The following is a 72,089-nucleotide window of genomic DNA, read 5'->3' as shown; positions in this document are numbered from 1 at the left end:
CAGTGGGTCTCCTGCTCTCTCTTCTCTTCCTTAAAACATTCATTTCAAAGAACACGTCTTCATTTCAGTATTCTTTATCACGATTACACCAGGACCTCAATCATCCCAAATAGCAAATATCAGCAAGATATTAGGATATTGGGTTGTTTGCAGGCCTCTGTCTCATGGCCTCAGGCAAGTCATTCCCCGGGGTCTCAGATGCCTCATCTGGACACATGGAGTGGGTCAGATGACCTAAAGCCCCTCCAGCTACAAACTTCTATTATTGTGTTCACCTCCTGCCTCACAGCAGGTGAAAGCCGGAGTTAAAAGGAACTCGAAATCTCAAATTCTGACCAATGTGTGAACTTTGGATATACTACCCAAGATGGACCAGTTCACACTCAGACATAAGAACACACACACTTGCACACATAGGCTCATGCAGGCAACCTCTACCCCATATACCATACGCAGACTAAAAAAGTTGTATCTCATAAACATAGAATAAGAAAAACAGTCTCTATCACTGCACTGGACTCCGTGAGAAGGCCTTAGGACAAACTGGTGATAAGGAGGTCAGCAAAATGATCTGTCCTTTATGGGTCATATGACTGAACTTCCGAACTTATATAGACTCCTGCTTTATTATTACAAAATAGCAAGGAATAAAATAGTGGATGAGTTAATATTTAATTGCTGAGCAGTCACAGAGAAACCCAGAGTAAATTCAGAATGTTTAAACATCCAAACAGTCAACAACTCTGAAAATGGCACATCAAACAATCACTGTGTGAGTTTATCAATCCCTGTAGCAGTTCACAGCCCCATATCCTATCTTGGGTCTCTACTTAGATTTTTATTTCAGTTACCCTTTATTTCTCTAGTCTGTCCTCATGTTTCTGAATTACTTACTCCTGGACTTTTCATTAAAGTAGTCAAGGCATAAATAAATTTAAAAATCAAGAATAACCATGTCTCATTTAAGGATTGTCAGGTGCTGAGGTTACTGCAGCATCCATGATGTGCCTTATTTGGTTTCGAAGTGAGTTTGGGGTCTTCGATTAAATTACAAGAGATTTAGTACAGTTAATAATCACCATTTATAAAAAGGAAGGGTAACAAACAGAAACTACATCTATTTGTTCATGTAGGTCCTAAAAAAGCAAAATGTACAAAAAGAAGATTCGTTCCGTAGTATTTACATGTTCCTATTTAGAGTGGGGTGGGGTGAATGCAGCAAGGGTCAAACCTCAGCATTCTGAAGCTCCCCCTGTCCCCCTCCCATAGTCTGCATTCAGCCACTCTCCACTGTGGCTACTGACCTACTTAGTCATTGGTTCCTGGTAGTGTGAAACTCCCTCTTCTCTGTGCTTCTGACCATGCCCTTCCGTCTGTGGGAAAATCTTCCCTCTCCAGTCCAAGGAAGGCTGCCTTCTTTCAGAAATACCTGAGTCTTCATCCCTCTCCCATCTACTGAGGGACTTCTGAACTCATTCTTTGGAACACTTACAGCCAGTCAGTCCTTCCCAGCACCAGATTCCTATTATCTTTGGCCAGTGGCCAAAATGTGAGCCCTCTTGGTCATCTCTTTGCCTATACTCTAACCCCAAAGAGCTCTGAGCTTCCTTGCCATTGACCAATTTCCCATTGCTCCCTTCCCTATGTAACCTTTACCTGAGCCCTCTAGAACTTCAATCCATGTAAAATCTCTCACCCACAATCATGTCATTATTGGGTCCTTCCCTCCATCTTCTTAGGCTAAATGAACCCTAGCTCATCCTTGCAAAGGTACCATTTCTCCTTTGTAGCTTTCCCAAGGAGATGCCACTCATTCTTCCTCACCCCACAGACTAAATCCAGGAGTTGGGAGAACCCCAGTGTCAGTTCCAGATGACAATCCCTTTACCCAATTAGGCTAATACTAAACTAGCTTTATACTACATTCTGTCAGCGTCAAAAGCCGACCTCCAGACCTTCCTCCTCTTCATTCAAGGAGCTTCGGGCACTTTGCCCAGTCTTCCTTTCCACGCCAAGTCCCACCATTATCCTGGGCAGCTTCAAGATCTTAGTTCTGTGATCTCAAAAGAATGTCCCCTCGATGCCACTTAAGCTGTCCTTCCCTTGGCCATCTCCTAAACCTTGTCATCACTCGGAATTGTTCTCGCTATGAAATCTTAAATCCAACAGCCTACTCTGATCTAAAGCTACCACTTTTCATTTCAATTACCATCTATTATTTCAGCAAGACCTTCAGTATCTTGACTCCTCTGCTTTCTCCTTCTCTATCAACGTATTTTTACTTCCTTCCCTATCAAACCCAGACTCCATGACACAGCAAATTAATCACTGTCTTCCAAATGCCCTTAGCTCCACGGCTACGTTCATCTTCTTTCCACTGCACTCTCCCTCGATAATCTCGTGTACTCTGCTTGGATCTTTCTGGCATTTAATTTCTTTTTCTACATAAGATGTGAAGTCATTTGCTTTGCAATTTCTTTTCATGAGGAGATAATATAATCTCTGTATTTAATTTCTGAGCTAGAGAATTATCTTGACATGAATATAGGTATAAAATACCACCAAAAGAACACAACAAAATTTGCTCCTGATGCATATTTACAGCATTTTTACAATGAGACGTTTCCAAAATCATGATAGCCACATGCTTTGAACATTTATTTTGTGGTGAGCATGCGTATTAGAGCTCTGTAGACTCTCATTGAACCTACCCAAAAATTCTGCAAGGTATTATTGACCCCAGGTCTCAAATGAAGAAACTAAGACTCAGAGAGATTATATAACCAACAAGGTCATGCTGCAAGTCCACCATAGCATGGGCTGGAATGTAATTCTGGTTCTGATGGAAGCTAAAGCCCATCTCCTTTCTACCCGTATTGCTTCTCCAGTGTGGGAATTTCTGTACCCATCCAGTTCAGTGATGGGTTTCTTACCAATGCTAATGGAGAACATTTGTTATTTAAGACATGTAAACAATATGCAACATTATAATCAACAGCTAAAGCACCAGCGATTTTCCCCCAGAATAGGCATTACGGACTACTTCTCTTAAAGAGATTATTCCATGCCCATGCCATATATTTTTCAATATTACATAATTTCCTTTATTGATATGTACTATACCCAGATTTTGCTTATAAAGCCTTATTGTAAGGGAATCCTGTTAAAAAGTCAGTTCCCAACTTTCTTTTTTGCCCCTAGAAATAACAGGGATAGCAACTTTCAAAGCCCCTATTTTCCATACTCTGATCACCATCATGTTCTGTGAGAAATTTCTCTAAGATCTTGAATTTTTCTTCAGCCATACAGCCTACAATGGGATACTGACTAAAATGTTAGTAGTCACCAAAAGAAAATGGTATTTTTCTCCATACATATCCCTATAATGTGCCATATTTTTTGTAGCTACCAACTGATCAGTCTTGCCCTCTGCCGACCTAAAAACCAGCCATAAGCTTCAACAAAGAGGCAGCTTTTGGTTTCTCCGTTCATCGGAAAACAGAGAAGTGGGTCCTCTAAATTTAAATAAACAGATTCCAATTGTCCCCAAAGAGAAGTTAGTAGAAAACTTTTCCTCCTGTGAGGCCACCCAAAGCAATTCGAAGTCTGTCTAAAGTGAGTATTCTTACACTGGTTTGAGGAAGGATTTGAGGAGCTGAAGTAAGAAATCAGGAAAGAGGTGACGAGGGGTAGCAGAGACTTTCTTCACCTCTGCTAGAGTAGATTCTGTCTGTCATTTCCAAAGCCCACTTCAAAAAGGCAAAACCTGCTGCATCTTCTGCAGATACGCAAAATCAAGAAAAGGCCCCTGCTCGGCCAAGGCAGGGCAACAGAATGGTGTGTAGGGGCCCAGATGCCCTTCGAAGGGAAAATCCCTGCGGTGGGCTCGTCCTTCTGGCACTTGGAGCACGGGCTGGGCAGGCCACCACTCCCGCCACGCCCACAGAGCTGGCCTGTTAGGCAGGGACAGGCCGCCTGGCGCTCCTTGGCACACTCGGCACTGGATGAATTAAAATATCAACAAGCAACAGGGCTTCCTTTAAGCTTTCAATGCTTGCCTAAGGAAAATAATGTATGTACGCAGACTCATGAGACATTTATCTTTCTCCTAAAAGAGGATGCTCAAGTGGACCCTGTGATGGCATCCAATTCAATTAGTGATTATTGAGCACCTACTGTAGGTCGGGGACTATGTGAAGCACTGAGGATAAAAGCATGAACAAAGCAGCCCTCAGCTTCATGGGTCCCCAGAAAGCCTAAGAAACAGACCCCATAAAGCGACTCAAGGGCAACAGGGGCAGATTAGACTAGCTGATGAGCACGGTTCTGATGGGAGGTGGGGTGCAGAGAAGGGGGGTGGCTACAGGAAGAGGGCTGGGAAGTGGTCACTGTTGAGCTGGGTTTTCTCCAAACTTCCAGTGCCAGGAAGCAAATCTCAACCTTTCCTTTCAAAGTTCCCCATTCTAAGAACTCACACAGGCCTGGAAAGAGCTACATTCTTTAGATACATAATATCCTAATTAGTGGCCATCATCCGAAGCCAAACAAAGCAGTGGGGTAGCGACTTCAAAGCTATTCATCTGATGACAGGCTAGACAAGAGAATGACTTTAAATGAGAATAAGCGCTGATGGGCTATGTTTTGCTAGCATCCCACTTAGGACTATTACTGGCATGCCTCATTTACTCACTCCTAATTTTTTTTTCCTCTTTGTCATCCCAAAGCAAGATAAGTCTGTCTTCAGTCGTCCCCAAAGGGAAATCTTAACAAATTCATGAATTAAAAGATGCATGTAAACTTAATCCTAAAAGTATCATTCTGTTTGAATTCACTAAGTGAGCAAAAGTTCTAGAATCCAAGTCAAATATTTCCTAGCAGGGCCTAGCTTCCTCTTGGTCTAGAGGCCAACTTTATTTTTTAAGTATGGGTTACTTAAGCAAATGTTCATCCTTCGGAATAGAATTATAACCTAATAGTTGATTCTGGTGTAGGACAGTAGACTACATTTCTTTTTTTTTTTTTTTTAAGATTTTATTTATTTATTTGACAGAGAGACACAGCGAGAGAGGGAACACAAGCAGGAGGAGTGGGAGAGGGAGAAGTAGGCTTCCCACGGAGCAGGGAGCCCGATGTGGGGCTTGATCCCAGGACCCCGGAATCATGACCTGAGCCAAAGGCAGACGCTTAACCACTGAGCCACCCAGGTGCCCCTCCTATACATTTTCTTAGAATCATTCAATTTCAGCAGTGGAAAGATACATGCTATCATCTGACCCGAGCCAGGTGCCCCCAGTAGACTACATTTCTATCTTGAGCTGTAACATGCCCTCATTCCAAAAATTTCTGAAGCACTGGCTATGTACATAGCAGGGATTCAAAACTGGAGCTCTCTCCACCTCTCTCAATCCCTCACACCAATCTCATTTTCATCATAGAACTTATACTACCTGACATTGTATTATATGATGTACTAGGACATAAACTTCATGAGGGCAGGCCCTTCAGTTCCTTTGATTTCTGCTTTGATCACTTCTATAATCCCAGAGCCTAAAACAGTGGCTGGTAGAAGCGCTTGCTCAATGAGATACTTGCTGGTTCATTCAGGTGAATGGATGAGCCAGCCATTGCACTATGTAGTTGACATAAATTTACAGAAATAGTAGTAGCTGCCTCATTTCTATATAAAAGGAGCTGAGGGGTCTTAGTCTAGTGGGTGGATGGAAGGCACGTGCCTTCAGGCTGGTTTGCATAGCAAGCATATTGTTTCTACTTAGATCATGGGTTGACTTGGGGTGATTTGGTGTGGAGAGTAATGGAGATTATGGAAAAGCAGCTAAATAAAATAAGTGTGTTTGATTGAATAAGTATCAAAGTTTCTAAAATAACAATACGAGGAGCACCTGGGTGGCTCGGTGGGTTAAGCGACTACCTTTGGCTCAGGTCATGATCCCCGGGGTCCTGGGAGGATCGAGCCCCATGTCTGGCTCCCTGCTCAGCAGGGGAGTCTGCTTCTCCCCCTCCCCCTGCTCATGCTCTCTCTCTCTCTCTCTCACTCATTCTCTCCTTTTCAAATAAATAAATAAAATCTTTAAAAATTTTTAAAAATAAAATAACAATACAGGATCCTTTTCCTCAGGTCACATTTAGTAGGGTAAATAGCCTCATTATGATAAATATAGTGGATGCAAAACATACATAAATGAAGTGTTGAAGAAGCCCCAGAAAATCAGCAATTAAATGAAAAAAACAGATGAGGATATTGAGCCGAAGCTTATTTTAAGAATAGGAATTTGCCAGTGTTGCTCATTTGCAAAACTCTTCGGCAGTTCCCTCAAATACCCACAGAGACTTGCCCAACTTTGTATAGCCTCTTCAGGTGAGACACAGCAGTGTGACTTTGAGCCAGTCTGCCTGGGCTCACATCATGCGCCGGCCAATTATTGGATGTGGTAACTATGTCGCTATCCCTACAACTTAAGGATAATAATGACACACCTACCTCACGGGGTTGACACGAGAATGAATTGACTTCATGACCGTGCTTAGAACAAGGCCTGTCATACAGAGCAACGTCAAGTGATATTACTGTAACTGTTGTTGGTATTAATGGAATCCCACTATTATTGTTGTTGTTATGAACAGAATAGCATGCCTAAAGTTGAAAAAAATTAACAATTATGATTAAAGGCAGTTCTAGTTTCCATCCTGGGCAGTGAGGTTAACAGTATCTCCAAATGAGGACCCATGCCAGAGAGAAGGACAGTTTTAACCGTCCAGGTAAATCTTGCCCCTAAAACACATAGCACAGCTTTTAATGTAAAGGGAAGTTAGATCGAATTATTCACATATATACAACATAAGCTTAGATAACAGAAACATTACACAGGAGGGAAGCTCCCAATGAAAATAAAAAATTAACTACATCCCTTGTTGGTAATGGCATAATCAGTAAAAGATAAAATATGGGAAAACCTAAATGTTCAACAGTAGAAGATGTAGACTACTATATAGTCATTTAAATAATTGTGCACAATCTATCTTCTGCCTATATGGTTGACTCCTAGTTGAAAATCAGGCCTTTAGAAGTCACTATGCTCCTGAAAGAACTAACTTCTAGAACTTAAAGGCACTGACGGGGGAACCTAGGATCTGATGACTGTAAAGTTCTCTGGAAAATCCTGCTATATCGCGACTCATCTGTTGCCTGTGGAGGATCTCTAGGGCTCCTCTCATTCCCACGACCTACTTTGTTTTCCGAAGACAACTCCTAGACTGGAGTAGAGAGGCTGGTGTGCAGAACTCCTTTGTTTTCCACAGTCTATGGCTGGACTGGAAAAGAAGCGGCTGTTGCAGGTGTTGGAGAGAGATTCCTGGGGGCTTCTGAATCCCTTTGTCTGCAGTTGCTATGAAACATTAGAACGGTGGGAGGAGGTCCTTTATTTCCTACAGCTCCTTGTTTGAAAAGGGCTTTCTGCAGGTGAGAGCAGCTGATGCTTTAGTGGTGATATTCTGATCTGGAGTCTCTTCTGCTTCCCCAGGGTGAATTCTCTTCACAAATTAAAAAAAAAAAAAAGTGTCTATTGCTACATCTTGAGTGTTCAGAATTGGGAAGAGATATATAGAGCACAGAACAATGAGCCAATGAACTGACTGCAATCAGGGGGCAAGGTGTGAAACCTCATCTACCACAGCTTCTGAGACAACAAAGGGAAGAGATGAGAGAAAAAGCAGAGAAAATGAGGTGGGCAATGGCTATGGGCAGCTGAAGAACCTCGCAGGTTCAATGACTGCACTTTCTGGGTTAAATATTAGTGTTCTGAGTACGGGGATGAAACTGAACTCTGTTGGAAAATTTGGGATATATGGTTTCCTAATTCTACAAAACTTTAATGGAAAATGAGACAGATTGTGTCCCAAGAAGAAGAAAACCTAGTAGCTGTGCTTGGGAAATCTCGAGGAAGTTGAAAAATAAACTGACAATTTGAGAAATCTGAGAAAACTGGAATTTGAAGAGAGATGTTAAAATTATTTTTAACTAAGAAATGTTTATGGTAGAAAAGTTAGAAAATATTAAAAAAAAAAACAGAAAGAAAACAAACCATCTGTAATCCCACCACTGCGAAGTAACAACTCCTGGTATTTTGTTATATTTTCTTCTAGGTTTTTTTTTTCAAAGATTTATTTATTTATTTGAGAGAGAGAGAAACACACACACACACACACACACACACGTGTTGGGGGGGAGGGGCAGAGGGAGAGAGAATCTCAAGCAGACCCCTGTTCCCCGCCCCCAACCCGGCTAAGCTGGAAGCCCAACATGGGACTCAATCCCACAACCCTGAGATCATGACCTGAGCCGAAATTAAGAGTTGGACACTCAGTCGACTGAGCCACTCAGGTGCCCCTTTTCTTCTAGTCTTTTTAAAATTGAATGCATAATTTTTAAAAACTGTAGTAAAATACACCTAACATAAAATTTCTCATTTTACTCAGTTGTTTTTTTTTTAAGATTTATTTATTTATTTGAGAGAGAGAATGAGAAAGAGAGAGCACGAGAGGGGGGAAGGTCAGAGGGAGAAACAGACTCCCCGCTGAGCAGGGAGCCCGATGCGGGACTCGATCCCGGGACTCCAGGATCATGACCTGAGCCGAAGGCAGTCACTTAACCAACTGAGCCACCCAGGCGCCCTCATTTTACTCAGTTTTAAGTGTGCGGTTCCACGGCATTAAGTAAACTCACACTGTGATGCAAACATCACCACCCTCCATCTCCAGAACTCTTTTCTTCTCAAAACACTGGAACTCTGTACCCATGAATCAGTAACTCCTCATTCTCCCCTCCCTCCAGCCCATGGCAGCCACCATTCTACTGTCTGTCTCGATGATTTTAATTGAACACATAGTTTTTATTTAAAAGTAAAATTATACTGTATATAGTTTTGTGCCCTGCTCTTGTTAATTAATATTACATCCCTCATACCATTAACTAGTCTTGCCAATGTCATTTGCAATATATTCTATATGGATGTTTCTCCCTCTTTTTTTTTATCTTTTTCCTTTAAAACTGTCCATATACATACTCAAACCTAGTTTTGTAAGTGACATTCTGTAGAATGTCTTAAGTGACTCCATAAAATTAACAGCTCTTGAAACCTGTTCCGCAAAACAAAATTAATGCTGCCACATGGTGTCTTCTTCTACTTCAATAACGCTACACTTGTTAGAACAGAAACAAAAGAAAAATACTTACCTAATCTAAGTTAATTTTCTGAGACCATCTTAACATGATACACATGTATGCCAACATTCTACATTTTTTTCCTAGTATAATTACCTATATAGTAAAAGAGAGGATTATAAAATATAAAGGAACCCACAGGTTCCTATAACACTCTCTTTCCTAGGAGATTTATAAGACTCTTGGCCTCATTTCCACCATTTTTTTTTTTTTGGACCAAACTCAGACTAAATGCAGAAAAACATGGGGGGTGGTTACTTTTAACCTGAATGCTTACCAAGAAGAAAACTTCTCACTTTGTGACATGAGAATAGGAAAACAGGCCAATCTTCCTTTGGAGGCCCCATCCCACTCCCACAACCCCTTGGCTCATCTGTTAAGGTGTCAATGGGATTTTCTGTGTGGTGTCAGGATCTTTGTGTGGTAGGCACCGCGTCATTCCCTTCCCTGGGTCTGGAGCGCCTCTCCAGAGGGAAAGAGCCAAACTTAAAATTGTGGCAAGGGGAGGTAAAATCCCTGAATCCTAAAAACCTATTTCATCCTAGGGCCTCATTTCCCAACAAGCCAAGCCCTCCCTGGGACCAGGCACTATGAAAGGAAGAGTGTCTTTTTCCTTTAAACCTTAGAAAATACACTCATGCTGAATCAGCCATATTCCGAGCATATTAAAACAGGCCACTGCTAATGGTAGATTTCAGCTACATCTGTCCTTTGATGTGCCAACCTCAAAGTCTTTAGTACCATTGAGGCCTCTCCTCTTACTTGCCAGGGTGGTTGGGGCACCACGCCAATCCAGAGAGATCCATTTCCCTTGAAAGCTGGCTTCGCTCTCTGGGCGTGTTCTGATGGGTCACCACTAGTTCTCCTGGACTTCGGGCTGGCCAACAAAAATGGCTGTGCTTATCACGCCTGCCTCCACATTGTCTCCACTCCTTCACTTCCGCTACCTGGTCGAAATTCCATGGTTCGTGCTGGGGGTTGACTATGAGAGGAGAGTGCAGAGGAGAGCGCCCATGGTGATGCTCCCTGGAGACCAACCTCTTGCATGTTCCACCCTTCCCACCTCTTCAACCCAGGTTATGGAGTCCAGGGTTCTCACGGGCTTGCTGGAGGCACCCACCCATCCCAGGGGTTCCACTCTTATTACTAACTACCCCACTTCTACTGCCTCACCTCTAAAGCATTTCCTATAATTGGGCGTTTGCAAGTGCCTATAAAACAATGGATCTTCCATTAGTAGAAGTTTGGCCTCCAATGCTTTCTCTGGTACCCCTTTCATTGCTTCGGGCTTCAGGAGAACATCTGCAAATGTGCTTTCCCAAGCACTCTCCCTCTGAGACTCTGAGAGTGTTTGGGCTCTTCTGCATTGATCTGGGCTGCAGATAATGATCCCCTAAATCATACATGAGGCACTAGAGTAAATTGAATATGGATGAATCTGTCTGATCTAGAAATTGATTTTGACCAATCAGGGAAGCTAAATTGTAAAGGTTCGATCCAGGGGCAGTTCCTACCCTTCTCGGCTCTTAATCAATTCCTGTTGTCCCTCACTCTGTGTAAGGAATAAATATGTGACCACAGAAAGACTCTGAAATGAGGATATCTATAAGAATTGGGTTTTAAAATGATTTCCTCCTCAGGATGTGGTCTACATGCAAAAAATAAACGGAACAATAGTAAACGGAAGGACAAAGCAAGTAATTAAACTTGATAGCAAGTTTTGCTCCACAAAAGCTGATGGAATTGTTGGTTGGATTTTTTTCCTCTTAAAGAAAAGAAAAAAAATTACTGATAGTGAAAAGAAAATGGTCTGATTTGCTGAAAAGTTTGGTTTAGACGACTACTCCGTATAAGTTCAGATGCAAATTTGCCTCTGACTTTCTAATATATAATACCTTTGAATACACTTGTTACTGATTTTCTATAGGTTTTAGTTTCACTCTCTTTGTGTTTTGGTATATGTTAAACCAACTTATCTTCTATGCTAGGGCTAGCTAGTTTTGGATCAGATATTTTTTATAAGTTATATTAATTCAGAGGGTGCTGGGAAATACTGGCTAAATAATGCAGCTTTCAGTATAATTTCTGACTAGAAAACTTTGCATTAAAAAATTCTGAGTCACTGTGTCTATTAAGTCCATAGAAGAATACATTGTTTTCTATTTTTGTAGGCATTTCCTGTTTTACTTTTACCTACTCTGTGATGTAGGTTTGACTATTGTTTTGTTGATTCTTGTACTTGGACAAGCCAAAGCTCAGCAAAACCAAGTTCTTTTTCTTCTTCCCCTCCACCCCGCCCTCCCTTGCCCCAAGGTCACTATAAAAAGCAGGAATAAGGTGAATGTTGGCTGCCTCCCAGCTTAATGTTCCATACTTTGGGTGAACTGGATCTTGGAGCACTTTTTCATTTACCTACTCATTTAAGCAATCTAATTCTGAGTCAGGTAAATATGCCTGAGCCAAATTAAAGTGTTTAATATGCTTGCTTTCAGAATAATTTTATTTACAGTGTTTGCTTTCCTGTTTCTCATGCAATACATTGTGTTCTTAGCAGGGCGAAGAAGTGGATTTAAACACTCCTATCTGGTGACTTGGTTCATTTTCTTTGCAGCTGATGATAACATCTGGCAGTATCCAAAGTTCCAATCCCAAGTGAGTCACGTAATGTACAATGTTGCCCTTGTCTGGTTTTCTCTTAACTGGGACTGTCTAATAGGATTTGGGCTAAGGAATTTCCACAAAAGTAATAGTAGAATCTTAGATTTGGAAGGGACCTCTTAGGTCATTCAGTGCATTTCCCACCCAATGCAATAATCTCTTCCATAGCATACCTGCCAGTGGCCATCACGCCTTGTCCCCCAACACTTCCAGGGACAGGGCCCTCACAGTGGACAAGGCAGTTCATTCCACTTTTGAACACTGATGATGAGGGAGCAGAAGGCTATCTGGAAGCAAAGCATAAGCTGACATCCTGCAACATACCCCCACCCCCACTCCTGGGTGGGACATGTGTGACATTCTTCCAGGGATCTCCCAACTATCTTACTGTTAATGCCTTGCTAGAGGGGAAAACAACCTTAACTTGACAATGGCAAGGCCTCCGGTATGTTTTAGGTCCTCTTTAGCATATGAAAATTCTTGGAAACCTCCCTTTTCCCTTACCTCCCCCAACCCCATAGTATGTAATCAGCCACCCCCTCACAACCCCAGGGCAGTAGCTCTTTCTGCCCCCGGGTCCTGTCCCATGCTTTAATAAACCACCATTTTGCACCAAAGACATTTCAAGCATTCTTTCTTGGTCGTCGGCCTGGACTCAACCCTACCAAACTTCACCTATATTCCAAAACCCATCACTGAATTCCTGGAAAGTTCTCCCTCATGTTGTCATGGTGAACTGAGATTTTGTCTCTGTAATTTCCACCATTGGTCCTCATTTGATCATCAAATGACATATTATGGTCATAAAATTCAAATTGACCGTAACATTTAAATTCTTCTTTCCCACAGTGAAAATGTGAATAGTTCTCATACTGCCTCTGAAGAAGTTGACTTTTTCCAGGTAAACATTTCTTGTTCTTTTAACTGTTCATTCTTTTGTTGCTTACAAAGTTGAGATTCTTTAACTTCCCAGACGCAGGAGACCCAACTCAAAATGGCTCAAATGAAGAAAAAAGTATTCATTTACTCACTGAAAAGTCCAGAGGAAGAGGAGGGTTCTGGCCCAGTCCATACCATTAGAGCTTGGCCTCACTTGCCATCCGTGCCAGTCAGCGTCCCATCAGGAGAAAAAAACCACACAATCATTTGAACAGGGAAAGTTTAAAGAACTATTAACTATAACAGGGGATTGGAATAACAAGGGATTGGCTATCAAGAAGTAAAGAGAATTCTTTTTTTTTTTTTTAAGATTTTATTTTTAAGTAATCTCTACACCCAACATAAGGCTCGAACTCACAATCCCAAGATCAAGAGTCACATTCTCCTTCGACTGAGCCAGCCAGGTGCCCCTAGAAGTAAAGAGAATTCTAAAAAATGCAGGAATAGCAAATATAAGGAGCAATATTCCCTTTGGGGCTGGAATAGAGTATCCAAGGAAGAGCCAGCCATTCCCATCCCCTGATCCTAAGCTGAGATCCAGACTGTTGGAAAGGTCACAACTCTATTTCACTGACTGGCAGACAAGTAGCTGCCATGCTGTTTCAGGGGAACTTTCTGGAAATTTGCCCCCTGGAATTTGCTGGATATTCATCTTCTTAGGATGCTGGGGAAAGTGTAGATGCTGACAAAGTGTAACATTATGACAGCTAGTAAAGAAAAAATATTTGGGGGCCCATCTACACTTTTACAGAGCAGACAATAAAAGTTGAATTTGGGGGCTAAGAGACAATAAATCGGTAACTGGCAAACAACCATTATATTCCTTTCCTCTCTTCAGGCTCTGTACACACTCTCGTAGGAGAGGTTCTATCTCCTCCTTTTGGAGACTTCTATCTCCTCCTTTTGGAGGTTTCTATCTCCTTTTGGTGACTCAGTGGGAAGAGAATACTCTCCGAAGTATTATACCAGATTAAGTTTAATCAACCCAAGTTTGTCAATCTTGTATCACGTGTTCATTCCTGCACCAATCACAGTATCCTGGTGGCTCTGTTGCCCTGATGGGCCAGCCCTGAGGTATACTGCCCCTGGAGGCAGGGGTGAGTTCATCTCACCCCTATCAAGTGTACAGAGAAAATTCCAAGTAAAATGAAGTTGGTACCAGAAGGAATGGCTGATAAGCGGGCATAAACCACACTGCTGGCTATTAGGAGCAAAGATCTCAATCAGCCAGTGCCTCTATTTTCTCACCTTTGTAAAGTACAAATAGTAGTAATGCCTATTTGAGTTAGAAGGGATTTTAAAAATGCCACACATTTATTCCTGCCCACATTTAGAAACAATTGAGAAATAAAGTCAAGAGTCAGTAGGATGGAGTATAGCATTTCAGCTTTATTAGGGAGAAAAGTTGATATTGAATGACATTCAGGGGCTGACCCAGTCTCTGGTAGTACTAAACAGCCCACGGGACGCTGCATACTTCCCCATCCCTCAGGCCATATGCATTGGCAATTGTAAAGCTTATGACATAGACCTAGCAGAGTAGACCAAGTCTTGTGTTCTTTGTAGGTAGACAAATCTCAAAGAGGAGAGGAGTGAGCTGATGCAGATATGCACAATTCTTTATTCCAAACGTCCCTCCGCAAATAAGCTATTCTTCCCCTGGGGAAGAATGGGGGGGGGAGGGGGCAAGAGAATAGGAATGTAATTCTAGTAGAGCCCCATCCACATTCTCTAGCTTGGTTAATTGAGTTAACCGAAGTTTAAGCTACCTATCCTTGGAGCATCAGGCATCTATCAGATCTGGCTCCCTCCTAATGAGGCTCCCTCAGGTCCACCCACTGCTCCTTTGGGTTATTTTCTGGGTACTTGCAGTATTCTAAATTTGAATTAGTTGCAACATCTAAAGAGTGGGTGATATCACATACAAATCTCATTTCAAGTTCTTCGGTGGGAGGATGGAAATCAAGTGACTTAGGACTCTCATTCTCACAATGAAATAATCAGTTAGACCCGAGTAGTGGCTGCTACCTTCAGATGAGGATGCTCTCTCCTTTTTGCCACAGTCCCCACTAATCCCAATTATTATAGCTGGCCACCTCACTCATTTACCTACCTGCCTGGCCAATGTAGGCATTTAAATGCATGCTAGACCCCCATGGTTGGGGCCTTCCCTGCCATTCTGGGTATCCTGTTTCAGCCGGGTGGACACCCATCAGTACTCTTTTAGGTGGGACTAGTCAACACTTACCAAGTAGAGCCTAGAAGGGCCCAGGCAAAGGCTTGTCGATTTCTATAACTCTTAAAAGAATAAAACAACAATAGGCACGTTACCTTTGCAGTTAAGTATGGCTGTGGTGATTATAATGGTATAATTACCATGTAGAAAAGAATTTAGAATGTCCACATTGGCATTCATGAACAGCACGTGACAGCATACACAAAAAAATCCTATGATCTTCCTAGTATTTATACACACACACACACACACACAGAAAGTGGGGAGAAGAGATTTGCTGGTAACTGTCAGGAAACAACTGTCCATGGATCTTTAGTGTTTCTGTATGGCTTGCAAGCACAGTTACTGACCCCCCTTTATTCTAGATCATATCCCTTTTTTTAAAGATTTTATTTATTTATTTATTTATTTATTTGAGAGAGAGAGAGAAAGAGTGCACACAAGCAGGGGGGCAGGGGCAGGGGGCAGAGGGAGAGGGAGAAGCAGATTCCTGGCTGAGCAGGGAACCCGATGTGGGGCTCGATCCCAGGACCCTGGGATCATGACCTGAGCCGAAGGCAGACGCTTAACCGATTGAGCCACCCAGGCACCCCTCTAGATCATATTTCTTAGCCTCATCTAAGAATGTTTATACGGTGAATAGCCTTGGAATATAGTTTAATATAAGAAATAGTGTCTCCCAGCAGAGCAAAGAGCAGCCATGCTTACAGTCCAGGATAATAAAGATAATGTCTCCTCTGGAGCCAAAGGTATTACTACTGCCCATTGTAAAAGATTCACGTTTCCAAAGCTCAGGCTTCCCCTCCTGTAACTCACCCCATTGTGTGTGCAGTTGTCATTGGGTTCTCGTCACATTACCCCAACAGCTATGTTTCTTTATTATGTGACCTTAGTCCCCCCCCCTCCTGGCAAAGTAAATTGGGCCAGTCTGGGCACCTGATTCTGGGACAGCATTGCATTGCCTGGTCAGCACTTACCCTCTGGCCTGGCTGGACAAGATAAGCTGGGCCAATCAGAATTCTCTCTGAGAAAATGAAGTTGCTAGTAACAGGAGAGCAGGAAAGGAAAGGCTGCCTGGAAAGAGTGGACACAAGTTAGAATTGGGGCCATCAACAACAGCAATAGCAAGTCAAATTTTGAGTGGAAGCACGCAGAGAAACAATGTTGTAAGAAACAGAATCAGAGATAGTGTAGCCCAAGAGAAAGAGAGAAAAAGTAGCTTTGGTTCCTGATGGCTTCCCAGTTTCAGTTAACAAAGATCTTTATCATAAATGCCCTTTTTCTAAGGACTTCAGTGAGTCTTTATTTCAATCAAGCAAAGGCGCCTGACCAAGACAGCTGGCCATGCCTGTAAGCAGATGTCTAGCTGGGACACAGTACACTCTTGCTGTCTCGCTAAAGACTCCTCCTCCAAAAAGGGACCGTGAACGTGGGGCAACCTATGGGTGATTCCTCTTAATCACCCATAGGAACCAGAAAGTTGCCTTTAAGAATGTTACTTTAAAAAGGCGAATTTTGGGCGCCTGGGTGGCTCAGTCGTTAAGTGTCTGCCTTCGGCTCAGGTCATGATCCCAGGGTCCCGGGATTGAGCCCCGCATCGGGCTCCCTGCTCCGCAGGAAGCCTGCTTCTCCCTCTCCCACTCCCCCTGCTTGTGTTCCTGCTCTCACTGTCTCTCTCTCTGTCAAATAAATAAATCTTTAAAAAAATAAAAATAAAAAATAAATAAATAAAATAAAAAGGCGAATTTTGTGGTATGTGAATTATATCTCAATAAAGCTGTTATTTTATTTTTTAAATTTCTTTTTAAAGATTTTATTTCTTGGGGCACCTGGGTAGCTCAGATGGTTAAGCATCTGCCTTCGGCTCAGGTCATGATCCCAGGGTCCTGGGATCGAGCCTCACATCAGGCTCCTGGCTCAGCGGGGAGCCTGCTTCTCCCTCTCCCTCTGCCTCTCTCCCTGCTCATGCTCTCTCTGTCTCTATCTCTGTGTCTCAAATGAATAAATAAAATCTTAAAAAAAAAAGATTTTATTTCTTTATTTGACAGAGAGATTAAGAGCACAAGCATGGGGAGTGGGAGGCAGAGAGAGGGAGAAGCAGATTCCCTGCTGAGCAGGGAGCCCGATGTGGGGCTCGATCCCAGGACCCTGGGATCATGACCCGAGCCGAAGGCAGATAAATGCTTAACCAACTGAGCCACCCAGGCGCCCCAATAAAGCTGTTATTTTAAAGTGGGTTTTTTTTTAAAGAAAGTTAATGTAAATACCAATTATTGAGTTTTCTAAAGTACCAGGGAAGTCATTAAGGACAAATGTGTGGGACAGATTGAGCCTGCCTGAATTTAAGGAACAAGAGGAGCTTGGGAGCGTATAACCACATGCCCTGGGTCATTTGGATTGGTGACCTAAGAGCTTGGACAGTCCCAGTGGAAACCTGAGGGGACCAGGACGGCCCCTGACTGTGGTATTAAATAGTCTGGGCAGCAGGTGTCTAGTTAGATTTATTGGCAAGCCCTCTCACTCAAACGATCTTAACATCCGCTGGTGTTTCTCATCCATTAGATGAGATTAACAAAATAATAGAAAATAACAAATGTTGGTGTGGATGTGGAGAAATTGGAACCCTTGTGCATTGTTGGTGGGAATGTAAACTGGTGCAGCCACTGTAGAGAAACTGCCATACTATTTTCTACAGAAAAGGAAATCCAGTTACACAGAAGCTGTTGTCCTGAGTGGTGGATGTGGAGTGGGGAGCATCTAAGAGGGAATGCAGTGAGACCAGCACAGAGAGGGCATTAAATGGATCCAAAACCATCACTCAGGTTTTGTCAAAATTCAGGACCCAGAAGAATTGAGCAGAGGCTTGAGATGAGTCTCAGACCAATGTGGAATATTTACGGGCTCTCTTCTCTGTAGTTCCAAGCTCATGCTTAAATATTTATATTCATATTATTTTGAGTCTGCAAATTAGAATATCATAAATGGACTTGGCATCTAGACCCAAGAGCATAGGGATGAGCTAAGGGGAGGGAGTGCTGTGTGAGACTTGAGGGGGAAAGCTTTGAGCCAGGGGAGCTGCTGCTGGTGCCCTGGGGGGCATACTAAATGAGACACCCCTCACTACAGACCCTCTGTTTCTAATAATGTGTCATGTGACATTCTGTGTGTTCCATGTAAGAAAGGATTTGGTCTTCCACTAAGGCTGATCTAGGTCACTGTCTGCAACCTCCCTACCCCCTTTGCTGAGGAAACAAACCAATGTGTGAAATAAAAAGTGGCTTATCCAAGATTATGCAGGTGGGGCCATCTCTGCCTCTCTTTAGGGACTATTTTGCTACACTTCCAAACAATTTGAAGTTGTGTATCAATATGTCTGTATAGGGATTCTTCTTTTCTCTATCTTCTTTGAACTACCTTTATCTAGCCCCCTGGATGATGATAGAATGCATTCTTATCAATTGAGGAAGGGGACCCTAATGTTGCGCATGGAGTTGGGGCAATTCCTCCAATGATGGTGCCCTTAGTCCAATAGTAGCCAATAATGGTGGGCAGGTGTCCTTAGGACTAGTGGCATATACCTGAGAGATGGTTAGAGAAGCAAAGACTTCAGTTTGGGATCATGGAACAGAATGAACATATTTAACTCTACAGCTGTGGTCTCATTGGCCTCTTGCCTACCCCACAAACCATGCACCAGACAGAACATGCTTCAGCCTCTTACCCAGCAACCATCAAGATGCCTTGGCAGAGCTCTGGATCAATAGACACGATTTCATTGCTCTGTGATGTATCGTTCGTGGGTGCCATTTACTTAAGAAGCTAGATGGTCTATTTAAGCAGTTTCCACTATCAGCAATGTGCAGTGTTAGACACATTCCAGTACAAATAAAACTATCGCACATTGAGTGCTTGCTATGTCCCAGGCACTGTTCTAAGGGCTTTTGATGTTTACTCATTTAATCTTCTAAATAACCCAGTAAGGTAGGGACTATTATTATTCTGACTGAGCAGGTGTAGAAACTTAAATAAAGAGCTGTTAAGTTACTTTTCCAAAAGCTGCATCCAGTAAGTGGCAGAGCTGGGGTTTGAGCCCAGAAAATCTGGAGTCAGAATCTGTGCTTTTAAATCTTTACACTCTTCTGCCTCCCCTGTACTATATGGTTTGATAGAGTGGACAATTATACATCAGAACCACATTGTCTTCCAGTCTCCTGAAGGACATTTTGGCCTTCTTTAGGGTTGGTTGTTTGTCCCCCTCCCCGCCCAATCAAGATGTCATTGGTTAATATCCTTTCTGGATCCCAACATTCAATGTCAGTTCTATGATTTGTGTTGCTATGGAAAATTTCTGGCTGAAAGCGGATTTCTTATGCTGATTAGTAAATAACTTGTAACTTTTTCAGGCAATGAGTTTCTGGAAAGGAATTATGATTACTTTTTAGGGATTTTATTTTTTTTAAGTAATTTCTACACCCAACATGGGGCTCAAACTCACAACCCAGAGATCAAGAGTCACATGCTCTACCAACCGAGCCAGCCAGGCAGCCCTGGAAAGGAATTATTATCCCATCTCTCTGATCCCCTACTTGGAGGTGAAGCCTGATGGGCTGGCCTCGCTTGTCTGACCCTGAGAGGCCTGGGCAGGGAGCCTGAGGTTCTCACCCATGGTTATGAAGGGGGAGCCAAGACTCTCAGTCAGGTTGGGGACAGCCAGTGAACTCAGGAGTTTTATTCTAACAGGTCACCTCAACAAGGTAACATTGAGGTAGGTAAAAAGATCTAAAGCAGAGAGGAATGGGTTCAGAAAGCCAGTGAAGACAGGAGCAGGAAGAGGCCAGCCAAAAGGAGTCATTAGAGGGCCTTCCAGGCAATTTTGAGCAACTCTGTGCAGGATTAGAGACAGGAAGTTGTTTCCAGAAGCACAGACATGTTTGAATAAACTTCACAAACATCAGAGAAAACTTTAAAATTCTATTAAAATCTTATTAATTTTTATATCCCTTAAATATGCATGTAATTAGTAAGAACAATTCTGTGTATTCCTTTCACTTAGTGTTAATGACGCAATTCCAGTAATCAACGTAGTCCACATTCTTGGATCTGTTAGTTTTATGACATTCCTTCCTATTGCTCTTTGGCCATTTCCTTACTCTTGAAGGAGCCCTCCAGTATCTTTCTAGGAGTTTTGGACATGCGCCTGCTAAAGCAGCATTCCCCCCGGCACACATACACCTGGCCTCATACTCATCATGGGCATAGAATCTTGACCTGAAGAGTCTTCCAGGTCCACCTTGCCCAGCACTGGCTACCTCTAATAATAACAAAAGGTGTCCTGGGACTCGGGGCTTCATAAAAACCTCAAAGAATTAGCTTAAAAAGACCAAACCCAGACTACGAAAGAAGAAAAACTTATTATATACCAGTTATCCTACACATGACCAGATATTCCATAAGTTTCAAGTATTGTCTAGAATGATTCTATGTTAACTTGTTAAGTCCTCTGGCCATGGTTAACACTTTTGTCCTTCCAATCCAGTGATTCTTCTTCCGGTTTTGTCATTCTGATTCTGTTGATTTTATTCCTTTGCTCAAAACCCTCCATTGAGTTCTGCTGCTCTAAGGATGAAACCCAAGTTCCCAACTCTGGTCAACAGAATAATGACCCCAAAGATGTTCACATCCTAATCCCTGGAACCTGATTATGGTATCTTACATGGCAAAAGAGGCTTTGCTGATGTAATTAAATTAAGGATCTTGAAATGGGAAGATTACCCTGGATTATCTGGGTGGGCCCAATGTCATCATAAGGGTCTTTATAGGGGCACCTGGGTGGCTCAGTCATTAAGCATCTGCCTTTGGCTCAGGTCATGATCCCAGGGTCCTAGGATTGAGCCCCACATCAGGCTCCCTGCTCGGCAGGAAGTCTGCTACTCCCTCTCCCCCCACTCCCCCTGCTTGTGTTCCTGCTCTCCCTATCTCTCTCTCTGTCAAATAAATAAATAAAATCTTAAAAAAAGGGGGGGGCTCCTTATGAAAGTGAAGCAGAAGGGCCAGAGTCAGAGAAGGAAGACGTAAGCAGAGATGGCCTCTTGAAGCTGGAAAAATGAAAAAACAGATTCTCTCCTAGAGCCAGAGCAGAACGGTGCTAGGAACATTTCTGAGTAAGTGTTAAGGTTCCCACATTATCCTCTTTGATTTCATAGAATTACAGTCTTCTGAAAATCATCAAGCACAATGTAGACATGTATCAGCCACAATATTTATTAAGTGCCCTCTGTGTGCAAAGGCCTCTGCTTTTTTTAAAGATTTATTTATTTATTGGGTGGGGGGGTGTCAAAGGGAGAGAGAATTCCAAGCAGACTCTGTGCTGAGCGTGCAGAACCCGATGTGGGGCTTGATCTCACAACCCTGAGATCACGACCTGAGCCGAAACCAAGAGTTGGATGATTAAACAACTGTGCCACCCAGGCACCCTCTGCTTTTGTATGTAATTATAGTAGGTTGAATAGTGGTGCCCCCCAAATATGTTCAAGTCTTAACCCCACAACCTAGGAACATGAGCTTATTTTGAAACAAGTTCCTTGCAGATATAATTACACTAAGGATCTCAAGATAGGATCATCCTGGACTCAGGGTGGCCCTACCTCCTACAAGAGATGTCCTTATAAGAGAAAGAAGGAGATTTGAGGCACAGAGACACATGGGGCAAGGCCATATGAAGACAGTGGCAAAGATTTGGACTTATGTTGCCACAAGCCAAGGAAAGCCTGGAGCTGCTAGAAGTTAGAAGAAGTAAGGAAGGATTCTCTACTAGAATCTTCAGAGGGAGGACACAACCCTGCCAACACTTTCAGAGGGAGTTCAGACTTGGGCCTTCAGAATTGTGAGAGAATCCATCTGTCTCTGGTCATTTGTTATGGCAGCCACAGAAAATAACACAGCAACCTTCCCTATATTTCTCCATTATGCTGTAAGCCACTAAGAGGGTCCTGTTGGCTTATCACATGGCAGACAAAAGAGACATTGCCCTCCTGCTCCCCCCTATCCCTCCATGCTTCTGCTGGTGGTTCCTGTGTCAGCTCTTCTGTGCTTGAAGGACTCATTAGTACACACTTCTCGGTGTAACTGCTTTCAATACACTCAGTGTACCCAACATGAAGATTAAAAATGTTTAGTAACTGGGATGGCCCAGGCCCTGCCCAGTCGGAACAGACGCTGGCTGCTGCGATGGAGCACAGTCCCGGAGGCCCCCGCCAGGCCAGGCATTACCCTTCCAGGGGCTGGATCATGGCTGCCAGATATTGGCAAGGGTCCCGATGGGAATTCTTACTGTCTTCTGGGAACTATGCTCAGTGGACCATCTCTTTGAAACCCCACCACCCACTAGATGGGTGAAGAGACTGAGAGGTTCAGTGATGTCCCTGAGGTGACAAGCAGGTGGCAGAGTGAGGGCCTGAGGCCAGGCAGGGTGGCTCTGAGCTCTGTTGCAGAGCACGTGAGGAAGTGCCTGGAGAGGGTCACTTCTCTCTGGAGTAGGGAATCCTTGGAAAGGAGTGTCATCCAGCCTGGGGCCCTCAGAAACACAAATTATTTATTTCAGAAAAATGGCATCGTAGGGGATACTAGTTGACTCATCATTCAGTACCAGTTGGAGCCTCAGACCCAAGGAATGCATCAACCCCGAGGGAGAGCGGGCAGGGGTATGGGGTGCCCCTCCAGTGGCACCCCAGGTTGAGGGGAGTTCCAAGCTCATGATACAATCATGGCAGAGAGCTCAGAGTACATGGAGGCTGAGAGACTTCCAGGGGGTTGGGGATGACAGCCAGGACCCCAAAGGTGAGAACTTGGTAAGATTTCCTGAAGCCTGAGGTTTCCCCACACTTGCTTTTCTTTCCCGGCCGGCCTCCCTGAGCTGATCCGGTGACACCATGGTATGGAAAGTTCACACGTGCTTCTGTGAGGGAGGGGCAGAGACTGGGTAAAACAAGCAAGCCTGTTATCTGGCCTTCAAGTGGAGAAGCGAATCCAGAGATAACAGGGGCAGTGTTGCCTTGAAAGAGGGAAGAGCCCTCAGCAGCCTAGGGCCTGCAGAAGAGAAAAAGGAGAACCAGGGAGGCCTACCTCAGCCTCAGCCTTAGGCGTGGACCCTGGGGCTTCACCACAGACAGGTGGAGGGGAAAGTAAGGGGGGCCTACTTAAAGCAAGAATGTCTGGTACCATGGAATTTACTAGTGAATGACCTCCTGGCCTTTACTCCCTGACCCAAATATGCTAATAGCCATGTTTGGTGAAAGTCAGTGGCCTTTTCCAGTACTGCACGTAGGTTTGCTTTACAGGAACTTCTAAATAAATCTAGTCCCAAGTGATTCATTATTCTATTACATTAATTAGCTGTTGGCAGACCATATACAAAAGCAGAGCTATTTTGGTGCTTGTACTTGTGAGTCATCTTGCCAACTTGCTGTATATATTTTCTATCTCTGTTCTAGAATCACATTCTTTCATTCAGGGAATACAGGTGATAATGATATTTTTACCTTCTCCCACATTCTTTTTTTCTGAGATCAAAATAGCAACAACAACCCAAAAGGCAGATACGGCGTTCTTCAATACCCCATGGGGATTTCTAAAACTCACTTTGACACTGGTGCTTCCACTTAGATCTGAAATTGCAAATAAGCTACTATAAATGTTCTTCTGAAATTTGCAATAAGCAGAAGTGTGTATCAAGAAAGCCTTGCATTTGCAGGGCCTATCAAATCGTGTGCTCATCTTACCAAATGACCAAGACTTCAAAAATCCCTTTTTAAGTTCCATAGATCTGCTTTGTCCATCATTGCTACTGAAGTCTAAAAAGTTCATCTTGATATGTGTCAACCCCAAGCAGGCTGAAGGAGAGAGGGAAAAAGATAGAGTAACTCAAGAAAAGATGGATTTATATGGCCGAGAGGACCATAAACCACGTGTTTCATTTACTACACTCTTTCTGGAAGGTCTCCCTTGGCAACTTTTAAGTGTTCTGTCATCATTTTTTGGAGGCTTCTCTAGCTGTTCAGATGTGGTGAAAAGATAAGAAAATTATAATGTAAGGTAAGGGAGGATCCAGCTCCTCTGATTGAAAAATGTTTCTCCATTTCCCCCTTTTATGTCACCTTGCAACCCTCTCTCAGTGACTCAGTCACACTGGCTGGAGCTGCTTTGCATATTCTCCAAGGGACATACACTTCCCCATTCATAGGACCACATCAGGAAGTTAGAAGCATAATTTTGACTCAACGGGAATTTTTCTGTCAGCATGTTTTCCATATACGAGCTGTCGGGCCTCGGATGAGGGTCCTTACACTGCACCGAGTTTATTCTCAAGGGCATTCAACCCAATTGTTCAACAGATAATTTGTTGTTGTTGTTTGTTGTTTTTTAAGTAAACTCTACACCCAACATGGGACTCAAACTCACCCCGAGATGGAGAGTTGCATGCTCTACCAACTGAGCCAGCCAGGTACCCCTCAACAGATAGTTTTGAGAGAACCTTGGACCTCAGAGAGCTTCCCATGGTCATTTGTCAGGCAAATGCCCTAAAATTACTGATGTCTATAAGTCAACACTTAAGGAACGGCACGCCTCAACAGCTGATAATCTGGAATGTTCTCAATTTTTAAAATGTTTCCTAGAGGCTGCAGTTGGTAATTTGGTTCTTCAGCCATGACAACAGGGGCCCAGACCATGCTTTTTGTGGAGACTATTCTCAATACATCTTAGGCTCAGTTTAACCTTATTTTGAAGTGAAAATACATGTATTTTAGGGAACCAAAAGTGACTTAAGGTGGCTGGATCACAGTGTTGCTATTAATTAATAATAATTAGCCTTTTTGTTGAAATCAACTGAAAATCCAATTAGACTGATATAACAAAAGAAATTCATTGTCCCACCTAAAAGGCAAGCAGTTGTTCAGGCCAGAGATGATTCAGACTATCTATAAGTCTTGATGGGTTAAGGGTCTCATTTCTTCCCTCTCTCTGTTTTGACCCCAACAGTGCTGGGGTCATAGGATTCTTTGTTCATGTCGGAAAGAAAGAGAACATCTTTTTCTTCAATTGTCAACTACAATTCCTGCATTTACATTCCAGGAATGGGACCGATTACTGGGTCTGGGAGTATGGGGTAGCATGCTGGGCAAAAGCCAGCTCATCCTTGGAGCTGAGGGCGAGTTGATCCCACCTAAACTGTTTTGCTAAGAACAGGGTAGAAATGGTTATGCAAAAGAAAATTGAAATAATGTTTTACCAAAAGAAGAGTACATGGATACAAGGAGGGAAAAATAACCAACATCCTCTATTAAGTGTGTTGGGGGGGAAACTGTAAGCTATCCAGAAAGGGAGGCTGAGGAGTCATAGCGAAGGGCTGTGTTAAGGAGTCTGAACTCGACATCCTTCGAAGGGTTGTAATCAGCGATTATCACCCAACATCCACAGAAAGCTCTCCAGAGGCATTTAATATCTAACAACCTTTTTACAAATAAAGCTTTTTTTTGTGGAGTTCTAAGAGATTGATGTCTGGTTAGTGAGTAGATGGATGCCTATTATTTTCCCCTTTGTACTTTTTGTTAGGTTTAGAATATTTCACAATTAAAAAGTGAAAGTAATGTAAAGGCACAGTAGACATTACCAGTGCTTACCAATATATCCTTTTTTCTCCCTCCCATATACCCAAGAAACTACATTTCCTTGCTTGCCTTGTGCTGACCAATAGGCTGTAAGCAAAAATGATACCTGTCTCTTCTGGTCTGAGGCGGCGAAAAGTCCCATGCAAACATTGAGTTCTGCCTTCCCCTCTAGGGTGATAGTGATGGCCAGATGTTGAGATGGTAGAGCCACCAGAACAAAGAAGTCTGCATCCCTGAGTCACTGTAAGGATGGCAGCTGCCTTGGAAAGTGGTCACAGATTCCGGTTATTGATATCTGTGTGTCAAATCATTCCCAAACTTACTGGCTTAAAGCAACCATTTTCTATTATCTCTCATGGCTCTGTGTGTGCTAAGCGGGCTCAGTTAGGCAGTTCTCACTAGGGGTCTCTCATACTGTTGCAGACAGCTGTTGACTGCCGCTGCAGTCATCTGACCACTCACCTGAGCTGGGTGTCCAAAATGGCTAGAATTGAGGCTACCAACTGGGTACTCTGGCGTTATCAACCACCGCACCTGTATGTCTTGGGCTTCTTACTGCATGGGTCCTGGGTTCTGAGAAGAAGCATCCCAAGACCATGTGTTCCAAGAGACCCAGGAGGAATTAAAAGGCTTCTTACAACTTGTCCTTGGATGTCCCACACCATCATTGCTGCCATATTCTATTGGTCAAGGCAAGTCACCAAAGCCAGTCCAGGTTCAAAGCGAAGGAAATTAGATTCCTACACTTGATATAGGGAGTAGCATATGGTCCAGGAAGGGGAAGTATTGATCGTGGCCATCTTTTATTATCTACTCTATTTGACCTACAGTGGACTTTGGATGCACAAGAAATAATTTTACGTGATAAGCCATTGAAATTTGGGGGGTTGCTTGTTACCTTAGCATAGCCTCACTTAAGCTATCGAACAGAATGGGAATTACAGAAAATATGAAAAAGTCCAAAGAAAAATGACTATGATTATATATTTCATATATAAAATGTATTTTCATATATTTCCTTTCATATATTTCTTTTTTTTTTTTTTAAGATTTTATTTATTTATTTGAGACAGAGAGAATGAGAGACAGAGAGCATGAGAGGGAGGAGGGTCAGAGGGAGAAGCAGACTCCCTGCCGAGCAGGTAGCCCGATGCGGGACTCGATCCCGGGACTCCAGGATCATGACCCGAGCCGAAGGCAGTCGCTTAACCAACTGAGCCACCCAGGCACCCCATATATTTCTTTTTTTATGCATATTTTTATATAGTTATCATGCTATGTAGGTAAGTTTAGTGTTTTTTCCCCACTTAGAATTATAATATAAATATATCCTTTTCCTATCCAGGAGTCTTAGTAAAGAGTTTAAATTACTGAATAATATTTCATTGACAAAGCACTCAACTGCTTCCAAATAGACATTCAGTCTTTTCCCACTTAAATTAATTCATATATAATACTGCCATAAATATCTTTGTGCATAAAGTGTTATATCTTTTTGATAGATTATATTCATTCATCTTTAGATCCCTGATTTTGAAAGGTTTTATCCTAATAAATTTCTTGAGATCATCCCTAACTGTGTCCTCTGTGGACAATGCCCCAATTTACATTTTCAGCCCAGATCTCTCCACTTACTCTAGACTTGACATCACTATTTGTGATCACTAATAGACATTTCAAACTAAATATGTCAAATTATTCTTGATTCTCCCCCCACTTCTCAAATCAGCTCCTTTCCCAGGCATTTTTCTCTCAGTAAATGAAGCCACTATCTGCTCAACTGCTCAAGCCTAAATGTGGGAGTCGCTCTTCATTCCTCCCATTCTTTTGCCTTCTTGCAGTCAGTTAGCAAGTCCTACCTGTTTTATCACCAAAGTATACCTATTTGTCCATTTCTTTCTTTCCAAAGCTGCCTACCTGGTCTAATCTATCATTGTCTTCCCCTGAGCTACTGCAATGTTTTGCTGAGAGGTCTTCCTGCTTCCATTTTTGTCTGCAATTCTGAGTTAAATTGTTAAAACTTTAGAGAGTGTCACTCTCCTGCCTCTAATGCTTCTGGTTCAGGCCAGAAGCCTCTGGCCTCTATCACACTTAGCTCTTAACACCTGCCCCTCCCCAACCACACTGATCTTTCTGGTCTGAGTTCACTAGACACTCTTTCTGCCTCAGGGCCTTTGCATATATTCCTTCTTATCCTAGAACACTTTTCCCTAACTCTTCCAGGAGTTGCCTCTTTCTCATCTTTCATTTCAATTGTCATCTTCTTAGAGAAGTTGTATGGACTATTCTATTTAAAATAGCCAGTCACTTTCCATTAAATACCCTGTGATAGCTCCAGAACTTTTATAGAAGAATACTTTATAGGCAATAATCTGGTGGAGAGTGTGTGATGGTGGAAGGGGCTGGTGGCAACTTTCAGCTAGGACACTTGTCTTGAAGATGCATTTGCATAGCAACTTACATGAAACTGAGAGACTGTCAATTGTCTTCTCAAAGACCAGTAATAGTGGTGGTGGGGTTGATGAATATTATGGGGATAAAATACCTTGCACCCTAAACAGTCCTGGGTGATGTCACGGTACTTGCCATGTCTATTTCCTTTACTGCACTCATCACTGTCTGCAATTATCTTATCTGTGTTTTCTCCGCTTGCTAGAAGGTGGGCTCCTTGAAGACATACATACCCCATGCCACCCCCAACTCTAAGAACAATACCTAACTCAGAGCAGTCAATGGATATTTTTAAATAAGTTAATGAAATGCTTTATAAATAAATAGGACTGAGTCACTCTATCTTATATTTCCATCCCAACTTTATCGCCAAGTAGATTTCCATGGATTATTTTGGTCTTCAAATCCATGATGTACATATTTATATTTCTATACATACACATGACACTCCATTTCTGGGAAAGTAGAAAGTGTATCAGAACTCCTCATGCAGGAAGGCAGAGACTAGGAGAAAATAAACTGAAGATATGCTAAAGATGATATGGAAGAAAAATGACAGGAAAAGGGTTCAGTACTTGGAGAACATGAGAAGAGGTATTATATGGCAGAAGAGGCCATTCATACCTTTGCATTACCATTAAAAAGCTATTCCAGATCAAAATGTTCTTTCCAATGTTTAGGAGTTTTGACCCCAAGTTTAGAAATAGTCCTCTGCTCCACGTCCTATAATCTCTGGCTGTGAGCCTATGTCTCTTGACTGTGTTCCCTATTTCTTGGCTGGTTTGCCTGCCTTGCCACTCAGTTTCATTTCCAAATTCGGGTTTCCTTATGTGTGAGTCATAGTGCAGTAAACAGTGATCATATGTGCTGAGACTCAAATGAGGTGGAACAGGACTACTGCTCTACAAAGAGTTTCTCCAGAGTGCTCTTGGTCCAGCCACCTGGCCCCTCTTTTAAAGCCAGAGGCCCTGTTGTATCTGGCCATGCCTGCCTGGCTGGCACCCACCAGTTCCGGGAGCTGAGCTTGGGCTAAGAAGTGAAGAAACACGTGGGTGGGTTTGGGTGGAAGTCCTGGACTGAGATGGGTGTTGGGGGCTGCTCCATACAGAGCCAGAGGAACACTAGGTGAGGAGTGCGACTGGGTGGTTATAGCTAACGATGGCTTGTTTTCATAGGATTTGTTCTGCTTGTGAACATTCCCTGTTTGTTGTCAATCTAGAGTGTATAAAGGGTCACTAGAGAGATACAAATATGGAGAAGGACCTTTGCAAGAACTGGCCAGAGATCTATAAATCAGGCATGTCAAGATTTAATAGGCTATTTCCTGCCTTTTCTCATAAGTGATAAAATTTATATTTTACTAATAATTTCAATAGCAACAACATTTACTACTACAACATGACCAGCACACCCACTGTTTATTGAATACCTACTATTTTCCAGGCACCTACTGTTTGCTATGAGTTTTGCTTATAGCAATCCTTACCATCCTAGGGCAGAGGGGATTCTTTTCCCGTTTTTACAGATTTTACTAATAAGAAAATTGAGCAGAGCAGAACAGTTAAGCCATTTACACAAGGTTATACAGCTAATTAAGTTGCAGAATCAGAATCTGAATGCAGCTCTATCTGGCTCCAAACTCTGAAAGTTTTTATTTTTATTTGAAATGACTTTTTTAATGAAATCATGCTTCAATTTCTTCTCTTTACATATAAGTATGAATGACCTATTTATACTAGTACTCCTGAAAAGTATATTGCTTTTTAGAATAGATTCTCTTGATAATATTCGGATTTAAAGTTTCTGTTGAATTTTATTTAATCTGGCACCAAGTTTTAAAAATATGATACAGTATTCCAACTTTGCAGGTTCTGTACTTATTTTAAGGTAGTTTTATAGAAGGTGAACTTTTTCAATAACTGCTTGTGGAGGTTAATGTTTTGTCATTTACAGGGTTAATGTCGAGGCATGAGGCATTTGTTGTATAATTCCACTCTACCAGCAGGGAAGGGAATGTGCAAATAATTTAGGAATTTTCTAGAGAAGAAAGCAACCATTGTACCTTTTTGTGTATGAGTACTTGAATATGATTTTTACTTCATTGAAAACTTACTGATGATTGTGCCTTCTGGTTTTTTTTTTTTTTTTTAGATTTTATTTATTTGCGAGACAGAATGAGAGACAGAGAGCATGAGAGGGAGGAGGGTCAGAGGGAGAAGCAGACTCCCTGCTGAGCAGGGAGCCCGATGTGGGGCTCGATCCCGGAACTCCAGGATCATGACCTGAGCCGAAGGCAGTCGCTTAACCAACTGAGCCACCCAGGCACCCGTGCCTTCTGTTTTTTTAAATAAAACAATACATATTTATTATAGAAGATTGGTAAAACACAGAGAAGAAAAAGAATCATGCATAATCCTACTGAAGATAAAGAATTAATATTGTTGTATATTTCGCATGTCTTTTTTATACAAAAGTTTACATGTAATTTACTACTCTACCTGGAATTTATATCAGCACGGGGCGTTAAGCCTTATGTTTCTGGTAAGACAGAGATGAGCTTGAAACAAGTCCCTTAGTTTCCAAAATGACACATGGTGTCCCTGTTGGAAATACATAAACTTGGTTTGGAGTGAGGCAAATCCCTGATCAATTTATATCCACTGTTGGGAAAATTCACAAGATTCTTGATGTAGACTAGATTCATATGTTAAAACGCCCAAGATCAACATCAAATTTCTGCCCAGAAAATTTAATTTTTTTAAATATTAATAAGCTTCTTTGTTCAAATTTAAATGTCAGTTTTTGATTCTAAGGTAAGATAGCTTGACAGATGGTTAAAAGAGCAGTAGTCTGGGAAATACAATTTACAATAAATCTTTCAAGAAATGAATTAAAATTCCTTCCAGAAAGCTTCTCAACTCCCCAAGCTTAAATTCCAAACTTTCCAAGAGACATGTGCAATATTTTTTTTTCTTTTTGCATGGATTTTATTTTTTAGGGCAGTTTTAGGTTCAGAGCAAAAGTTGGGGGAAAGTACAGAGAGTTCCATAAAACTCCTACCCCCACACCCTCCCCCAATATCAGCATCCCGCACCAGAGTGGCACATTTATTACAATCAATGAACCTACACTGACATGTCCCTATCACCCAAAGTCCACAGTATATGTTAAGGTTCAGTCCTGGTATGATACATTCTATGACTTTTGACAAATATACAGTGACTTGTATCCATCAGTATAGTATCATACAGAAGAGTCATATACTAAAAATCCTATTCGTACCTCCCCTCCCCCTAAAGCCTGGCAACCACGGATCATTTTACCATCTTGCAATATTTTTAAGAGAACTTCTGATGTCATTTAATCGGGAAACGTTTCTAAATGATCTTCTAAGAGCTGACTATAAGGCTCTCTGATAAAACAGCATAGAACTGTATTTCCAGGAGTCACGGGGCCTTCCTGCTTCAAAGCAAAAAGTGTGCAATGATGCAATCTGGGGATGTGGTTATAACTTGAATTATTCTCTTCACGTAATGAAGTTTTGTAGGGAATATAGTATCTGTTCCCATTTCATGCAGCCCAGGATCTGCAGTAAATGTGCTTGTGCCAAGCTGGTTGTAGGACGCGGTGGCCAGGAAAGCTGCAAAGATCCCATATTTAAGTGTTTAGAAAGACCCCCTGTGTAGGAGAGATTATCCTCACATAGCCAGGGGGCATTTTTTCTCCTGCAGGAAGGATAAATTCACTTTTTGTTCCTTGGGGAATTAGGAAAAAAGGCATAAAATACATTGTTTTTTAATCATGTGGCTGTCAGTCTGGACCTGTTTTGAGACTGGATATTTAAGACACCTATCCTTGTTTGTTTTGAATTATTTAGTACAGTTTCTTTAGTGCTTTATTATGTACATTTTTAAACTATTTTTTCTTGGGGGGGGAATAATTTCAAACTTAGAGTTTGCACAAATAGAAATTATACCAAGAACACCCATATACGCTTTATCCAGATTCACTTACTAACATTTTACATCATTTGCCTTATCATATATATAGGTGGTTTCTTTCTTTCAGAGGTAATATTTCAATTATATGTTACATATGAAATGTTGTCTGAATCATTTGAGGGTATGTTATATACCTCATGGTCCTTTCCCCCCAAATACTTTTGTGTATATATCCTAAGAAGAGGAACATTCTCTTATATAACCAAGACAGTAAATTTAACTCTAATATAATACCTTTATCTACTTTTCAGTTCATATTCCAATTTTTTCAATTAGCCCAACGATGTCCTCTGCAGCCTTCTCCCTTTCCACTACAGAACCCGGTCTAGGGTCAGGTATTATATTTAGTTGTCATGTGTCTTTCTTTTGGGGTGTGTGGGGGGAAGGAGGGGCAGAGGGAGAGGGAAAGGGAGAACCTTAAGTAGCTTCCATACCCAGCACAGAGCCTGACACGGGGCTCAATCCCACAACCCTGAGATCATGACCTGAGCCAAAATCAGGAGTCAGATACCCAACCAACTGAGCCACCCTGGCGTCCCTGTCATGTCTCTTTTACCTCGTTTAGTCTGGAACATTTCCACTGCCCTTTTTAAGAATACAGCCCTACCACCCCTTTTAAAAAACAGAATATTATGTTTTCAGGTTTGTCTGATATTTCCCCAGAAATCTAGGGAAACAGCCCTCTCTGATCTGAGCTGCCTGTTTGAAGCTCTACTGGAGAATAACAATTTCTCCTTTTCTTCTGCCTTTCGAATCTCAATAGGTGTCTCCATTGGCAGAATTTAACCAGGAACCATTCAGGGAAAAGTCTTCTGAAAATAGAATTCTGGGCTTTCTCCCACGGTGCAGAGGAGAATGTAGAGAGGGGTAGCAATGGTGCTAAGTTGACCACCGAGAAGCTGGGGAGAGAAGAGGACAATGAGCGCCCTGCCCTCATGGAGCTTACAGTCTCCGGGGTGATTTGTACAGGCCATGAGGGAAACACACAGGGCTGCGACCCAGAATAACAGGGGCACTCTCTCAGGGCACAGAGGCCTGAAAGACGACGAGGAGCCAAGCTATGTGAAGGGTGGGGTGTGGTGGGCTTGACTGTCTAGGTAGAGAAGTGGCCAGGGCAGTGGGTCCCCTAGCAGAAGAGAGCTTGGTATATTTTAAAAACAACAGGAGGTCGACATGAATGGAATTTGGTGAAGAGGATGGCCGAGATTGGATTGTTCTGGGCTTTATAGGACCTGGTGATGAACTGGCATTTTGTTGTAAGTGAAATAGAAATGTTCCTACTCCATGTGGCACCTTTGGGCAAATTAGAAAAAGGCATCCACTCCTTCAGGCATTTCTATCTTGCTGGAAAATTGTTGTAAAATAGTTTTAGTAGAACAAGGCACTTCTCTGAAATCTGCCAGAGGATATTTGTAATAAATACAAATTTACAATGCTCCAGTGTGAAAGGCACTCTTCCGAAGTTTTATTCTACTACAACCTGTACAACTGTATATGGCAGCCTCTGTGGGGAGCCATGGAACGCTTTCTGCAGGGGGAGTGGTACAATCCTGTGTTGTCCTGTGTGGAGGGGACACGAGGAGAGGAGAGGATTTCAGATGAAGTGTTTTGGAGGTAGATCCTACGATGTTTTGGAAGCAAAGGGATTGGATGAAGGAACTAGGAAAGAGGATGAGACAGTGATGACTCACCAGGCTTGTGGGTGGGAGTGCAATTTCACTGAGACAGGCATAACCTGGAGAGGACCAGGGACTTCAGAAAGAAGAAATCGAGGAGTAAGTAAAATCCAGGTGTTTGCCAGCTCTCTTTGAATGCTCTGCTTTCAACTAAAAGTTCACCAAACTCTGTCTTTTCCAAAATAAATATCTTGAAAAACTTACCCATTAAAATCAAGGACAATAATAAGATCTTTGCCTTTCAGGTTTATCGAATTGGGTTAAACTCAAATTTTGCCAATATTTTCAAGTTCCTCTAAGTTTTAGGCACTCTGCCACAGACTTTACACACCTTATCTTATTTCCTCTGCTCAGCAGTCCATGAGGTAGTTCCTATTTTTATCTTCATTTTACAGAGGAGATGGGAAGCTCAAAGAGAGATCTTATCACTCGATTTGAACATGGTGCCATGGTTACAGGTCTCAGGCAGGAGTTGATCCTATTGCCTTTGTCCCTTGTTTATTTCAGCTTTGTCAGTACTATCTAATAGTACTTTCTGCAACAATGGAAATATTTTATATCTGCACTGTGAGTAGTCATGTGGCTATTAAGTACTTGAAATGTGGTCAGTGTGACAGAGGAACTGAATTTTTATTTATTTATTTATTTATTTTTTATTTTTTTTAATATTTTATTTATTTGACAGAGAGAGAGATAGCGAGAGCAGGAACACAAGCAGGGGGAGTGGGAGAGGGAGAAGCAGGCTTCCCGCCGAGCAGGGAGCTCCATGTGGGACTCGATCCCGGGACTCCGGGATCATGACCTGAGCCAAAGGCAGACGCTTAACGACTGAGCCACCCAGGCGCCCTAGGAACTGAATTTTTAATAACTACATGTGGTTAGTGGCTACCATATTTGTTGGTACCGCTCTAAATTCAATGGAGTCCAAATTGGGTTGTGCACAGCCCAGGGAGGGGACAGAATATGCAGAGTAGAGAAAGAAAACCCACACATGTTTTATTTTTTTACTTTTATTTTTTTAAAGATTTTATTTATTTATTTGACAGAGAGAGAGACAGTGAGAGAGGGAACACAAGCAGGGGGAGTGGGAGAAGGAGAAGCAGGCTTCCCCCCGGAGCAGGGAGCCCAATGCGGGGCTCGATCCAGGACCCTGGGATCATGACCTGAGCTGAAGGCAGACGCTTAATGACTGAGCCACCCAGGCGCCCCTCACACGGTGTTTTAAATAATTATTTGATTTTTTGTATGTTTTATAATGTACCTAATATATTAGTTATATAATAATACATGTGTGTATATATATGCATACTATATATTATATATACTATTGTGTATGTAATTAATATATATTATATACAATAATTTTTATCTAACCCTTATGTGGCACTTACCATGTACCAGGCACTATGCTTTACAAATATTAACTCATTTAATTTTCATAATGATACTGTGAGGTAGCTGCTTTCATTACAGTCCTTTTGGCTTCTAACTCCATGCATTTTAGGATAAGCTAAATAAGTATATTGGGAGGGGAGAGTGGACAAACATTTTTACTGATGGCTGAGTGACCAAAAATGTTTGGCAACAATTGCTGTAGACTAGTCATAGCAACTCCTAATCTCAAAATTTAAAGGGATTTTGGGTGATCAAACCCACCTTTTTTTTCCACTGACAAAATGTTGCTTTGCATGTAGAGAGGGAGGAGGCTGAATGAAGGTGCGGGTAGAGTGATGGTTGAAACCAGTGTCCTGGGGACATTTGTACTTGTCTACAGAGACAACTATAGCTAACACATGTGAAGATTTGTGCAATGGTGATACTGTAAGTTTCCCCATTTAAAAAAAGTTCATCCTTGCTAGTTTTGTTCTAGTTACTAATTTTTTTACAAAAAGATTTGTTTCTGAGACATTGAAATAGGGGAGGATGGGAGCCAAAGACCTGGAGGAGATAGAATCCCAAAGAGAAAGAATGCGGATCAGAAGCAAGACCTGCTCATGCTCCCTTGGTGGGTGCTCATTACGTGCTTCTTGGGTGCTGGCGGCTCTAATTCAAGAACTATCAAACAAAGGTTAAATATCCTTGAAATAATAGACCAATGGGAAAGATAAAATTTACCCAAATCTATTTTCCACCTACACACTTTTTGTGTGGAGTTTGCCATCCCCTTCCCCCATTCCTTGGCCATCTCCGACAACTTGCCATCTCTCCACGTACCCACCAGCGCGCTTAGCAAACAACTGCTGCGGTATGAGGAAGGGCAGGTTTAACCTTATATACTATTATTACCGTTTCCAAGTATGTGAACTAGGTAGATGAGGTTTTGCTGCGTCAGAGAAAAGTTCTGGTAAGACCAGAGTTCTAACTAAGGCAGGCACTTAAAGGGCTGTGCAGAGTCCGCAGGGTGTATGTGTTGCAACCGCAGCTCTTTCGGTTTCAAGAGGTAGGGGTTTCAGGGAAAGCGAATGAAAGGTGTGACGGGCAGGAACGCTGCGCTAACTGGGAGTAGCAAACAGACGTCTGCCCGGACGCCTTTGGGCATCTAACATCCAAAACGCCTTTCTTTCCCGTCCGCAGAAAGTTCTTGAGTTCCCTGGAGATGCCGGTTCGGTGGCAGGGGAAAGGCAACCCAACGTTCCTTCCACTCTTCCTAAAAACCTCGTACTGAGATGAACAATCCTTTCCAAAGGATTGCCAAGAGCCAGAAAACCAGGTGAGGCGGCCCACGTGCACCCAAGATTGCCGCGTGCGCGTCCGCACAGCGAGCGGAGAAACCAACCCTCTGTCCCGGCTGCCTAGGTGGGTGTGGCCTTCGCTGAGGCCCCTCCCCCTCGAGCACGTCGCGCGGGGCCGCCCGGGCGGGGCGAGGGAACGGGCAAGAAAGGGCGGGGAGTGAGCCTTGTGGGTGTGCTCGTGCCCGAGCGCTCGCGCCTGGCGTGTGGGCGGCGGCGCGCCCGTGCCCGCGCAGGGGAGAGGCCAACCCAGGCGGCCGTTGTGGGGTTCGGCTGGAGGGGCGGGGGAGTCACCTGCGAGCCGCGGTGCCGCCCGCCCGCCCGCCCGCCAGCCCGCCGCGTCCGGATCGCGCCGGCTGCGCGGGGCCGCTGGCTGCACACGCCCCGGGAGGCTGGGGCGGTGGAGCGAGTAGAGTCCGCGCCCGGAGCCCGGGACGAGGAGGAGTCGGATCTTCGCCGCTGTCGCCGCCGCCCGCGCCCGGCTGGGTAGGTGAAGCCCGAGGTTGCCTGTCCGCCGTTCCCTGGCGGGCCGGGAGAGGAGAAGCGAAACTTTCCGGCGCTTCCCTCCGCTGTCCCCGGGCCGTCTGCGGCGCGGGGAGGTGTTGTCGTCGCGGGCGGCGGCCGACGCCATGTTGGGGTCTGTGAGAAACGGGGCGCTCCCGGCCGCTCCCCGCGCGCTGGGGCTGCCCCGCCGACGCCGGGGGCGAGTCGCGCCCGCCCGCAGGACACCGCCGCCTGCGCCCGTGGGCTCGGGGGCTGTCCCCAGGGTCCGCGGACCGGGGGCCGGGGACGCGCGGCGGCGCCGGGGGTGTCCCGAGGTCGGGCGAGAAGTTGCGAGGCGTGAGGATTGGGGTCCCGTTCGCGGCCAGTGGAGTCTCAGGGCCCCAACGTCTTTCCCAAAAGTTTGCGGGGTCTGGGCATTAGGGACGTTGTAAGTTGAACAGCATATTTTTATGTGACTTGGGGCAAAAAAAAAAATGGCACCGCAGAGTTTGCTCTGATGGAAGCGTTGGCTCTAACACGTTTATTTAGAGTCTTTTAAAGTTGTATGGTCTTCGGCCGAGTTTATTTTTGCTTTTTTAAAATTTTACCGAGGGCCGAGAGCTTGCTGCTCATGTTGCTTGAATTCCCTTGTGTGTTCTTGCATTATCGCAGTAACTCGTGAGTGTGCGGTGGAAATGGTAGTATTAAGGTTACAGATAACTAAGCCTTTTTGTAATTCAGACTCACAAAGTATGTAAGTTGATAAATACCTTCTTTGTTGGGTTTAGTACGTTACAGAAGAGACTTAATAAAGACAGACTTAGGAACTTCGATAGACTTAAAGGCATGTGTCTGAAGGTGAAGTAATCTGGACATTACGAAGTTTTTTTTCCCTTCCTTTGGTGCGAGCCTGCCATGTTTGGAGCATTTACCTTTTTTCCTGTACTGTAGTAGCTCACGGGGTCCTCGGGTTAATTCAGTATTAACGAAGGCTTCTATTTTTAATCTCTTCGGGTCCTGACAGCACTGGAGGTGAATGGTATTAAGTTTCTCTACTTAATTGGAAAGCACATGCTATCGCCTCAAAAAATAAAACTGGTATACTAACCCAAGGCATCAAAAAGGATTCAGCCTCAATTACCCCAGTCAGTGGATGTAAATTGATGTGTTTTAATAAAGGCATCTTAGCTTTAAAATTCTGTTAAATGAACTGAAGGGGCTCTGAACCACAAATAGGATAAACCCTAAAACATGTCTTGGAGAATTTCTCTTCTTATCCTAGAGGTAATAATAGAGCGTCTGCTCAGATTTGGCTGCTAATTTCCTTAGTTCTTAAGTCCTTTTTGTTTTGTTTCATTGTCAAGTAAACACCATTGTACACATTGTTTTTCTGGATGAAGAGTTAACCTAGGAATGAGGTGACTTAACTAACTTCATAAATCTTGCAGCCAAACTGGTATTTAACTGAGGTCTTTATGACTCTGAAGCCTTCCTGTTTTTCCTATAGCATTAACTTTGTAGCATACGTAACACCTGTGGTGGAGCAAACTCTGTCCACCTTGTTTCCTCTGTCTTTGCTGCTCTTTCTGATTTTAGCTCCTCTGCGTACTTGTTTTCCTAGAGAGCTGATTTACAAGGGTTTTTGTAGTGAAATTTTCACGTGAGCCTATACTTTAAAACCTTCTCTGTGCTGTTCTCCTTACCCCACCCTCTTTCTCTCCCCAAGAATAATTCACTTATCTCATTGCAGTCTAGTAAATACTACACTGATCTGTCATGGTACCTCCTTAACTACAGGCATTGCATGGAGTCTGATTTGCTGCTTCATCCCCAGTGTGCAGAGTACATAGCAGATGCTCAGGAAAGGTTTGAATGGACGAGGACACATCTGTTCCTTGTAAATACACTTCATGAATTTCTTATTAAATTGCCCTTTCCAGGGGTGCCTGGGTGGCACAGTTGGTTAAGCATCCAACTCTTGGTTTTGGCTCAGGTCGTGATCTCAGGGTTGTGAGATGGAGTCCCATGTGGGGCTCGGCACTCAGAGCAGAGTGCGCTTGAGATTCCCTCCCCTTCTGCCCCTCCCTGCCCTGCTGGCTCAGGAGCTCTCGCACATGCTCTCTCTCTCTCTCAAATCTTTAAAATAAAATAAATCGCCCTTTCCGTGGGCATAGAAGTTAAATCTTCTCTAATACTTTTTTCTTTCTTTTTTTTTGAGAATTTGTCTTGTTAACTCAAATTTTGACCTGGGGATACAGAACTTGAATTTTTATGAAATTTCCAAGTAGATAATGGTATAATCAACAAAGAAACAGTGTGTCACCAAAAGAATAATAATCATAATTTTAAAGTGTCATTGAATTTATTTGTACTAGGTGGAAATAGAGGTAATTCCTTATGATAAATTTGAAGGTCGTGTTTACACATTTAAGCTCTTTGATAGAGCAACTCTCATTTCTCTGTCAATTATTGTTTTGTCAGAATTATCTTAGGACTTTGGTTTAGAATGCCTTACTTAATGGAAAGCATATAAAAATTGCTTTTCTGTTGATAAGCTTATCTTTGAGAACAGCTTTGTGTGCCAGGTGCATGCTTAGTAGCAGTGTTCTTGTTGGATTAACTGAATATAAGTATACTTTGCTGTGTCAGGTTGCAAACCTCTCTAGGTAAAGGTGTTTACTAATTCTGTAATGAAATTATAGAATTTGGAGTTAATTCCCTGCCCCCCCAAATAACTTTCCCTCCAATCCATAAATCACAAACTGGTGTGCCCAATTTGTGAGGTCCTAGGAAGGAAGAGAAGGCATTCGAGTAGCTGCTGTGCTAGAGAAAGCAGGTTGCAGTAGGGTGGACTGGAACAAACAAACCTGTATCCATAGCTCTGCTCGTTACTGGATTGTGACTCTAGAACAGGTTGCTTCATTTCTCTAAGCTTCACAGGACTCATTTGTGAAATGGACACAAATATTTGCCTCAAAGTGTTGTGAGGATTTACTAAAATGTTTGTGGAATTGCCTGGTGCCTGATACTCAGTAAGTTATATTAGCAAATGAACAAAGTGGTTGTCATTTACATTGAATCATAGAATTTAGAAGGAGACAACTTGGGCGTCTGGGTGGCTCAGTTGGTTAAGTGACTGCCTTCGGCTCAAGTCATGATCCTGGAATCCCAGGATGGAGTCCCGCATCGAGCAGGGAGCCTGCTTCTCCCTCTGACCCTCCCCCTCCTTGTGCTCTCCCTCTCTCTCATTCTCTCTCTCAAATTAAAAAAAAAAAAATCTTTTTAAAAAAAAAAAAGCAACTTTTAGAGGCACCTGGGTGGCACAGTTGGTTGAGCATTTGACTTTGGTTTTGGCTTGGGTCTGATCTCCAGGTGGTGGGATTGAGCCCAAGTGGGGCTCCAAGCTCAGCATGGAGTCAGCTTGAGATTCTCTCTCCCTCTGCTCCTCCTGCTCGTTTGTGCTCTCTTTCAAATAAATAAATCTTAAAAAAAAAAAAAAGGAAGTAGCTGTTAGAAATATGTAGTTTAGTTCTTAACCTTGGCCACACATTAGAATTCCCTGAGGAACTTCTTAAAAATACGGATGCCTGAATTCCACCCTAGAACCAAGTCAGAATTACTGGGTGTGGGGTCAAGGCATAGGTAGTTTTGTCTGTGTATGTGTGTGGGTTTTTTTTAAGCACCTATGATTTTAATGTGTAGTCAAGGTTGAGAATCATTGATATCCCATCTCCTTACTCTTAATTTTGTGGTTGAATAAAGTACAGAGAGAGGTTAAGTGCCCCCCAAATTCCTGTCAGACTACAAAGGATGTATCTGAGTCAGAGAAAAGTGAAGTATGTACAGGTTAAAGTAACAGTTACATTCATTTCAGACCAGAAAGGTGGGCTACATTTGTAAATAACTACAGTTGACTTACTCTAGTGACCTTTACTACCACTCTACATCAGCAACCTACACGGATGACCGAGTTATTTAACCTTGTCATCATTTTGAACTACCTCAAGTCTTAAACTCCCCAGAGGTGGTGATTCAAGAGCCCGTGTGTGTTTTCCATCATACCTGATGAACCAGCTTTTTGTCCTCATTGTCACCTCCCAGGCTGTTAATTTTCTACCTTCTTTTGGGTGCTGAACCTTGTAGTTCATATTCTGTGAACTCACTAGCACCTCATATTCCTCTCCTTGACCTTTGCTGTATATAACTGGTCAATTCTCAACTTGTAAATACCACCGTTTCCTTTTTCTGCCCAGCACTTCTGAAGAAAGTTACAGCTTTGGTGACTATTGAATATTTGTTTTCCAGCTGCCTGTGTACTAGTTGATTTCTAATCCTTTTCTCATCCCAAAGTTGACTCATTTTCTCTGTTGTGTTTTCAGTCTCAGATTGTTAACCCCAATTTTGAGACGCTTGATTCTTAGAGATGAACTTGCTTCCTTCTAAAATGATTAAGATTTTGTGATGTGAATTTTCTATTTTCTTCTTCACATTAACTTTTTCATCTTTTTTTCTTTCCATTTTTTAAGTGGAACTATACTTAATTCTTTATGCTTGTTTCATTTAAACAATAGTTGGAATTTTTTAAAAACTTAGTTTTTTCATATTTTTATCAATTGTAATTTTGCATTTGTTTTTTACACTTATATTTTTCTACATGTTCTTCTTTACATCTTGTTACTTAAGCAGTAAGTGTTCTTTGTCTATGAGAGAATATGTGTTGGCGCCTGGGTGGCTGAGTCCATTAAGGTTAAGCATTTGCCTTTGGTTCAGGTCATGATCCCAGAGTCCTGGGATCGAGTCCACATCAGGCTCCCTGCTCAGCAGGGAGTCTGCTTCTCCCTCTGATCCTCTCCCCCCCCCACCCCCCTCCGTGCTCTCTTTCTCTCTCACTCTCCTTCTCTCTGAAATAAATAAAATCTTAAAAAAGAATATGTATTCATTATAAAATCATTAGGCAATGTAAAAATATTTTACCCTAGTACTTAGAGACACCAGTACTAAATTTTTGGTGTGTATCTTTCCAGACTTTAAAAAAAAAAAAAAAAAAAGGTTTATATTTGCTGTTTAGAAATCTTTATTTAATAAACTGCCTTAACAGTTTTCCACATTAAATATTAATCTCTGTTCTTTCTGTTGAAAAATCCATTATATGGATATGCCATAATTTACTTAACTAGTCTCCTATTGTTATTTCTGGCTTTTCAACATTATTAAGACAGAGCTACAGTGAACTTCTGTATGTGAATAATTTTGTACAATGGTCTAAGTTTTTTTGCATATGTTCTTGGAAATAGAATTTTTGTGTAAACTTTCTAAAGTGCGTCTGTTGCCAACAATGGCATTTAGAAAAGTTGTTCCAGTGTATTCTGTCAAGAATATGAGTGCCCATTTTTCCCACATTTTAGCGAGGTGAATAATACATCATTTTCATTTTTATTTCTTTTATTGGCACTGAGAACCAACATTATTTCATTTACTGGTCATTTTTATTTGTTGTTTTGGAAATTGTTGTTTGTATCTTACCCATTTTTCTTTGGGGATATTTTCCTTTTTTCTTTTAATTACATGGGCCCTTTTATATATTAAAAATGTTGACCCTTTGTCATATGTTACAAATATTTTTCTTTAATGCTTTTTCCCTTCAATGTTGAAGTTTTAAAATTTTATGTGGTAAAATATCTTTTAAGACATTTGGCTTTTTCGTGGTATATATAATCATTCCTCTCTATGCCTAGAAATTTAGATTCTATTTTTCACTATTAAAGTTAATGCCAGAGGGAAAACTTTATGCACAGCATATGTGCCCCCTCCCCCTGACCCCCACAAGAGTTTCCTTCTCAGGATAAATTTCTGTGGTTAAAAATTCCAGGGTCAAAGGGCAGTGCTTTCTGAAGCATTTTATTATTATACATTATTATCATTAGTCCTCAGTTTTTCCACGTGTTTCACTGGTGTTGTGACTTGTTGGCACAATAAGGTTTTTTAGTCTCTGAGACTTGTGAGACATGTGAAAGCATGTTGAAAAGGTGCTTTGTGCTCTGTATTCTCCCCCTCTCCTCTCTTGCTTTTCTCTTGCTTTCTAAACGAGGTGTTCCCCAAAGTTCAGTCCTTTGACCTCTTCTGTCTTCAACAGCATCAACCAGCACCTCTACATGTGAATGACTACTCAGTCTTTTTCAGTCCTGGAGCTCCCTGCTCATCCTAGCATTTGTGTTTGTCTGACAGATGTTTGTCTTGTGGACACCCTGAAGGTACTTCAAGATGAGTATGTCCTAAACTGATGTCTTCTCCCTCCTGAAGCAAACCTAGCATCTGCCAATGGCTTATGCTTAGACCTTTGAAGTCATCTTGCACTCACTTTTCACCCATATATTCAGTTGGTTTCTAGATCCTGTCCTCTGTACCTCAGTCTCTCTCTCTTCCCCCTTTTTATTTCTGCTGTCAGTTATTGTGACTCAGGCTTTTGTTACCCTCTGGGTTTTTGTTTTGTTTTGTTTGCCTTCGATCTAACTTCAGTAGTCTCTCCAGTCCATCCTGTGTACTGTTTTTGTGTACTGATTAATATTTTCCTATCTGAAAGCCTCAGTCTTCCTGTTGCCTATATAATAATAAAGTCTAAACTCTTCAGTCTGATGCTTACTTTCCTTTGCAATTTGGCTCTTCTCTATCTTAACCAGATTTCTATTCTACCACTGTACTTTGTCCTGGCCCTACCTCCTCCAGCCTCACCTATTCTCTGAGCAGTGTGTTTGTACACCATCACCCCTCCTTGCCTCCCCCCCTCCCTCCTCGTTGCCTCCCCCTCCCCCAAATAGTTTGACCTACTACTTTTGCTTTAATTTCCAGCTTGAATTTCTAGTCGTTTTAGAGTTGTTTCTAGATGTTCCCCCTGGCCACAATTACCTGCCAAGTAAACACTTTGGCCCTGGGCTTCACTCTTTTTTTTTTTTTAATGTTTTTGGTTTGTTTCTCCTCTGCTCCTTAAACTGAGTGCACAGATTTAAATTAATCATATTCTTTAGTTCATAGCGTACTACATGGGTACCAAACTCTTTGCCTGTCTTTTGTTTTCTTCTTTATCATTTATTCCCATCATTCTCTTTCCTGTAGACACACACCCTAATGTATAACACATGATTTACACAGTTTTATAGTATATAAACTTGATTTATAGCTGTCTTTCTCCTTCACAAAGATTGTTAGTTTTGAGTATTTCTGCCTTTTATTACTACTTGTACAGAGTAAGTGGTCCATAAATGTTTGCTACTACTTCAAATTTATGGAAAATTAATACTGGTTTTACCAGCTTCCCTATTGCTTAGACCAAAAACCTGTGGATTTATTTGAACTTTATTCTTCCACTTCTAGTTAGTCATAGCAATCCTGAACTTGATCGCTATTCTTTCTTTTCCTATTGCAAACTTCACTCTTATCAACTCATCAGAGCACTCCTTCCAAAAGCTTCAGAATGAACTCTTAGGAACCAACAAGATCTGGTCATATTTTTTTTCTCCCCTGTTTCTCTACTAAATGACTCCCTCTAGCCTCTGCTACATCTGTACATGTGACTTTTTTTTTTTTTTTACACCTATTTTCTTGCAGAGCTTTGTGCCTTTACCATTGTTTTGCCTTTTGAGGTTCCACTTTTTGTTCACACCTGTTTCAAGTGTTCAAATGCTACATTCTTCAAGCCATACCTTTGCTCTTCCCTTTTTGCTTACTACTGCTTTGTTACAATTTTTATCACAGTACTTAACTCATTGTGCTTTTTTATTAAAACTTTGTGGTACAGGGACGCCTGGGTGGCTCAGTCGTTAAGCATCTGCTTTCGGCTCAGGTCATGATCCCAGGATCCTGGGATCGAGCCCTGCACTGGGCTCCCTGCTCAGCGGGAAGCCTGCTTCTCCCTCTCCCACTCCCCCTGCTTGTGTTCCCTCTCTTGCTGTGTCTCTGTCAAATAAATTAAAAAACAAAAAAAAAACCTTTGTGGTACATGTCTTAAATCCCAGTGTCTCGTTCATTCTTTTTTCCCGTTGACACAACGCATAAAGCCTTGAAATGTGGTGAGCAGATTGCAACTGCTTTGAAAAATACTAAAGAAAATTTGTTAGGGATGTGATGGAATAACCAGCTCCAGAGTAGCATTTATGAGCTTTACTAGCTTTGCTTTTCAATATTATACAGTGGTTTCTTTACAGCAGTCAGCACTATACAGCTGCCTCTGTATAAAAACTTTTTGAAATGATGCACTTTTTTATCTGAATTTTGTTGGTGGTGAAAACATGCACACATCATCATTTTTTATTTGCTAACTAAACAGCTGTGCTTCTTGGCAAGAGAAGAAATCGTTTTTGTATATTATCATGAGATTGAGATTTTTTTTAAACAGGATCTGCCATGCTCAATACTTAGAATTCATAATTAGATACGAGTTAAATGGACCCAGATATTTGCTTGTAAATTTAAAATCTATAGGTCTAGTGAAGCAGTTGATGTGTAGGGTGTGGTTCCTGTTTTCTGTGAACACTAGTACAGATGTCAAAATGAAGTCTTTGATTTTTGTCAAACTCTAGGTTGAAAAGCTGCTGCCACTTTTAACTGCTGGTCATACTAAGCTCAGTACAGATTGATGGCACATATATACAAGCGTTATTGTAGGTGCTTTGAGGAATACAGTTTTAGGAAAAGATATTCTTGTTTCTAGGAACCTCCAGTCTTTTGGGGGGGAAAAGCAGGTATACACATCTTTATAAAACCTAGAGAACATAAGTACCATAAGGTGGTACAGATAAAATGGTTTGTGGATTTAAAGATGAAACAGTTATCTGGCTGTAAAGCTACTGAACTGACTGCATCATGAGGAATTGGTAAAATTTCAGAATAGCAGGGGAGGGGGCCATATACTGGGCTCAGAGGTAGGTGAGGAAGCTCTGCATATTCCAGGAATAGCATGTAATCTGCTTTGACTGTTAACAAAGAGAACATATAGAAAGAGGTAAAACTGGAAAGATAGACTGGGACAGGCTGGGGTTTGACTGTGAAGGGCTTTGAATGCCAGATTAAGGATTTTAGATTTAATTTGGTCAGCAGGGAACCTTTGGTTTTTGAATAGGGATTACCTGATTACAGTGTAGTTAAAGAATATTAATCTTGGGGCATCCGGGTGGCTCAGTTGGTTGGACATCCAACTCTTGATTTCAATTTTTTTTTTTTTTTAAGATTTATTTATTTGACAGAGACAGCAAGAGAGGGAACACAAGCAGGGGGAGTGGGAGAGGGAGCAGAGCAGGGAGCCTGATGTGAGGCTCGATCCCAGGACCCTGGGATCATGACCTGAGCCAAAGACAGACGATTAACAACTGAGCCACCCAGGTGCCCCTCTTGATTTTGATTTGGGTCATGAGATTGAGCCTTACATCGAGCTCCGCACTGGGCATGGAGCCTGCTTGAGATTCTCTCTCTCCCTCTGCCACTTCCTCCCCTAGCCCATGTGTGGTGTGTGCGCATGTTCTCTCTCTCTCAAAAAAAAAAAAAAATTAATCTTGCCTTGTGTTGTATGCCTTAACTGCTAGTTTAAGTCTGGAAGTCCTGCTTAAAACTTGAGGTCTGTATTCTTCCTCTATCTCCTACCTCTCTAAAAACTTTTTGTAACTCCCAATGTCTCTATTCTGATTTTCCAAATTCTCTAAAATCCTTAACTATGGCTTAGTTTTTATACACCATGGTAAATTTCTGCAGCAAGCCTAACCTATTTGAAATTGCCTTTACTGACACCCTATATCAGTGATAGCTTTACTTTCCACTTCCTTTTAGTATTTGAATGATCACTTTCAGCATTTTTATACTTATTACCATATTTCAGTTTTTTCCTCTTATCAGTGGCTTTCTCTACATAATATGGTTCACATAAGTGAAATATTTCTGTAATATTTCTGAAGGTAGCAAAGTATAATAGAAAAACATGCGTTTTTATAAAAACTAGCTGTGAGACAATGGGATAATTGTTTAACTATACATGACTTAATTTACTCTTTTGTAAAATGTAATTACCACTTAACAAAATTTGGATCATTAAAATAGTAAAATGTGGAAGTGCTTAGCATATGTATAGGTGTTGAGTAAACGTTAGTTTTTTTCTTTTTTCCTTTTCTGGCTAAGCCTGTAGAATAATGCATTTGAGTTTACTCTTCAGTAATAGGCAGATTTGGTGTCTAGGAGAGACTTTTTAAAAAATTACTAGGGCTTCTCTCTAAATGTTCAAAATTTTGCTCAGTTCTCTCAATCCAGCTTTGTATGAGTTTAAATTTAAAATATAAATGCTTGTCCCTTTTTTTCTTATCTAAAACAGGAACTTTTTTTTTTTAAATCACTACTAATTTCTACAATATATGTTGTGGAAGGGGTGTTGAAGATGATGGTATAGGAACTCCCCTCCTCCCATGGACACACTGAATCTACAGCTACCTATGGAACAATTTCCTCTGAAGAAGACCCGAAAACTAGCTGAACTCCTTCACAACAAACAGTGAAAGGGCCACACTGAGACAGGTAGGAGAGGCAGAGATGCAGTCTTGCCAAAACCCCACCCATTGTGGCAATGCACAGTTGGGATGGATCTCACAAATGGAGCTACTCCTTTAGGAGCTAGGGGTCTCTGCCCTGATAAAGTAGTGGTCATAAAGATGCTCACTGAACTTAGGAAAAGAATGAACATAGTGAGAACTTCAACAGAGATAGGAAAATAAAGTACCCAACAAACTCACAGAGCTGAAGAATAAAGTAACTGAACTGAGTAATACACCAGAGGCATTCAACAGCAGACTAGATGAAGCAAAAGAAAGGACCAGTAATCTAGAAGTCAGGGCAGTGTAACTCACCCAAATAGCAGCAAAAACAAAAAAGAATTTTAAAAAATGAAGACAGCTTAAGGGACCTATGGGACAACATCAAGCAGAATAACATTTGCACTATAGGGGTCCCAGAAGGAGAAGAGAGAAAGAAAGGGGCAGAAAACTTATCTGAAGACAAAATGGCTGAAAACTTTCCTAACTTGGAAAGGAAACAGACATCCAGATCCAGGAAGCCCATAGAGTTCTAAATAAGATGAACCCCAAAGATCCACACCAAGACAAATAAGATGAACCCCCAAAGATCCACACCAAGACATTATAATTAAAATGTCAAAAATTAAAGAGAGCATCTTAAAAGCAGCAAGAGAAAAAACCAATGGTAACAAGATATGGCATATTTTTCAGCAGAAACTTTGCAGGCCTTGCGGTGCCTGGGTAACTCAGTCAGTTAAGCGTCTGCCTTTGGCTCAGGTCATGATCCCAGGGTCCTGGGATCAAGCCCCACATCGGGCTCCCTCCTCAGTGGGGAGTCTGCTTCTCCCTTTGCCTGCCGCTCCCCCTACTTGTGTGCTCTCTGTCAGATAAATAAAATCTTAAAAAAAAATAACTTTGCAGGCCAGAAGGAAATGTGGCACAATGTATTCCAAGTGCCGAAAGGTAGTAACTTCCAACTAAGAATATTTTACGTGGCAAGGTTATCATTCAGAATTGAAGAAGAGGTAAAGAGTTTTCCCAGACAAAAGCTGAAGGAGTTGGTCACCAGTAAACCAGTCTTACAGAAATGTTTAAGGGACTTCTTTAAGCTGAAAATAAAGGGCATTAATTAATAACAAGATAACACTGGAAAATATAAATCTCACTGGTAAAGGTAAATATATAGTAAAGATAATGGATAAATTATTTATAAAGCTAATATGAAGGTTAAAAGATAAAAGTAATTTTAAGAAAACCTGTAACTACAATAATCAGTTAAGGGATACACAAAATAAAAAGTGACATCAAAAACAAAACATGGTGTAAAAGTATAGAGTTTTAAGAATACATTTAAACTTACGTTGATATCAAGTCAAAATAGACTTTTTATATATAGGATGTTAAATGTAAGCCTCATGGTAATGACAAAGCAAAAACCTCTTGTAGATATGCAAAACATAGTAAGAAAGAAATCTAAGCGTAACTCTGAAGAAAGTGTTAACCACAAGGGAAGAAAGCAAGAGAAGAAAGGAACCGAGAAGAAGAACAAACAGCCAGAAATCAATAATTACTTTAAATGTAAAAGGACTAAATTCGCCAATCAAGAGACAGTGGTTGAATAAACAACCACCAAAAAAGACCCATCTATACGTTACCTACAAGAGACTCAACCTCAGATGTAAAGACACACACAGACAGAAAGTGAAGAGATGTGAAAAGATGTTTCATGCAAATAGAACCCAAAGAAAGCTGGGGTAGCTCTACCTGTATCAGACAAACTAGACTTTTAAAAAAGACTGTAGTAAAAGACAAAGATAGGCATAGGCATTATATAATAAGGGGGTCAATCCAACGAGGATTATAACATTTGCATGTATTTATGCACCCAACATAGGAGCACCTAAATAGTGTTTGCTTTACATAACAGACCTAAAGGGAGAAATTGACAGCAGTATGGTAATAGTAAGGGACTTTAATGCCCCACTTACTTACATCACCCAAATAGGAAATCAATAAGGAAACATTAAACTAGATGGACTTAATAGATACATACAGAACATTCCATCCAAAAGCAGCAGAATACATATTCTTCTCAAATGCACATGGATCCATTCTCCAAGATAGATCATATGTTACCCCACAGAACAAGTCTCAACAAACTTAAGAAAATTGAAATCAGGGGCACCTGGGTGGCTCATTCAGAATTGAAGGAGAGATAAAGTGTTTCCCCAGACAAACAAAAGCTGAAGGAGTTGGTCACCAGTAAATCAGTCTTACAGAAATGTTTAAGGGACTTCTTTAAGCTGAAAATAAAGGGCATTAATAACAAGATAACATTGGAAGATATAAATGAGACAGAGGAACACATCGCAAATGGAAGAATAGGACAAAATCACAGCAAGAGGCCTAACTGAAATGGAGATAAGTAATATGCCTGATGGAGAATGTAAAGTACTGATCAGGGGCGCCTGGGTGGCTCAGTCGGTTAAATGGCTGCCTTCGGCTCAGGTCATGATTCTGGGGTCCTGGCATCGTGCCCCACGTCTGGCTCCCTGCTCAACGGAGAGCTTGCTTCTCCTTCTCCCTCTGCCTGCCACTCTGCCTACTTGTGCTCTCTCTCTGTCAAATAAATAAATAAAATCTTAAAAAAAAAAAGGAAATTGAAATCATACCAAGCATCTTTTTTGACCATAGTGGTATGAAACTAGAAATCAATTACAAGAAGAAAACTAGAAAAATCACAAATATTTGGAGGTTAAACAACATGCTACTTAACAATAGTGCGTCAATGAAGAAATCAATGGAGAAATTAAAAAAAAAAAAAAATACTTTTGGTGCACCTGGGTGGCTCAGTTGGTTAAGCACCCAGCTCTTGATCTCAGTTCAGGTCTTGATCTCAGGGTTGTGAGTTCAAGCCCGACTCTGGGCTCCACACTGGGTGTGGAACGTACTTAAATAAATTTTTTAAAAATTTTTTGAAAATACTTTGGGACAAATGAAAATGGAAATACAATTTGCCAAAGTCTATGGGAGGCAGCAAAAACAGTTCTAGGAGGGAAATTCATAGCATTGTAGGCCTACCTTAAGAAACAAGAAAGATCTCAAATAATCTGACTTTACACCTAAAAGAAAGAAAAAGAACAAAGCCAAAGTTAGCTTAGTTATTATATATAGCTATAGCTATATATAATATAGCTAATATGTTATATGTCAATTATACCTCAATTAACAAAAGAATACATGTTGTGTAGTTGGTTTGTTTTAGTGGCAGAAATCCTATTGGAAAGGGGAGGACAAAACTTTGTCTCTTCTTATTGATGGAATAAGTAAAATTTACTGAAATTACAAATTTAATTTGACAAATTTCAGAGTATTTCTTTGCTTTATCATCCTAATATTTTATTGGAAGTCTTACCTAGAATTTCCTGATTATTATTATTATGTTATTGTTATTATGCTTACTAAACTATAGAACTTTTGAAAATGAGAATGGTCCTGTCCTTTGCATATGTGGTAGGCACACAGAATAATTGTTCATTTGACTTACCTGTATTAGGGAGGAGAAGTTTGCTTTAATACTTTCACATTTGTCCAGGGAGGATGTATCTCTGATAGTTTGTTGCTGTTTTTTTTTTCCTCTTCTTACTTTTGTCTCTCCCTTTTACGTCTTCTGTGGTCTCAATTCAGCAGTAACAACAGATTTTAAAATCTTGATTGATATTAAAGACATAGTCAAAATTTTGATTTAAAATTAATTTGTAGGCAAGTCAGCCTTGCAGTAAACCAGAAACATGGCCCAACTACAGTCAGAGTTTAGTATTTTAAAGACAGAAGGTGCTTTAGAGATTATTTAAGGGGGAGGCTGCTGCTGCCCCCCCCCCCCCCCCAGCAGTTAGGTAATTTGTATGAAATCTCTTATTTCAGTGCCTGAGCTGAGATTAGAATCCAGGTCTTTTGGTTCATAGTTTATTGATTTTTCCAACTATAATGCATAGTTGAATACTGATGTTCACTGATACCAGATGTCATGGGTACATGTAAGAAATTCATTAGATGATTTTTTTATTTTAAACTCAACTGCAAAGATAAGTTTTCATTTTCAGTAAGAACTGGGCCATAGTATCCTGTGACAGTTGAGCTCTCTTCTCCATTGTAAATAGTATTCTGTCTCTTTTTTAGAAGAGTTTTTGCCTCTTCTAGTGTTATAATTTTAACAGGTGGTAGACACTCCACTGAAGAACATATTCAGAAAAAAGATGTTACCAAAAGACTAGGGTGGAGCTCAGACAATTCAAATGCAGTTCTTGTCTACAGTTGTGAAGGAGATAACTTGAAACTTTGGATTGTTTAATTTTTTTAATTGGTATACAAATCTGGCTTTATAAAAGTTTAAGTTTTTTTTTTTTTAATTCTTTTGCCATGGATTCTTACATTTTTAGCTATGAAATAGCACTGCCAAACACTATTTGCTGGAAAAGAAGACAAAGGAGAAGTCATTTGGAAAATTGGGAATTTATAGAGTTCTGTGAAACGGCCAGACATGGGGAGAAAAGACAGAAATATTAGTAGTTTTCTTATTAATACTAGTAACTAATTAGAAAATATAATGGGGAAAGATTAGATTCAGAATAGCAACAAAAAGTATGAAATACCTGGGAAGCTACTAAAGAAATGTTTAGGGGTGCCTGGGTGGCTCAGTTGGTTAAGCATCCGACTCTTGATTTCAGCTCACATCATAACCTCAGGGTTGTGAGATCGAGCCCCATGTCAGGCTAGATTAGATTCTCTTTCTCATCCTTTCCTCCACTCCTCCCTTAAAAAAAAAAATGTGTACTAATCTTGTGAGAAGAAACCTACAAAATTATTGGGCCACAAGATCTGAAACCTGGAAAGAGATACTATCAACCTAAGAACAATAAAAACTTAAGAAGATGTTGGGGCGCCTGTCTGGCTCGGTCAGTGGAGCATGGAACTCTTGATCTTGGGGTTTTGAGTTTGAGCCTCATATTGAGTGTAGAGATTGCTTAAAAATAAAATCTTTAAAAAAAAAAAAAACTTAGGAAGATGTTAATTTATTCTCAATGTATGGGTGTAGTATGAGTTCCATAAAAATTTTAGTGGATTTTGTTCTTTATTTATTGTAATTGAAAAATAGTTCTAAACATTAGCTGCATATTAGAATTACTTGGGGAGCTTTAAAATATTCCAGTGTCCAGGGGCACCTGGGTAACTCAGTCGGTTAAGCGTCCAGCTCTTGGTTTTGGCTCAGGTCTTGATCTCAGAGTCCTGAGATCAAACCCCATGTTGGGCTCCCTGCTTCCCTCTGCCCCTCCTCCCCACTGATGTTCTCTTTCTTTCCCTTTCTCTCTCTCTCTAAAATAAATATATCTTTTAAAAATTAAAAATTAAATATTCCAGTTTCCAGCCATGCCTTCCATTCCCCAGACTAACAAAATCAGAGTATTTTATTTTGGGGGAGGGACCTAGGGATCAGTATTTCTGTAACCCTTTATGTTTATCATCAGAGTCCATTGGCTTCCATTTTGGTTTTTGAGTTTCTATTTTAAGCAGTTCAAATTATTTGTAGTAATTGATATTTTGTAACTTATTTCTTAGAGATCTGTAAAACAAAAAGGAAAATTACTAAAAAATAGAATAAAATTCATTCTAGCTTGCAGTTACATCTGGCTTCATAGGATATATATAAATCTACAATACCGGATCTTAATGACCTTGCTTTTCTATATTTTGAAGCAGTTCACTATTTCAATGTCCTAAGAATTATTTAACCAAAAAGAAAAAAATGGAAGAGTAATGCAATTGCCTAGAAGGATGATACAAGGATGAAATCAATCATCACTATTGAACCATCTTTCAGTTTTATTATGGCATTGCCCAAAGTACTGCATCATCTTTCAAAAAGATACAAAAACTATTTGTTTGTTTGTTTGTTGTTTTAAGCCTTCATTTAACATATTTGAGAATTTAGATTTTTTTTTATTCTACATTTTCCATCTTTAGCTGCAAAGAAAAAAATCAGAAAAGGTAGACTTTTTTTTTTTTAAAGATTTATTTATTTGAGAGAGCGAGAATGAGAGAGAGTACATGAGAGGGGGGAGGGTCAGAGGGAGAAGCAGGCTCCTCGCTGAGCAGGGAGCCCGATGCGGGACTCGATCCTGGGACTCCAGGATCATGACCCGAGCCGAAGGCAGACGCTTAACCGACCAAGCCACCCAGGTGTCCCAAAAGGTAGACATTTCAGAACTACCAGACAAGTCAGAAGATGAGTTTAAAGAAACAGCAACACTTAAACCAATAATTTTGGTGAGTCATTATAAGTGAAATCTCAGACTGAGTGTTCAGATGATATTCTAGATGAGTTTTCTCAAACTCAGAATCATTAAACAGTACTCCTAAAGACGGAAATGAATATATTACAGATTCATGCATGATAGCTTATAAGCAATGTTGCATTCAAAGGATGCTGGTTTTTTGGATATATATACCTTCAATAATAGAGAAATGTGGAATAAGAAATTTACTATGTTTAATTTTTTATAAAGATCATTCTTAAAATCATTTTAAAACTACTTTATTTCTATAAATTAGTCATAAAATGGCTTAAAATATTAAAAATAGTATTTTGGACTCAGTAAATTGGGATGGCTATTTTTTCTGGTATACTGAAAGTTAAAGCTCTCCTGTGGTTCCAATGTACAGCTAAGGTTGAGAACCACTGTTCTAAGTAGACTTCATCTGGACAAATAAACAGAGATTAAGACTTTTTTAAAAGGTTAAGTAATGGGGATAGCCTAGACTAGTCCTACGAGTGGTACTCACATAAGAATTAGAAAACAGGTTAATAGATTTGACCGAACAGCCCAGAAGCAGGTATCAGAATATATAAAAGTTTAATATAAAGAGAGTGTTGTAAATCTGTAGATTAGATTAATACCATTAATAAGTGCTATCACTTATTTACTACTTGCTGAACATTTTTATATGCATTATCATTTAATCGTCTTCCTGACATCACTGTTGCTATTATTATTCACATTTACCAGGAAAACTGAGGTCACACAGTATTTGGTGATTCTGAAGCAGTTGGTTAGCTCTTTTAGAATGCAGATATTTAAAAAGAAAAAAAAAAGAATTTTTACCTATGTCAATAAATTTCAGGTGGATAAAAGAATTAAATGTAAAAAAGTTCATATCCTAAATATAGACAATAAATACAGGTATACCCTACCCCACTTTTTGAACTTTGCATTACACAACTCACTTTTATGAAAGACCTACATTAGTACCTGTTTTCGCTAGCTGAAAGAAACCCAAAGAACATTTTTTACTTTTATGGAAAAAGGTGAAATAAGTGAAGATAGTTGGCTGTTTGGGGGCGCCTGGGTGGCTCAGTCAGTAGAGCATGCGACTCTTGATCTTGGGGTTGTGAGTTCGAGCCCCACCTTGGGTGTAGAGATTACTTAAAAATATATATAAAAAAAAGAAAACAGTGTTTGTTTTGCAGCGAGCCATTATAGAGGCAGTACATAACCTGGGCAGCAAGAGTGGCACCACCGAGCTCCTTTCCTGGAACTCAGCATCTCCACATCAAGCCGCCATAGTTTTGAACTGTGTCTTTGATAAATCATCTGTGTTTTATCTTGATTTATTTTTGTATATCTGTTAACAGGATGTGTCCTAAGGAATCAGAAAAGCCTAAAGTGGGGGGTTTTTCGATATGGGAACACTCAAAAATTTTTCCATGTAAATTAATGGGAATTGCTTTTTTGCTTTAAGCCTTTTCGGCTTACAAAAGGTTTCCTAGGAATGCTCTACTTTGAGATAGCTGAGGAAGCCTGTAGGTGTATCTGATACCTGGATAAGGAGAGCTTAGGAGTGATGGAAGAAAAATCACAAAGGAATGTATCGGTAAGTTTAACTGCTTAAGAGATAAAACTGCCCCTATGTCAAACTCCATAAAATTACTGCTTAATATACTAGGAAAAGCAAAGAAATAAACAGTTTTTAGCCTTTATGTGTAAAACACTGTCATACAAATTAATAACCCCTAAATATACAAGCTTAGAAATACAGGTGGTTAATAAGCACATTAGAAAGTGGTGGCCTTGGGGCGCCTGGGTGGCTCAGTTGTTAAGCGTCTGCTTTCAGCTCAGGTCTTGATCCCAGGGTCCTGGGATCGGGCCCGCGTCGAGCTCCCTGCTCGACAGGAAGCCTGCTTCTCCCTCTCCCACTCCCCCTGCTTGTGTTCCTGCTCTCGCTGTGCGTCTCTCTGTCAAATAAATAAATAATAAATAAATAAAAGAAAGTGGTGGCCTTCAGTAGGTAGCTATGAAATAAAAAATTTAATTGAACTAAAAGTACTGTATTGTCTTTGCTGTCTTAAGGCCTTTGTCTGTAATATTAGTTCTTTTGTATGGCTGACTCCCCATCCTTTAAGACTCCGTGTATAGCACCATCTCAGTGAGGCCTTTTTGAACTACTCAGTAAATGAGTTTTTCCCTGTATCTTGACACCCTGTGGATTTCCTTCATTGCACTTCACCTTTCAGAATCACCTGTTTACTTATCTTCTGTCTTTCTCTTTCAGTAGACTCTATGCTCTAAGAGGAAAAGAATGTGAATGCCATCTAAAAAGCATTCAATAAATGTTGGATAAATAAAGTAAATGAATAAAATGAGATACCATTTTTGAAATCTTACCTTGTTACTGACATTTTTAAAGAAAAATATGTGAGACAAAATGGGACAGTCATTGTGCTGCTTGGTAAATTGGTGTTACCTTTCAGAATGGAAATTTTGACTCTCTTAGCAGGAGTCTTAAACTAATTCATGTCTTTTGACCCAGTAATTTTACTTCTTGGAAACTGTTCTAAAGAAGTCATCTCGGGGCACCTGGGTGGCTCAGTCTTTAGGCGTCTGCCTTCAGCTCAGGTCATGATCCCAGGGTCCTGGGATCGAGCCCGGCATCGGGCTCCTGCTTGTCGGGAAGCCTGCTTCTCCCTCTCCCACTCCCTCTGCTTGTGTTCCCTCCCTCGCTGTGTCTCTGTCAAATAAATAAATAAAACCTTAAAAAAAATAAAAAAAGTCATCTCTGCCAGGAGATGCAGAAGCTTTCTTTCTAGCTCTTCTTATAGTCACTGGTATTCCTTCCTAAGAAAAGTAGACAAATTTAATTGGGCCTTGTCTTACAGTTGTCTTCTGCTTCCTTTTTCTGTGCCCTTTAATGAGTAATTATGCAAAGGACTCCTTGGCTAGGCTGAGTAATCTTTAATATTCTCACAAAAGTCTTTAAGAGTTCTTACTGCTTGGGGCACCTCAGTGTGCTGGTGGTAAATTTGGATTTGGGCTTTGGGGGAAGGCAGAGGCCCTGTTGAAGTCCTGAGCCAAAGTGTAGTACCCTAATCCAGTTTACCAAAGAAACCTGGCTTTGGGGTATCTAGCAGTAATCCAGCTAAAAGTGGTACTTTGATTTCCCTTTTGGTAATTTCCCCCCATTCTCCCATTCTCTGTGCTGTTCCTGCTGGACACCCAACTATATCGGGCGCACACGCGTGCGTGTGTGTATAAGGCGTTTGTGTATTCCTGGGGTTTTTTTTAGCTCAGTGCTTTCCTTCTTCATGTCAGACACATACAGAAAATATTTTAGGACCAACAGGGATAATGGAAAGGTTTTAAGTTCTTCATGCTCATTGTTTTTCCAGTATAGGTCATAATCCATTAGTGAAATCAATCAAGTGGGCTGCGACTATCATTAAAATAAATGAAGATAATAGAATACATTATTTATAGTTGAAAGAATTATATGAGTATGTATTTATAACCTTGCAGTACTTTTTATGTGGGTCACTGTCAAACTTTGAAAGCTGTTTTGTTCTATCCAAGTACCAATTAATGATGCCTAAGCTTCTCTTTTGTTGCATCATTCTTAAGTGGGGCAAGATTTATGAAAAGAGATTCAGGCTTAGTATATTGCAAAATTTGAAGAATGAAACATTCAAGAGACTGGCTAAATAAATCATGATGACCTGTCATTTCAGGTTAGTTGCTCAAGTTAGTATTCTCTTTCTTTTTTCTTCTTTGTAGGTTTTGCAGTGAAGGTCCAAAGGTTAGCAATAGCTTTCTCAGTTCTTGTAGAGTCAGTGGAGCCGTAAGATAAGGAATGTGCCATAATATACCGGGAACAGCACCGAGAAATCAGATTGGAGCCTCAGTTCTGTGACAGCCTTGGGCAGAGTACTTAACTTCTTTTTATCTGTTTACTCATCTATAAAATGGAGCTAATAGTGCATATCTATTTAAGGTTGCTGTGAATAGAATATACAGTATTGCATTCAGAGTGCTCAGCTGGTTGCTGGACTCCCAATGAGTAGAATTACTTCCAGGCTGTTTTGCCTTGAACATTATTGAATCTCTTTCTTTGTGCCTTAGTTTCTCCTTCAGCTCATGTTTCAGCTAATATTATTAGATGCTGCTTTGGAATATGTAAAAACTAATTACTGCACAGGAATTTGAGACTGTTAAAATCAGAAGATACTGTGAAAAGTATGCACAAATTTAGATGGTATTAATTCCAGTAGTAGCAGTCATAGGAAACTGTTTGCATTGTATATAACTGTATGTCCAAAGCAGTAGAATCTGCAGTTAATTTAGATGGGAATAAATAGGTACTTTCAGTTCTCTAAAAGTGCCAACTTTCTGCCTTAGGACCTTTGCACTTAACTCCTTTTGCTTGAAATATACCTCTCTATCTCCACACCTCATGTCTGTCTGTCTGGTTCCTCCTTATCAGCTGAAATCATACCACTTTAGAAAGGCCTTCCTTGACCATCCAGTCTGAATAGCTTCCTGGTTGGTTTTTTAAAAATCACTTTAATCATAACATTGATTTACAAGCTGGTTCTCAATTTTGTTTTCTGTTTCACTCCTCACCCAACTAGGATGTAAGCCTTAAGGAGCAGGGACTTTGTGTTGTATATTTTTTTTTTTCTCCTGCACTTAGATCAGTGCCTAACAAAATAAATATTTGTTGAATGTTTAAAGATAGTGTAAAGTATGAAAAATTATCCATAATTGTACTTCTTAGAGATAAATAACAATTATTGATAATTATGGTATATAGTTTTCTAATTTTATTTTCTGTGTGTGTGCTTACATATTTACAAGTGTCTATGATTATACGTTTATACCTTTCATTGAGTCTACAGATGAACATGTTTTACTATATTTTGTATCTCTGAAATTGGGATGTCATATAATTAGGGGTGCTGCCATGATGTATTTGGCAGCATTTTTCATTTTCAGTGGCACATAAAATGAAGATGTGTCTTAAAATCTGTAGCATCTTAAATTTGATGAAACGCAGTATATATTTGAAACAAATGAGATCGTGTTCAGCTCTTTCCCCACCTAAATATCTTGAACATTTTCCAGTATCACTGTTTAGATCTATCACATTATTAACAGATATCTAGCATATTATTATGGGTGTATCATAAATTGTTCGACCAGTTCCTCTTGGTGGACATTTGGAGCTTTTCCAGTTTTGTGTGTATGTTACGAACAGTGCTGTGTTGGATATCCTTGCACATATCTTGATGCACTCTGGAATTTCTTTTGATAAAATCCCTAGATCAGTGAATACACATTTTCTATAGTGTATGAGGGTGCCTGTTTCCCTATATCCTCAGTAGTACTGCATCTTAGGAAATTTTTACAATTTTTATTAATCTGATAAGTGAAAAAATACCCTAATGTTGTATCATCATTTCTTTAATTATGCATGAGATTGAGCCTCTTTTCATGTTTATGAGCTGTTTTTATTTCCTCTTCTGTGATGTGCTGTGAATGGGACAATAAACCTTTAATTGGCTGGCACATTTGCTGTAATTAGAAAAGAAGTCATCACAGTTTGGAACCATGCATTATATAATTTCTTGGGAACAACTTTCAGGGCAGAGCCTACCCTTGTGGAGAGCAAGAGGGCTTTTATAAGGACCCAGGACTAGGGGAGACAAATTCAGGAATAATCAGAACCTTTACAGTGGAGGCCAAGAAGGGGTACAGTATCATCAGTTTATGAGCCGAATACTGGAATTTAGACTATGCTGTTAGACTTTAAATGTTCCTCTTCTCTTTACTATGACTTGGTTGTGGTAGTATTAGGTTAGTAGATCTGAAATAGGGCACAACTCAAGGACTTGAGTGAAGTCACTATTGGATCTAGAGATTAAATCTATGATCATTTAAGAGTAGATTAATCGAGTTGTTTGCACAATACCAAAATGTTCTTGTCAACATTTTTGATCACCTTTGCTGTGCCGGAGGGTGTCAGTTTCAAAGATAGGTATCAGATGGTCTCTGTCTTTTAGGTTCCATTGCAGCCTTTAAAGAACACAGATTTCAATCCTTTGGTAAGAATGAAGCCAGAAGGTACGTGGAATGTAAAGAGCACAGAGAGAGGTGTTTAGTCTAAAAGAGTTTGAGGGAGACTTCTGGCTTCAATATGATAACCTAAACTGAGTCCTGAAGGATCAGAAAGAGTTAGCTCTGAGTAGTAAGTAGTAAAGGATACAACAGCATGAGAGAAGGCATGCATGGATGAAATGGACTATAAGTAGTAGAGTTTTCTTAGAACATAAAGTTTGAGGTAAAGAGTGACTAATGAGTCTGGGAAGGTAAGCAAGAACCAGATCATGGGGGCGCCTGGGTGGTTCACTCCCCTTCAGCTCAGGTCATGATCCAAGTGTCCTGGGATCTAGTTCCGCATCTGGCTCTCTGTTCAGCAGGGAGCCTGTTTCTCCCTCTGCTTGTGCGCGCAGCTCCCCCTCACTCTATCTCCCTCTCTAATTCTGTGTTAAGTAAATAAATTAAATCTTTAAAAAAAAAAACAACAACAACAAAGAACCAGATAATAAACAGCCTTGTATGCTATGCTAAAAATTCTGCATTTTGTAGATCAGGGGGAGTTCTTTTGAATAATGACACGGTGAGATTTGCATTTGAAAAATCACTGCCTGAAGATTGATTTAGGGGGTAAGACCAAAGGCAAGGAGACAGTTCTGGTAATCCAGGTGAGAGGATTAAGGCTTTAGCTCAATGGGAATAGCTTACCAGAAAAATCATTAACTTCTCTTGGTCTTTACGGAATTTCACCCTCTTCTTTAGAATCCCTCTGAGGTTAAATTTCCTGGAACTGAGATTATTATTTTGCAGAGGGGACTTATATTCAGTGTCCAGTTGTTTATTCCTTTATGTCTGTAAGAAGTTTATACTTTCATAGATACCTACTTAACGAGTATAGTTCTGTATGGAGATGGTTAATAAGTGTTTTTGATGATTACAAAAAGTAGGAGATGTTAACCCTTTTGGTATGCTTGGTGATTATCTTGGAGGGAAACAATTTTGGAGCATTTTGCTTTTGAGTAAAAGTAAGGATTTATTAGATTAAATTTAGGTTATATAATTTTTAATTTATGAATTTATAATTTCTGTGTGCTAATTTCTTTCTTTTTTTTTTTTAAGGCTACTAGCAAAAGATGGTGGATCGCTTGGCAAACAGTGAAGCAAATACTAGACGTATAAATATAGTAGAAAATTGTTTTGGAGCAGCTGGTCAACCCTTAACTATACCTGGAAGGGTTCTTATTGGAGAAGGAGTATTGACTAAGTTGTGCAGAAAGAAGCCCAAAGCAAGGCAGTTTTTCTTATTTAATGATATTCTTGTATATGGCAATATTGTCATCCAGAAGAAAAAATATAACAAACAGCATATCATTCCCCTGGAAAATGTGACTATTGATTCCATCAAAGATGAGGGAGACTTGAGAAATGGATGGCTTATTAAGACACCAACTAAATCATTTGCAGTTTATGCTGCCACTGCCACTGAGAAATCTGAATGGATGAATCACATAAATAAATGTGTTACTGATTTACTCTCCAAAAGTGGGAAGACACCCAGTAATGAACATGCTGCTGTCTGGGTTCCTGACTCTGAGGCAACTATATGTATGCGTTGCCAGAAAGCAAAATTCACACCTGTTAATCGTCGTCACCATTGCCGCAAATGTGGTTTTGTTGTCTGTGGGCCCTGCTCTGAAAAGAGATTTCTTCTTCCAAGCCAGTCCTCTAAGCCTGTGCGGATTTGTGACTTCTGCTATGACCTGCTTTCTACGGGGGACCTGGCCACGTGCCAGCCTACTAGATCGGACTCCTACAGTCAGTCATTGAAGTCTCCTTTAAATGATGTATCTGATGATGATGATGATGATGATAGCAGTGACTAAGGACATATTTTGAAATATTTAATTGGGTGTGACTACCTGAGAAATCAACCCTGGGGGGAATGTAAAATTCTGAACTTTCTCTCAGTTTTGCTCTAGCCGTGAATTTGCCTGAGAAACTTTTAACCTATGTGCCTCAATATATCCTATAGAAAATAGGTCCTGTCATTGTGTCCTCACCCCCATCCCCACCCAACTCCCCACTCTTCTACAGGGATAGATTATTGGCAAGTATATCAGATAAATGTTGGTTTCTTATTCTTGTTTAATTTTAGATTATTTTGTTGGAAGGTTGGGAAAAGATGTTTATTTAACAGATCATGTACTACATTGTTGTTTACTATATGTTCTGTTAAATGGAAAAACTAAAAGCAAAAAATGATGGGAAAAGGAGTATAATGCGGTTAGCTAATATTATTAGCTTGTTCCTAACCATCCTATCTAATAGTTAAGACACCAGTAACAAAACATGATTTGAAAATACTTTGTTCGGCTGTTTCATATACCAAGTGGTGCCTTATCGTAGTAGCACTGTTAGGTGAAATTAGCCCCTACCTTCTCACTTTTAGTTTATTTTGAAAATACACTGGTGCTCTATGAGGTGATAAAATGAGCATTTATGAATGGGTGTAATTTAAAAATATTTCTCATCTGCCAGCTACAAATAACTAAATTTAGAGCTGCTTCATTCTATAGGAATAAATATTTTTCCATAAAATAGTTGTGATTATATTTTTATGTTTTATAGGTACCAAATTATAATTGTCAAATATATATTTTAAATCTGTAGGTAGGTTTTCATTCTTAAGAATTTGGTTTGAAATTTATCAAATACAGAATTGTCACATTGCATTAGTTTCTACTTATAGTAAAACGTATTTGTAGGTATAAATTCATCTGCTTTAACATTACTTCTAGAATGAAAAATCTTATAAAACCTTTTAAATTAAACAATCTCTTTAAAAAAATCCCATGATAGAGCACAGATCTACTTAGACTGAAGACTTGGAAGAAATAATGTGTAAGAATGGTCAAGACCAGTTAAGTTTGACTAGACTTTATATCGGTGGAAGTATTGTCTATTTCCGTGTGAAACTATCTTGAATTTGCAAATACAGTGTTATATTTTATAAAGTTTTGTAAAGTCCCAAACAATATTTCTATTTTTGTAAAACAATTGTATGTTTAATCTGTTTCTGAAATCCTTTTGCAATCTATAGAAATAGAGTAGCAATTGATCTTTCTAAATTGTGAACTTTACTGAGTCAGTCTAGATTGCTTTTGAGAATTGGTAATTTTTCACTCTTTGCTTTTGAGGCAGCCATTTAGGGTGAAAGTGTATTTATCATATAAAACTTAATGCATTTTGCACTATTCTCTCCATTTGTATGCTGCAAATAACTACAGTCTTTCAAATATGAAAAAATCAGCCTAAAGTTTGTTTTAAATTCCAAACTTTGTTTTTAAACATTTAAATCTGGATGTATTGCGAATGTCATGAGTTTGATTCAATAATGTGATGGAGAATTTTGGGGTTTGGTTAAGGCACTAATTTTACTGTTAAATTGTGAAGGTATCTGAGATATATAGATTTCCCTGTAGGAAATGTGAAGCAAAGACACAACAGTTTTTTTGTTTGTTTTAATATCAGATGGACATTTGTTTCCAAGCAATATATACATATAATTAATCAACATATCTCAAAATGACCATGAAACCTGAGAAGTGCTAATGGAGACTTGCTGGTACATAGGAACCTAGCAAATTCAAGAACCAAGGGGAAATGTTCTGGGATGACATTTGCATTGTCAACGTCTGTTGACTTTGTTTTTACAATAAAAAGTATTTTACAACTTAACTCTGTGCATATTGTGACTTGAAGATTTTTTTCCCCCTTTTTAAGGTAATGGAGGTATTATGCATAGTTTGCTTCTTTCAGTAGCTGTGAGGTGCCTTTTATGTGCCAGGCATTGTTCTAAGCACTAAGGGGCAGGCAGTAAACAAAATTCCCTTCCTCTTCATGGAATTTATATGCAGATAGATTCCAAGATGTGTTTTCTTCCAGAATGTGTTCTGTAATTTTAAAAGCTTTTCTAAATCTTAGTTATATGTAAACCTGAAATGATTTTGGTGCCTATTTTTCATGCCATTCCTCTTGAGTGAAATGTACTTGGACTATACTGGACCTGCGGTACATTAACCAAATTGGTAACTATTGATGTAAAGGAAGCAAGATTCTATAGATACCAAGAGAAAATATTAAATTGAATACACCTTAATACAGGAATTCATACCTTTGGGTCAAGTGCATAAAATGTCCATAGTTAATATAAAGTCATTTGTTTATATATCTTTATCACCTTTATGCTGAAATTCTTATAAATAGCATTCAATTGTATACCTAATGATTTTTGAAAGGTCCCAGGGCTAAGGTCTCAGATATGCTAATTTTGTTCTCAAATACAGGTTGTAGCTTTAAAGAGTATAGTAGTGATTATTTACGTATCCACATGTATTAGATTGCTGTACATTTTACAAAGATGAAAATTTCATAGTCAAGTCTAGGATTAAAATACATGACATTATATTTATTGATAGTAATTGTAAGGCTTTCTTTTAAAACTAAGTTATTTTAGATCACTCAGCATTTATCAACTATAATGTCAGGCTCGATAGATTTGGTGTTGGGTGTTCTAAACTTTTTAAAGGTACATATCTGTAAAGGTTATTATCAGTGGCATTCTCTTAAATATCAAATCAAAATTTCTTAAAAATTATTTTGTACTCGGGGCTCCTGGGTAGCTCAGTTGGTTAAGCATCCAACTCTTGGTTTCAGCTCACATCGAGCAGGGAGTCTGCTTGAAGATTCCCTCTCTCTGCCCCCCTCTCGCTTACTTGCTCTAAAATAAATAAATCTTTAAAAAGAATTACCTTGTACTTGGCATCTACACTAATTGAAATATTTTTCTTACAACAGTATACTCATGCGAAATTTTGCCCCTAGAAAGCAGAATTTTAAGCCGTAAAACCCAGAGTATTTCTCTCTGCCCCCAGTGGCAATGTAGTGTGGGCAAAAACAAACTGCCACTGGTACCATGGCTTGGCATGCGAACCCTATTGTTTTATCAAGAATGGAAAAGTAGAGGAAGTTGGTTGATAATATTGTTACCACTATCTTGTCTTCACCATCCAAACCGTTGTTACATTATTCATACTAGTTAAAATGCAGTAAAGCTTTGATGGTATTATCAAATAGTTTTATCAAGAAAAAAGTAACAGTAAGTACCACTTTACTCTGAATTTGCATACTGCTATCATTTTAATATTTAGAAGAAATACATGCTTTACTATTCTTTATTTTTAGCAGCTTTGAGCCATAATTCACATACCACACAACTCAATTCAAGGTACAAAATTCAATGGTTTTTGGTATATTGGCTAAAAGCATGCCACTATTTCCAGAACATTTTCATCACTGCAAAAAGAAATGCACTGTTAGCAGTCTTTCCCCTTTGATTCCCCAATCCCCTAGCCCTAAGCAGGCATTAATCCACTTTCTCTCTATGGATGTGCCTTATCTGGACATTTCACAAATGAAATCGTGTATTATGTGGTCTTTGATGACTGGTTTCTTTCACTTAGTATGTTTTTAAGAATCATTCATGTTGTATCAAGTAAGAGTACTTACTCCTTTTTATTGCCAAATATTCTATGATATGGATGTCCCATATTTATATTCATCAGTAGACGTTTGGGCTGTTAACACTTTGGGGCTATCACGAATAATGTTGCTGTGAACATTTGTGTTCAAGCTTTTGTGTAGACATGTTTTCCTTCCTCTTGGGTGTGTACCTCGAAGTGGAACTGCTGGGTTATGCTGTCCCTCTATCTTTAACATTTGGAGATTTTTTCCAAAGTCTGCACCATTTTACTTTCCAAACATCAGCAATATAGGAGGGTTCCAGTTTCTCCCCATCTTCCCCAACACCTGCTATCTCTGATTATAGCATGTGAAATATCTGTTTTTCATTTGCATTTTCCTAATGGCTAATGATGTTAAGGATCTTTGCGTGTGATTATTGGCCATTTGCGTATCTTCTTAGGAGAAGTGTCTATTATGATCCTTTGCTCTAGGTGGTTTTTTATGATTGAGCCGTAGGAGTGTTATTTATATAATCTGAATAGAAGACCCTAACCAGTGCAGGATTTGCAAATGTTTTCTCCAATTCTGTGACTTGCCTTTTCGCTTTCTTGATGGTACTGTTTGAAGCACAAACGTGTTATTTTAATGAAGTCCAATTTATCAATTTCTTCTTTTGTCGATTATGCTTTTGGTGTCATTGCCTAACTCAAGATCATGAAGATTGACTCCTGTGTTTTCTTCCACCTCTTGAGTCTGATGAGGACTCTTGGTTATTGATACACAGAACATAGTCTTAATATCACCCCCAGAATTAGAGTTGGAAACTATTTCTCTGACAGTGAAAGACTGGGTCGTATTTGCTTTAGGATATTTAAATTATTTGATCAGTCTCCCTATTTGTAACCTGTCTCATCACCACTGCTACCTCTCTCTCACATGGATACTTCTAACCCTACTCGGGCTCTGATGCTTCATACCAGGCTGTTCCCATCATGGATGCCCCCCTTATCCCACTTAGGTTCCAACACCCCATGCTGGGCCTCCCCCTGTGAACATCTTCACCCTCTGTTTTCTAAAACCTCATTCTGGGCTGCCCTCGCCTATGGATACTCTCCACACTTGGGTTCCAGTCCTCATCAGTGGACCCCCTCCCTGTGGGGACACTCTCCTTACCCTGCCCAGCTCTGAGCCACCTACACACAGAGACACTTTGCTTGGTCTCTGACTCCCCTCCTTCACATCCCTGAGCCTGGTCTCTGACTCCCCTCCTTCACATGCCTGAGCCCCCTCTTCATCCTGCTTGAGCTTTGACATCAGGCCCCCAGCCTTCCCCCCGCGTGACTGCCTTTTTCGCCATGCTTGGGATACAGAACTATGCGCCCAGCTGCCCCCATGGAAGGATACCCTCTCTCCTCACTGGGCTCAAGCTCCAGCCACCATGCCAAGCTGCTCCCCACTCGTGGACACCTTGCCCTCTTTGGGCTCTGACTCCTTGCACCAGGCTATCGAGCCTCCCACACCCTTCACACCCCGTCTGCGCACTCTCCTCTAGTCTCTGACACTTCACACCAGCTGCCCCTCTGCACAGACCCCTGCCTTGCTCTGGCCCACCTAATGGCATTAGGACAGAATCGTGCAGAAGAAGGGAAGCGCTGCACATTCCATACCTCCTAGAAAAAGAACGGCAGAAGGTGGCGGCGAGAAAGAAGAGAAAGCAAGCAAGCAAAACAAACTCAGTGGTAGCATATACAAGTCAGACGGATAAAACCAGAGATGTGAGCTACTCCGGCTGAAGGGAGCGTTGGAGAACCAGGAACGAGGCCCACCCCTCACTTGTCCTAACTCCACCCCTGCTAAGACCCCAGGGGTTTGAAACCCGCTGCTTTACGCCGAGTCAGTGGCCATCTGTCACAGCACCCGAGAACTAGCTTTCCCAAGATAAGCCAGGTGGTTTCCAGTTGTTCTTATTTCATGATGATGATTAAAAAGTAAAGGCGTAAGGTTATTTTCAGGGCTTCACTTTAACTTCTAAGTAAATCACAAATCAACTGGTTTTAACAGTCGTATAACCCTGACAGAGAGTAAGCTTGAGGGAGAAGACTTAGGACCCCACTTTGGATGAGGAATTCGTGAGTGAAATCTATTAAATTTCGAGAGGGTTTTGGTGAAAAGCCTTGAAGTGGGTTTGAAGCCCACGGTTCTCCAGAAATTACTTGAAAATGGATTTCTGCAGTAGGAACAATAAGTGGCCACTATTCTGTACAATTCTGTATCTGTGTTTGAGCCAGTGTGACACATCATGGTATATTTCAGGAAAATAAAATATGTAAACAGAAACACTGGTATTCACACGTACAAAGGGAATGTTGCTAATTAAATGAAAATAATTATACAGCGCGATGTGTCAGGAAATAGAAAAAGCAGAGCAAACCACTAGAGCAAAGACAATAAGGTTAAAGAGATTATATTTTTGAATACCCAGCTTTTTTTGAAACCAGCTGACTTTTAACTTGGTATAATAAGGCATATTTGGGAGCGTAATGACTCCCAATTTTATAAGCTTCTGTCTTTTAAAAGCATTTCTCAGGGCGATTTTATCTAAGTCTGTCAGTATAGCAGCTAAAGGTTTTTCCCTGTTGCTTTCCTTGCCTGAATGAAAGAGTGAAAAGCATGTCTGATGTATAAACATAAATGACTTATAAAACTGTTAATGATTTCCGAAAATCTATATTCCATAATAGGGAGGTATCAATGGTAACATCAAGTTTACAGCAATAGTTCGACATTTTACATCTGGTGGTTTAGAAATAGCTTTTCTGACTCAGAATATTTCGTAGTAGCTCTTAGGGTATTAAAAACAGAATCAGTGACAAAATATTAAAAGCGGCTTTCACTTGGCCAGTTGCTAAGATGCCAGATTATCTTAATTCCAACCAAAGCAAGTTTTAGAGTCTGACTAGAAAGTGTAAATTAATATACAGTTGGCCCTTTAACAATGCAGAGGATGGGGTGCTGACCCCCATATGTTGGAACATCCACTATAACTTTTGACTCCCCACAAACGTCGCTGATAGACCAGAAGACATAAACTCAATCAACAAACATTTTGTATAAGTATTAGATACTGTATTCTTACAACAAAGTAAGCTGGAGAAAAGGAAATTATTAAAAGCATGAGGAAGAGAACATCCATCTACAGTACTGTACTGTATTTATGGATATGCTAAGTTGACATCACCTGTTTCCAGGTTGGATCATCTGTCATTAGCTACATCAATATTGTCTTATAAGATACAAACACTGTAGCTGTTACATGTATTATTCACACTAGACATCAAAAATGAAAAGATACTGTGAAAAAGAAATTCTTATTGACAAAGATAACAATTCATGCGTTGATAGTGAAGAAGCAGCAATACAATTACTTTATGGCAGCCTACTGTAATCAATAGTATTGCTTCACGGTAGCCTAGCCTATGCACTAATGAGTGGTTATAAAATTTTTATGGCATACCATATTACAGTCATATTTATAATACATTTTTTTTTTATTTTATGTTATGTTAATCACCATACATTACATCATTAGTTTTTGATGTAGTGTTCCATGATTCATTGTTTGCATATAATACCTGGTGCTACATGCAGAACGTGCCCTCTTTAATACCCATCACCAGGCTAACCCATCCCCCCTCCTCCCTCCCCTCTAGAACCCTCAGTTTGTTTCTCAGAGTCCATAGTCTCTCATGGTTTGTCTCCCCCTCTGACTTCACCCCTTTCATTTTTCCCTTCCTACTATCTTCTTCTTTTTTTTTTTTTTAACATATAATGTATTATTTGTTTCAGAGGTACAGGTCTGTGATTCAACAGTCCTACACAATTCACAGTGCTCACCATAGCACATACCCTCCCCAGTGTCTATCACCCAGCCACCCCATCCCTCCCACCCCCCACCACTCCAGCAACCCTCAGTTTGTTTCCTGAGATTAAGAATTCCTCATATCAGTGAGATCATATGAATGAAAGAGGAGAGATACCAACCAACACCAAAGAAATACAATTATAAGAACATATTATGAGCAACTCTATGCCAGCAAATTAGATAATCTGGAAAAAATGGATGCATTCCTAGAGATGTATAAACTACCAAAACTGAACCAGGAAGAAATAGAAAACCTGAACAGACCTATAATCACTAAGGAAATTGACGCAGTAATCAAAAATCTCCCAACAAACAAAGCCCAGGGCCAGATGCCGTCCCAGGGGAATTCTACCAAACATTTCAAGAAGAATTAATACCTATTCTTCTGAAACTGTTCCAAAAAATAGAAATGGAAGGAAAACTTCCAAACTCGTCTTAGGAGGCCACCATTACCTTGACCCCAAAACCAGACAAAGACCCCATCCAAAAGGAGAATTACAGACCAATATCCTTGATGAACATGGATGCAAAAATTTCTCACCAAAGTACTAGCCAATAGGATCCAACAGTACATTAAAAGGATTATCCACCACTACCAGGTGGGATTTATCCCTGGGCTGCAAGTTTGGTTCAACATCTGCAAATCAATCAATGTGATACAATACATTAATAAAAGAAAGAACAAGAACCATATGATCCTCTCAATAGATGCAGAAAAAGCATTTGACAAAGTACAGCATCCTTTCTTGATCAAAACTCTTCAGAATATAGGGATAGAGGGTACATACCTCAATATCATAAAAGCCATCTATGAAAAACCCACAGCGAATATCATTCTCAATGGGGAAAAACTGAGAGCTTTCCCCCTAAGGTCAGGATCGCGGCAGGGATGTCCACTATCACCACTGCTATTCAACATAGTACTAGAAGTCCTCGCCACAGTAATCAGACAACAAAAAGAAATAAAAGGCATCAGAATTGGCAAAGAAGAAGTCAAACTCTCACTCTTTGCAGATGATATGATACTTTATGTGGAAAACCCAAAGGAATCCACCCCAAAACTGCTAGAACTCCCACAGGAATTCAGTCAAGTGGCAGAATAAAAATCAATGCACAGAAATCAGTGGCATTCCTATACACCAACAACAAGACAGAAGAAAGAGAACTTAAGGAGTCGATCCCATTTACAACTGCACCCAAAACCATAAGATACCTAGGAATAAATCTATCCAAAGAGGCAAAGGATCTGTACTCAGAAAACTATAATATACTCATGAAAGAAATTGAGGAAGACACAAAGAAATGGAAAACATTCCATGCTCGTGGATGGGAAGAACAAATACTGTGAAGATGTCAATGCCACCTAGAGCAATCTACACATTTAATGCAATCCCTATCAAAATACCATCCACTTTTTTCAAAGAAATGGAACAAATAATCCTAAAATTTGTATGGAACCAGAAAAGACCCCGAATAGCCAGAGGAATGTTGAGAAAGAAAAGCAAAGCTGGTGGCATCACAATTCCGGACTTTAAGCTCTATTACAAAGCTGTCATCATCAAGACAGTATGGTACTGGCACAAAAACACACACATAGATCAAGGAACAGAATAGAGAGCCCAGAAATGGACCCTCAACGCTATGGTCAACTAATCTTCGACCAAGCAGGAAAGAATGTCCAATGGAAAAAAAGACAGTCTCTTCAACAAATGGTGTTGGGAAAATTGGACAGCCACATGCAGAAGAATGAAACTGGACCATTTCCTTACACCACACACAAAAATAGACTCAAAATGGTTGAAAGACCTCAATGTGAGACAGGAGTCCATCAAAATCCTAAAGGAGAACACAGGCAGCAACCTCTTCAACCTCAGCTGCAGCAACTTCTTCCTAGACACATCGCCAAAGGCAAGGGAAGCAAGGGCAAAAATGAACTATTGGGACTTCATCAAGATAAAAAGCTTTTGCACAGCAAAAGAAACAGTCAACAAAACCAAAAGACAACCGACAGAATGGGAGAAGATATTTGCAAATGACATATCAGATAAAGGGCTATTATCCTAAATCTATAAGAACTTATCAAACTCAACACCCAAAGAACAAATGATCCAATCAAGAAATGGGCAGAAGATATGAACAGACATTTTTCCAAAGAAGACATCCAAATGGCCAACAGACACATTGAAAAGTGCTCAACATTGCTCGGCATGAGGGAAATCCAAATCAAAACCTCAATGAGATACCACCTCACACCAGTCAGAATGGCTAAAATTAACAACTCAGGAAACAACAGATGTTGGCGGGGATGCGGAGAAAGGGGAACCCTCCTACACTGTTGGTGGGAATGCAAGCTGGTGCAGCCACTCTGGAAAACAGTATGGAGGTTCCTCAAAAAATTGAAAATAGAGCTACCCTATGACCCAGCAATTGCACTACTGGGTGTTTACCCCAAAAATACAAATGTAGGGATCCAAAGGGGTACATGCACCCTGATGTTTATAGCAGCAATATCCACATAGCCAAACTATGGAAAGAGCCAAGATGTCCATCGACAGATGAATGGATAAAGAAGCTTTGGTGTATATATATATATATATATATAT

General features: G+C 40.5%; 1 protein-coding gene across 2 annotated transcripts; it reads left to right on the top strand.

Annotated features, from left to right (window-relative positions):
* Positions 1-36,918: 36,918 nt before the first annotated feature.
* PLEKHF2 (pleckstrin homology and FYVE domain containing 2) lies at positions 36,919-63,779 on the top strand. Of its 2 annotated transcripts, none has more exons than XM_035011558.1 (2): positions 36,919-37,078; positions 61,161-63,779. In XM_035011558.1, the coding sequence occupies exon 2, from the start codon at positions 61,175-61,177 to the stop codon at positions 61,922-61,924; it is 750 nt and encodes a 249-aa protein (XP_034867449.1). In that variant the 5' UTR covers positions 36,919-37,078; positions 61,161-61,174; the 3' UTR covers positions 61,925-63,779. The 2 variants fall into 2 exon arrangements, with proteins under 2 accessions (XP_034867449.1, XP_034867450.1); XM_035011559.1 differs by lacking the exon at positions 36,919-37,078 and adding an exon at positions 55,382-55,548.
* Positions 63,780-72,089: the final 8,310 nt, after the last annotated feature.

Source organism: Mirounga leonina, unplaced genomic scaffold, assembly GCF_011800145.1.
Source record: "Mirounga leonina isolate KUSES-001 unplaced genomic scaffold, KU_Mleo_1.0 Mir_165, whole genome shotgun sequence".
NCBI lineage: Eukaryota > Metazoa > Chordata > Mammalia > Carnivora > Phocidae > Mirounga > Mirounga leonina.
Note: the sequence above shows the minus strand (reverse complement) of the source record. Positions and strands in the feature narration are given on the sequence as shown.

Bases quoted from the DNA above. Each gene is read 5' to 3' on its own strand.
- PLEKHF2 (XM_035011558.1), top strand. From the start codon at position 61,175: ATGGTGGATCGCTTGGCAAACAGTGAAGCAAATACTAGACGTATAAAT.